This window comes from Castor canadensis, chromosome 12, assembly GCF_047511655.1.
Source record: "Castor canadensis chromosome 12, mCasCan1.hap1v2, whole genome shotgun sequence".
NCBI classification, from domain to species: domain Eukaryota; kingdom Metazoa; phylum Chordata; class Mammalia; order Rodentia; family Castoridae; genus Castor; species Castor canadensis.
This window is the reverse complement of record NC_133397.1, coordinates 37,802,196-37,864,931: the sequence shown is the minus strand read 5'-3', so window position 1 is coordinate 37,864,931 and position 62,736 is coordinate 37,802,196. Positions and strand designations below refer to the sequence as shown.

Genomic DNA, 62,736 nt, shown 5'->3' with positions numbered 1-62,736 from the left:
TCAGAGCTCAAGAAATGGGCACTGAATGGAGTTGAATTGAATTTTCCTTCTCTTCCTTCCGACATAAAAGCTATCCATCTCTTCAGGCTAGTGTGATCACTTTAGTGGATCGCAAGCCACTTGACAGAGGGATATTGCCCGCTCTGGGAGCTGTTTTTTATGAGATGGGAAGTGGAGAGGGAAAAATAGGTACTTGAAAAACTCCAAGGCTCATTCATTTTTAACATCGATCTGTAGATTTTCCACTTTCTTTTTAACATGATTCTACCCTCTTGTAAAGGACTGTGTAAGCTGAGGAATTTTACTTTTTTTTTTTTTTTTTTTTTTGTGGTACCAGGGCTTGAACTCAGAGCCTCTACCTTGAGCCACTCCACCAGCTCAATTTTTTGTGATAGGGTTTTTTGAGATCGGGTCTCTCGAACTATTTGCCTGGGCTGGCTTCAAACTGTGATCCTCCTCATCTTTGCCTCCTGTGTAGCTAGGATTACAGGCGTGAGCCACCGGTACCTGGCTATTTTGCCTCTTGTACAGTTATAGACAAACTCCCAGCTCCCTGTGTCACACCAATTTGGCACTGAAAGAGCAAAAAACTCCGTGCTTTTGATGTTTTTACTTTTGTTGAAACTAGATTAAGGCTGAGCAAGCGAGCTAGGCCAGTCAGCATCTCCCGGCCTCACCTGTCCCCCTCTTAGCTGAATCTTAATAAATAAGAAAGAGTGGATGTTTGCTCCTATTGGAATGAAAAATTCCACTGTAGAAAATGTGTGGTTCATAGTTCTGAAAACGTTCAGATCCAATTCCTGGGTGAAGGCGTTCAAGGCAAGGGCCTCCTAAGCTTCAAGGTGTCTCCCCCCCCAGTGAATCAGGACGCAGTGAAAACCAAATCAGTTGCTTTCCTTCTCCCTCCAAGTTCAAGTCCAAATGCTTTCCTGCTGCGTACTTATTTTATAAATAAGGGGGGGTGGGAAGTAAAAAGGTAGAGTCCTTCTGAGGGTTCTAGGCTAGCTCTGGCGATGCCTCCCAGACACCATGGGAAGCCTCCCTTCTCTCTCTAGTTAACGCCATTCTCATTCGGTCTCCCGAACTAAAGTGACCCAAAAAGTCCACAGCCCGCAGCCACCAGCAGCTTTCCCATCTCCTAAAGATGAAATTCCAAGTGTTTGCAAATAAACACTCCCCGCAGCAAAATTTCTTTGTCAAAAAGGACATCATACTTGTCCGGACGCCCACTAAGGGGGCCTTTGGCCAAACGAATGAGAAATCATTGGCCCAAATTAACATTCTGTGATCTTAGATCTAAAAATGACCCGGAGCCGGGTAAACAAGGTGACGTCAGCGTGCTGGGCCGAGAGCGGCTCTCTACTGCCACCTCGAGGACGGTGTCCGCAATGACGCGGCGGCTCCGAGCTGCGGGGAAGGAGTGTTGGGCCCCTGGAAGGGAGCAGGGGCGATAAAGGACAGGCCCAGGGAGGGTAGGGAGCGAAGGACACACAGAGGGTAAAGAAGCCGAGAGGAAAGAGGCTTCCCCGCCATCTCAGATGGATGAAAACAAGGTCTGTCTGAGTGATCAAGGACATCGCATGTTTATGGCATTGTCCCTGCTGGCTTCTTCCTGGGAACATTCCTTTTATAAAAGGAGTCATGAACTCTCGCTGGAAAACATTTTGGCCCAAACCGTTTGGGGACAGGATCCTCAAGGCTGGGCACGCTTGATCAAAACAATTCTGAAACTCTGGAGGGAGAAGCAGCAGCGACAGGGCTAGGCTGGTAACAAAGGCCACCGGATTTTCTGTTCAGCTTCAAGCTTCACTGGGACCTCAGTGGGGGAGGGAGCACAAAAGTCCTAATTTACTTTCCTGTCAGGCTAACGTGAGAATGAGGCTGCCCAGCTTTCTGCATTACACAACCAACATGCAGGGAGATGCCCCAGAAATGTGGTCTGGGCAGAAGGTCAATGGCACATTCTTACTTTCCCTGAGGACATGGTCCATGAAGGGAAAGGAAGAATGGATTTTTAACTTAATAAAAATAAAACCCACTTTTCTTTTAGATTGGTCAGTTTTTGCAACATTACATACCACCCCAAAATTCCAGGGGCTGAAGACATTTATTTTTGTCTTGCTAGTGGGCCTGTGCGGGTCAGCCTTGGCCTGATCTCAGTGGGGCTCAGCAGGACTGACTGGCTGAGTTAGGCTGGTCTCCAGGCTTCGGGTCCCATACATAAAGAAACAGTGGCTATCCAGGGCTCTTCTCACAATAGAGGATGGAATGCCCAAGAGGCCCAGTCAGTCCAGGCAAACATTTTGACGTTTCTGTTTGTGTTACATGGACTAAGGCAAGTCACAAGTTCAACATCACTGGGGGTTGGAGAAATGGGATGTACTTTACTTTAGCAGACGCTATTACAAAGTCCCATGGCAGAGGGTGAATGTCTAATTCTAGCAGAGAGGGAGTAAGAACTGAGGAATACTTTTATTTGTTGTTAAAATAGTAATATAACCATATGGAAGGACTTTTTTTTAAAGAAGAAACTAAGCTGGGGGTGGTGGTACGTACCTATAATACTACCTACTTGGGAGAGTGAGGCAGGAGGATCAAAAGTCTCAGTGGTTCAGTGCTTGCCTAGTGTGTGCTCGGCCCTGGGTTCCATCCCCAGCACTGGAAAAACAAAAAAATGAACAACAAAAAAACTTTACCTATTATCCCATCAATCTAAAAATTTCCCCTTCCAGGTTTGGGTGGTTTATATGATTATATAGTTATAGCAATGTCTTCATAGGATATATACATAAAACTTTGCTCTGTCTTCATCTGTGCATTTGTTAGTATCTAGGTTATGCCTCCAACCTCAGTGGCTTAATGCAGAAGAGGTTAGCTTTTATTCACACCACCAAGTCACCACGGAACTCCTGTTCCCCTCAGACATGCAGGGGCCATGGCCGGCAGACTCCACCAGGAGCGTGTGGATGTAGCAGGGCAGGAGTGATTAATGAATGGAACAACTCGGAAGTGAGATGTGCCACCTTTTCTCACAGCCGTCCTTTCAGAGCTTCTCAGATGGCCCCATGTCACTGCAAGGGGAGTAAAAGATTAGAGAAGTAAAGGGAAGATTTGGGGCATCTTGCTGCCTTACTTTATTTTCTGAGTTCATGACAATGTGTTGAAAATGGCAGCATTGCCCAGTCATGATGGTGCATACCTGTAGTCCCAGCAGTTGGGAGGCTGAGGCAGAAGGATCTGTATTTTGAAGCTAATAGTGAGACCTTGTCTCAAAAAAAAAAAAAAAAAAAAAGAAGACAATATTCTGAAGTGGTGTTTGCCAGCATTTTTGCCTTTTCCCCTACTTTTTCACTGAAAGTCTCAAGGTCATGGGCAGAAGATGGAGGACCTGATGGTCAAGTGTAGGTCTTGGGCCACTGCTGCCTGGGAGGTCCAACTTGCAAAACCCAAGAACCTAAAAGTTGGCAAATACTTATTTCAAAATGTAATTTCCCTCCTTAAAACTCCTAAATGACTTCTCATTGTCCTCAAAACAATTTAACCTCTTTAATAAGGATTACCTCTTTCAAAGCTCAGCTCCTCTTCTCCAGATTAAGACAGAATAAATTTAGAATTCTTTGTTCACTCATTCAGCTATTCAACAGATATTCACACGCCAGGCCGTGTGCCAGGTCTGGAGCACACACTGGTGAGCAAAATCACCTCTCTCCCTGCCTCCTGAAACAGTGTTTGATTGGGGTTCAATAGAAAGAGAAACACGAATAAAAACCCCCAAATAAATGTAAAGTTATGCAGCAGGCATACATTTTTGTCCATACATCTGAATTTCTAAAACACGTCACTTATGAAAAATTCCACTTGAATCCAACTTCCATGACAACCCCAGAAATTCCATGGTGGTGATTCAGGACCTCACTGACTTCTGTTACCAGCTGGATCTCTCAGAGGGGCTCTCTCAGGGTTTGATCATGTGTTTACACCAAGTGTGACCAAGGGCCTTATTCCATCCTACATGGTCCCTTGTCTTGTCATTCTGTAATTCACTTTTCTAAAAAAATTTTTTAAAATTTTATCTATTTATTTATTTGTGTTTGTGTGATATTGGAGTTTGAACTCAGGGCCTACACCTTGAGACACTCCACCAACTCTTTTTGTGATAAGGTTTTTTGAGATAGGGTCTTGGGAACTATTTGCCTGGGCTGGCTTCCAGCCGAGATCCTCCTGATCTCTGCCTCCTGAGTAGCTAGGATTAAAGGTGTAAGCCACCAGCGCCCAGTTTGTAATTCGCTTTAAAATGCTGCAGAACAGACAGTGTGCCCTGAAGAAGGAGCAACTGAGCTGAAGATCTGAGGGAGAAGTGAGCTAGGAGGAGAGGAGGAAAAGGATTCCAACAGGGCACACAGCCCTATCCTCTGTGTGTGTGTGTGTGTGTGTGTGTGTGTGTGTGTGTGTGTGCCAGCAGTGTGTGTGTGTGGGGGGGGGTTGTTGAAAGAAGGCATGCAGCTGGAGTACAGCTCCAGTGAATCTAGTAGGGCCTGTGGGCCACAGAAGTTTGACCTTCATTCCAAAGATATCAAGAAGCTACTGAAGGGTTGGATTGGTGAAGGTTTTGCAGCTACAAGTAATAGAATATCCAATAGAAGTAACTTATTATCTTACATAACAAAAGCCAAACACAGGTGCTTCCAGAGTAGTTTTGAAGGTGAATATTGTCATGAAGCATCCTTTTTATCCTTAGCTTATTGTATTTGTCCTTAAGCTTGTTACCTCATGGTCACAAAGTACTTGCCTCATCACAGGCATCATGTATAGACATGACTATATCTAATCAATGACAGCTGTGTGGGAAAACCTTTCCCAGAAATTCCAAAGCAGACTTGTTTTAAAAAAAATTCAGTGGTATTTGTAAAGCATGGTAAGGCAGACTTTATTCAGCACCATCACAGTAGGTATAGGTATAGGGACCACTTGCATTTTATAGTAGGATGGAGAGATTGGGCTCAACTCTGACAACAGCATGGCAAGGGGGGACTTATTGCCAAGGAGATGAGTGGGTTGTCAGTGGATGAAAAATTACTAAGAGGTAAGAGCAGGGGATTCTAAGCTAAGCCAACAAGATTCTTGCCAATGACAAGACATTGTGGTCAGACGTCACCTGGGGGACAGTGAAGGACAAGTTGCTCCATCAGATTGTTAGGTTGAGATATTCTTGCTATGTCTCCTTAGCAGAGTTGTCTGCTAAAACTAGACTCTGCAAAAGAATTCACAGATGGGCTTGGTAAAGGCTCAGGAGCCTGACCAAAGTTTGGCCAAGTGAAGAATCTGTCAGTGCCACCGGCCAGGATTAGGTTATATGCCCAAGCCCTAGTGAAGGAAGCTGGGCAGCCCGTACTTATCACCTGCAGCCTGTCTCATGGGAGGCATGGTCTTTTGGAGAGGCAGCAATGGAGTCTGCTGGGAGGGTTGTGTGGACACCATTGGATACACATTCTGAAATCTGTTCTCCAGCTGCCGTGTTCTGCAGGTGCTGCTGCCTCTGTGGGCTGCAATTACCTTTATTCTTTTCTATTTCCTGCACACTACCTTCAGGTCTCAGGTTAGAAATCATTTCTTCCTGGAAATCATTCTTCCTTTTACTTCTTCCACTTGTGCTTGGGCATTCTTGCTGTGTGTTCCCATGTCATCCTGCAGTTCTCCTATCACAGCTTGAATCACAATTTATGTGATTTATTGCTTAAACCAAAGCCAACTAAAAGCACCGAGAACATGAAAAACAGATCCTAGCTGTTTCCGCATTCATTTTAGTGCCTGACCTACAGTATATACTGAATAAATATTTTTAAGTAAATTAATAAACAATCTGTAAAAGTGGTTGTGGCAGTTGAATATCAAAAGCTTCTGACCCTTTTACTCTTTGGGCTGGAAATGTCAAAGGCCACTGTGGGTCAGGAATTTCAGGACTCACCCTGCTGTCCTGAGAGGCAAGAGGGCACATCAAACCCTAGAGAAGACTTGACTGGAAGTGACAGCTTGTTGTCAGCTGATCTGGACAGGAATGGAAACTATGGGTCATTGTCTCCTCACTGGAGACCCTAGCTTCTTGTGGCAATCACAAAGCGAGGATGCCATAGGTCATGACCATCCATTGGTACTCTCCAGGGTGAATGCAGGGTCACCTAACAAACACTGGACTTTCCTCTTTACACGTGGCTATCACTGGCTCATTCAATGACCTCTTCTGATTACATTATGTGTTCAAAGACACAACACCCTTGTTGACATCTGGTCTGTTTTTGCCATTCTGTTGGTCTCATGACATGATTTACTCAGAATGCTGGAGCCACCTATGGAAGGCAAATGACTAGAAGAGACTCTGCAGAGGCAGCAGGGTGTGTTCAGAAGAGTCATGACCTACAGAATCAAGAAACCTGGGGCCTAACTCTGTCAGTGTTTGAGTTTGGAGAGGTCAGCTGGAACCAGCCACCAAATGCCTTTAAAATCTTGCTGAGTGATTTGGACTTTATCCTGTGCACTGGGCTACAACCGGGTCAAACTGGAGTTTTGGCAATAGTGTGAGGGTGGGTTGAAGGAGAAAAACTGGATTGGAAGTAAGAAGATGAGTTTGGATCTAGTCCAAGTGAAAGGGGATGAGGACGTAAGCCAGTTCTGAAGTCCCAGAGATGGGAGAGCAGAAAAAATAAACTTTAGAGGCAAGAACTGACAGAAAGGGTTGAAAGTTCAATCTGAAAGGGGAGAAAAGGGAAAAAGGAATCAAAGATTAGTTGAGGGTCCAGAGTACATCACACAAATAACAAACTCTTCAGCTGCATAAATGTGTGTGTGCATGTATAAGGTTGGGAAGCCTTATAACATGTCTTTGTTAGCCGAGTGTGGTGATGCATAGCTGTAATCCCAGTACTTGGGAGGCTTAGGCTGGATGATTGGGAGCCCAGGCTGGGAGAGACACTGTCTTAAAGAAAATGAAAATGGCTGATAAAAAATTGTACAAAATGGACTATAGCAGTGTTTCCCAAATTTAGGTTGTTGGCATACTAAAAAAACTTGCCATATTCAAGTAACACCTGCACCAATAATTATTTAGTGTTTTTTTTTTTAATAGGGTAACTTGAAAAAAAAAAAAACAAAAACCTAAGTACTTATTGCAGGTTCATCCTTAAAAAAAACAACAACAAATCTATGTATGAAATCATGACTTTGATGTGTCAGTTGTGTTTTTATTAGGCCATTAAAATTAAAAGTGTGTCTGTGTGCTACCTAAAACAACTGTTCTTCATGTCCTCAGGGACAGACTCAGAGGACCCCTGACCTGAGATAGCCACAGCAGTTAGGTTTACACATATTTGGCTTTCTTTCTTGTTTTCCATTCAGATTGTAGCACTTTCCAGCCCCGATGGCAGGCCAGGTCTTTTCATCCATCCTCAGCAAAGCCTTGACCAGTAGATAGTGACCTTTAGCAGAGCCGGGCTGGAGATTTTCATCCAAACAAATGGGGGCTGTCCTGGAATGTCTTCTTAACTCGTGTCTCTCCTCCCAGCCTGTGCAGCGTTCCAAGAGCAGCCCAAGCCAAAGGAATTCAAGCCTCCTGTATTCTGGAGCCAGAAGGTCAACTGCCTCTCCATTTTATTCTCTGATCTTCTCCCTGCTGCCTTCCCCAGGGTCACACACACAGGCAGGAATATGGAAGGCTGCAGTTTCATTTTTTGTTCACATCTGGTGTGTAAAGACCATCCCAACTGATTGTTTTCAAGGTGAAGTTGAATCAATTCTTCACTCACTGGCTAGGTGACATGAAGAATATCACCAACCATGTCTGATTCTTTTTTTTTTTTTTTGCGGTACTGGGGTTTGAACTCAGGGCCTACACCTCCAGCTACTCCACCAGCCCTTTTTTTTTTTTTTTTTAATCTTAAGTATTTTCGAGATAGGGTCTCAAGGAATTAATTGCCCAAGGCTGGCTTCAAACTGCGATCCTCTTGATCTCTGTCTCCTGAGTAGCTAGAATTACAGACGTGAGCCACCAGAGCCCAGCTCACCAAACATGTCTGAATCTCAGTTTCCTCCTGTGTAATGGGAAGCCTCCTCGGTTGCTGATCACAGCAGTCTACAGCTCTAACATCTTACCGTGCCAAAGAGTTTGGGGACCTTTATGTTTCTTCTTTGGACTCTATTCAATTCCCTTGAGTTCTTTGTTTGTTTATTTGTTTTGTTGTACTGGGGTTTGAACTCAGAGCCTACACCTTGAGCCATTCCAAGATAGGGTCTCGAGAACTGTTTGCCCAGAACTGGCTTTGAACCTCAATCCTCCTAATCTCTGCCTCCTGAGTAGCTAGGATTACAGGCTCGAGCCATTGGTGCCCAGCGTGTTTATTAGATTCATTTTTCCAAAAGTAAAACCTATTGTGACTTGGGCTGGGAACGTGGCTCAAGTGGTAGCGTGCCTGCCAAGAAAGTACAAGGTCTTGAGTTCAAACCCCAGGACTGCCTCAAAAACTTCCAAAAGCTTTTGTGGTCGTTACATGTCAATGTTCCATGTATATTGCATCTTCTCTCCTTGCAGTCAATACCGCAAATATTTTCTCCAGTATCGTAGCAACCTTTTTATGTCTTTTGCTGGGGTGATAATGTAACTTTATTATTAGTATTGTTATTATTATTTTGGGCAGCACTGGGTTTGAACTCAGGGCCTCACACTTGCTAGGCAAGAGTTCTTACTCCTTGAGCCATTCCACTAGGTCAACTTAAAATTTTTAAAAAGCCCTATCAACAATCTTTTTTTTGAGGGTTTCTGCTTAAAAAGAGCTTCTTTACCCTGAGATTATAAAAATACCTAGTTTACCTTCTAGAGTTTTAATGGATTTATTGTACTTTTAAATCATAGACCACTTGAAATATATTTTCTACAAAGGGTAAAAAATATATTCTTTTTCAAATGGGTATACCATTTAATGAAGTGTATCTTTTCCACTCAGATTCAAAATATATCTTTCTGAAACTTAAAAAATTAATGTGCTACAGGAAATTAATGTGAGTCAACTCCCTGTATAGCTATCCTTATCTCAATTAGCAAAACCCCTTGTTCCTTCCTATTATTGCTTATACTCTCTCTTCAACAAAATTAGAGATAAGGGCAAAATAGTTTCTGCTGGGTATTGAGGGGGTAGGGGGGAGAGGGAGGGGGTGGAGTGGGTGGTAAGGGAGGGGGTGGGGGCAGGGGGAGAAATGACCCAAGCCTTGTATGCACATATGAATAATAAAAGAAAATAAAAATTAATGTGCTATATACTGACAGTTGTAAAGTATTGACAGTAACACTGCCAATTTCAACTATGGTACTGGTAAAATTATCATTTGATGTAGTGATGTTTTAAAACCATAGCAACAATACTTACTCCCAACCTCACTACAACCACAGCGGTCACTGTGACGACAGTTGATATCTAAAAGCTTCAGAAAGAAGAGACTTCCCTTTTCTGCCATGATAATTAGCAGTGGGATCATAGCCATCAGTTGAAGTAAAAGATGAATCACAATTCAAATGAACTCGACGCCTGTGATTTTTGACGCGACCAGGACCTAGGGAATTTCTCCCCAAGATCAGTGTCCGAACACAAGATTAGAAAGTTGGAGACATTTTCTCCCCAGGTGGCCCACTCCTCGCTTCAGGTCCCCTTTGTGCCCCCCTCTGTCCGTCTGCTCGCTCTGTTTCTTAGTGCTCACACAGCTCTTAGTTCACACTGAGGTGTTGATGGTTGCTTCTGTCTGACACAGACATTCTCATCAGAGCATGAGGCACGTGGAAATTAACTTGTTACTAATAATAAAGTGCTAACGTTTGAAATAAAAAATCTGAGTTAACCCATTGGTTCTCTTGAAATTAATTCACCTGACTTTTATTTGCAAGGGAAAAAAAACAACCTGTGCTGGTAATTGCCTGTTACCTCTAAGTCATTGCCTATAGGAATATATGATGTGTCATTGAAGCCAAGGTCACCTCCGATTGCCTGGTGAGTTGAGCTCAGATGGTGGCTCTCATTGTCTTTTTAATGTTGTCCAAGGATAATTTTTTTTGAGGTATCAGGGTTTGAACTCAGGACTTTGTGCTTGCTAGGCAGACACTCTATCACTTCAGGATAAATTTATAATAAAATTCTATATTGCAGCTGGGTGCTGGGGGCTCATGCCTGTAATCTTAGCTACTTGGGAGACTGAAATTGGGAGGATCATGTTTGAAGTCAGCCCGGGCAAATAGTTTGTGAGACCCAACTTCCAAAACAGCCAGAGCAAACTGGATTGGAAGTGTGGCTCAAGTGGTAGAGCGCCTGCTTTGTGAGTATGAAGCCCTGAGTTCAAACTCCAGTCCTATCAAAAAAAAAAAATCTATGTTGCAATTGAGGAAAAATGAGACTGAAATCATAGGTTTTTAGTAAAACTACAAAAATTATGATTCATTCAAAACCAATGAGAGTAAATTTCAAATATTCTCACCACAAAACATGTACAATGATAAATCATCCATTTGCAATAAAAATAAGTTATTATTTAACGAAAGTTAAAATCCTGACACAAATGGAATGCACACTAGTATTATTCACACTGGGGATGCAATAAATGTTTGTTGAATGAATGAATAAACAAATATTTAAAACTTTTTTATCTGTTTATATAACTACTAAGTGAAATAGGGTTTTTATGCTTTCTGAAATATTTACTCAGTTTTGATATTTTTTTTTGGTGTAAAAACGATAGTTTTAAAAGTATCTTCCAAGCTGGGCATGGTGTTATACAGCTGTCATCTCAGTACTCAGGAGGCAGAGGCAGGAGAATTGTGAATTCAAGACCAGCCTGCATTACCTAGTAAGACCTGCAGCAAAATCCCCAAGATGTATTTTCTTTCAAAAGTTTAATATTATTTTATTTAGCTATTTTACTTTTTATAGTTTTTGATACTAGTGCTTGAAATCAGAACCTTAAACTTACTAGGCAAGTGGTCTACCACTTAAGTCTCCTACCTATGCTTCCCAAGTATTTGGGATTACAAGTGTGTGCTACCATGCAGGGTTGCTTATTGAGATGGGGGTCTTGCTAACTTTTAGCTTGAGCTGGCTTAGAACTGCAAACCTCCTGATCTCTCCCCCAAAATAACTGGGATTACAGACATGAGCTAATATTCTTTTAAAAAGTTATCTTTATTTTTAATCATGAAATTATGTTTAGGAGCACTATGCAAATTCTAAGTAACAAAATGAGGCATAGAGAACAAGATAATAGTGTTTGAAGGACATAAAGAAGAGGCAAGTGGTCTCTATATTTTGTGTAGAATCCTTAGCTATAGAAATTTACCATGTAAAATACTGTTAAGAATACATACATGCTTTAAAATTACTTTCAATCGTGTTTACCTTATTGCTTTGCCCATACCCCTGAAGTTATTTTGTTTGTTAAAACGAAAGTGCCTTCTGACAGGAGTAAGTCTGTCCTGTGATTGTCATTCAAACTGAGGAAAACAGTGACACACACACACACACACGCACACGCACACGCACATGCCCCGCATGCACTCACACCCCTTAAGCTGGGCGAAGGAGACTCCAAGGACAAATTTCAGACACCAGCCTCAGGCTGAACTACAACAGCAGGCCTGTGAGCAGCCCCTCCCCCCTTGTCCACTTGCAACTCCTGCCCTGCCTGCTGCACCGTGTCTCCGTGTCCCCGTGGCACTTAGGGTTAATGGACGAAGCGCAGAGTTGAAACCATAATTGGGAACCACTGGTCAGATGTGGTGCTTTTGCCAGCTGAGCAGAACAGACAACCCCTCCCTCCCCAGCCCGCCACGCCTGCCTCCCCCCGCCCCCCCATGTCTCCCTGGCTGGCAGGACCTCAAGGTCCTTTCCCAAGGGGCTCATTGCTTTGACTGTCCCTACTCCCCAAGCACAGTTTTCCCAATAACCAAAGATTTTCAGTCCTTTTAAATTCATCTAAGGACATGAACTCCGCCAGCAGTCAGGGTATCAGCCATGTGAGCAACAAAAAACAAAGCACTGACTGCACCCAGGGAGCAGAGTTTCAGTGACTTCTTGTTCGCTAAATATAGGCGAACACTTGGTGCGTTGTGCGCGCCAGGCAGAACCATGACGCAATGATGCCCTCCCTCAATGGCCGGGGGAAGGGAGGGCCAGGCTCAGAAGGCAAGGATGGGATTACCTAAGAAACAGTCACTTGTAATGGTCCCCAATTGCACTCCCATCCAGAGTTCTCATTCTCTCTCTCTCTCTCTCTCTCTCTCTCTCTCTCTCTCTCTCTCTCTCCCTCTCTCTCTCCATGGCAAAGCAAACATTATTATGCAGCTTTAAAACATCAATAATCTGTTTTGGTCCATGGTTAAAAATAAGCTGTTTTTAATTTTTAAATTTAAATTTTCTATTTAATCTTTATTACAGAAGAAATTCCTTTTCACCTTAGAAAAATTTAGAAATCAGAATGACTACTAATTCTTCCTGAGCTGCCTATCACCCATGGCCAGGCACTCCCTGCATTAGAGTTTCAGTCTCAACCCGCTTCATCCTCACAAGACGGATCTGAACTCACTATAGTCACTACCCCTGTTTCACAGCTGAAAAAGAGGGAGGGATGGGTTAAGTAACTTGCTTAAGTGAAGTGAAAATTGAAAGGCTGAGTTAGGGGTGGTGGTGTGGCCTGTAATCCCAACACTTGGGAAGGCAGAGGCAGGAAGTTTTTGAGTTCAATGTCAGTTTTGAGCTACTCTGTCTCAAAAAAACAAGGGCTGGGGATGTAGTTCAGTGGTAGAACACTTGGCTAGCATATCCAAGGCCCTGGGTTCAATCCCAGCACTATTTAAAAAATGGAGGAAGGGAAGGCTGAAAATTATACTCTTTGTCACAAATTTTGTGCTCTTAAGGTCCAGGCCAGTCCTGTTCAGTAGAAATATTTTGTGAGCCACAAATGCAACTTAAAATTTTCTAGTAGCCACATTAAAAGACATGGAAAGAAACAAGTGAGATTCATTTCCATGTTTCATTTAACACACTATATCCAAAATATTATTGTTTCAACATTTAATCCATACAAAAAAAACAGCTGAGAGACTTCACATTCTTCTTTGCATACTAAGTCTTTAAAACCAAGTGTCTATTTTACACTTAGAGCACACCTCAACTAGGACAAGTCAGATTTCAAGGCTCAGCAGGCCCATGTGGCCAGTGTCTGCCACCATATTGGGCCACACAGAGAAGGAACATTTGTCATTGTGACATTTCTGTTGGACAGAGCTGCTTTAGATTATACCTAGAGCCAAAGAGAAAAAAAGTCACCAATAAATTCCCCATTTATTTCTTCCTCTTTTTTTTTTTTTTTTCCAGGGTGGGCATATAGAGATGGAAGCCAGGGCCTCACTCATGCTAAGCAAATGCTCTACCATTGCAGGATGCACTCAGCCACACCCCCTCCCTTTCCATGTATTATATCCTTCCTGTTTCCCGTGCGTGTGTCCACATACAAATATGTTTTCATTCAGCAAAGGTCATGCTATAAATCAGCTTTAATCTTTTTTCTTCTCTTTCTTTTTGCTTTTGGTGGTCCTGGGGTTTGAACTCAGGGTCTTATGCTTGCTAGGCTGGCACTCTACCACTTGAGTCACTCTGCCAGCCCTTTTTTTTTTCTTAATGAAGTTGTGCAACCCTCCAGTGGTTTTTGGCTCTTTGTGTGTGTGCTGATATAGTATGGGGTTTGCAATCAGAGGGCTCTGCCACTTAACACTTGTGTGACATTTGGACAAGCTGTTCTCTGACCCTGCCCTCCATCATCTCTTGTGAGGATGAAACAAGATTATTTTTGTGAAAAGTACTTTATAGATGGAGTCTCTTTTAAAAAGTACAACTGGTTCTTCTTATAACACGGATCATAAGCTCTTACACATGCAGTGTGTGTGTGTGTGTGTGTGTGTGTGTGTGTGTGTGTGTGTGTGTGTTATACATGTGTGTGCTAAGAGATCAGACTAAAGAGAGTTTATGGTACAGCAGAAGCATCAAGTTTTGCTTTCCCAACCCGGACAGAGTTTTTTTTGGCCAGTGCTAACGCTGGCAGTTTTTCGGTACAAATGGACTGGCTCTTGCTCTTACTCACCTTTTTTTGCAGATAAAATTTAAGATGTTCTTGTCTCCTAGACCTGGCAGGAGTTACTACATGAAGAGGAAGTCTGGTTTCAGGAAGGGTCTATCTCTCTTCCCCCTTGTTTGGGTAGCTCACTGCCCTAGAGGAAGAAGCTCCACAGCTGGCTAGGGGAAGGGCAGTGAGGGTCCCGATGAGAATCTTCAGGGCTAGCTGGAGGCCACCATGGTTCCTTGTTCTTCTTATGCCAAGAACACATTTTTAACTGTGGGGACAAAATCCAGTCATAATTTCTATCTCTACAGATAACAGCAGATTACACCATGCAATCAAGGAGGAATCCATGAAAATCAGAGTTCTCATTGGACCCGGTGAGATGAGTATTAGGTGGTGCGGATTTTACGTAGATGTTGTAAGTGGACAAGCTGCTGCTTCCACAGGCAGGTTCCCAGCAAAACAACCTAGCCAAACATGGGCTTTTAGAAAATGAGTAAACCCTTAATGCAGCTTGGCATTACCAGGTGTAGCAACTACCTGTCTCGCCATGGGAGCCATTGTCCTTCTGTCAGGCCTGACACCTTCTTCCCTGAGCTCTGCTCTGCTCAGTGCATTCTCTCACTTCCAAGGAAAAGGATGCAATTCCTTCCCTCCCCACCACTCTCAAGGCTCTTCTGTTGATTTGTGTGTGAGGAAGTTTCTTATAGAAACAACTAGAACATGCCCTCAGATTTGCCTTGTATTCAAAACGTATTCTATCTTCTTTCAGAAATTATCTCTTTCTGCAATGCCACATGTTAACAAGTATCCTTTTGACATTTAACGCTGAGAAGCATGAATCCCCACGTTCTGTGCTCTGAGCGATGGACACATGGATAATACTCAGTCATTGCTTATTCATTCATTTCATTTTCAATTTTATTAAAAAATAGTTATTGATCTCAAGATTGCCAATAATGTCCTAGGCTCAACAGTACAAAAAAAAAAGAAAGTTAAGCCTGGCACTGGTGGCTCACGCCTGCATATTTAGCTACTTAGGAGGTTGAGAATTATGTTTCAAGGCCAGCCCAAGCAAATAGTTCGAGAGAACCCCATCCCCAAGATAACCAGAGCAAAATGGATTGGAGATGTGGCTTAAGCAGTAGAGCACCTGCTTTGTAAGTGTTAAACCCTGAGTTCAAATCCCAAAGAAAGTTAAAGGCAAGAAGGAAGACAGTCTTTCTCATGACTGTGGGTTCTTGGCCTCAGGGAGGATGAACAGACAGAAGTCACTAATAGCTAAAATACAGTGTTGTGCTGGTTTGTGCTCTGTTGACCTGATTAGACTGATGTTCCCAGAATTCTCTTCCTTGTGTGATTCTGGGTTAGAGGTAGGCAAAAGAACCTGCGTGAAATTTGGAAGAGTAGTTGTTTCTCTTTGAGAATCTTTTGAAGGTTAGACAAGTTGACCAACAGACACAGAGGAGCCCAGCAGTTTCTAGTTTGTCCTCACCCTCCTTCATTCTGTGTCCAGCTCTTCATCCCGGCCTGGCCTTGTTGACCAGCTGAAGCTCCAGCCCGTCACCAGATGCACGGATTGATAAGGCAAAGCCACCTGGAAGCATTGGCTTGTCATTGGTGCCGCCTCTTCTAACTGAACATGCTTGGCTCCTTGGAGGGACAGGATGGTGACTTTCTCTGACTCTAACTTCCCTTTCTGAACTTTTGCTTCCCTGGCTTTTGTGTAAATTCTAACTCTTCCACTAAATTCCTCATCCATTGACACTGACAGAGGGTCTGTCCTCTGACTGCTGTAAGGATGCTAAATGCCTTAGAGCTAAGGTAAGTACAAGGTGGATGAAAATGAATGCAGAGTCCTTTAAGAGACAGACAAAACAGCAACCAAAAACTCAACGAGGAGGTGAGGACTTGAAGGATGTGTCAGAGTCATAATCTAAGGCTGACTAAGGATTCACACATCTTCACAGCACTTTACAATACAGTGTGTCAGGATTTATAGTTAGAGATATAAAACCTATCAGAAATATAGCGGGGCAAGAGAGGAGTAAAAGGAAAGGAGGGTAAAAACTGTGCTGTGTCTTCAAATGAGAGAATGGAAAAGCATTCTTAGCAGATGCAAGCATGTCCACAAGGCAGAAGTACCAGCAGGGTGTCTGGGGAGTATTCTGATATCTCTGGAGGCAGTGGGTAAGGATGAATCAGGCTGTGAAAAACAGCCATTTTGACTTAATTCTGTAGACAATGAGGTGTGCTCATGGCCAGACCTGTGTTTCCTAAGGAGAACTCTGCAAGTAGTGTTTGGGATAAGTATTGAGAGAAACTGCTAGAAGATGATGAAATTTACATTCCACAATTCAGACAGAAAAAAAAAATCAGTGTCTTCATTTTTTATAACTTACTTTCTCTCTCCCTCAAGGCCCCATTTCTCTCAAGGCCAGGGTGAAGTGACAATTTAAACTTCCCAATTAAAAGTAATTAGGTTCCATCTGGCTTTGAAAACTTGGCAGCGTGAGGGGGTAGGAGGTTGTTAACCCAGATTCTGTTGAGAAATTTAGTCTTTAAACGCACTTTTGTCAGTCTTCCAAACACTTCCTATCATATCTGCTTCTTCCCTCTTGGGAAGGCTCCCCCTCTACCTTCCCAAGATGGCAGCTGGGTATAGGAAGATTGGGCCAGAGCCCCATGGCACTGTGGGAGGAGACCCTGCTGTTCATGCCACCCTTCCATTTGTGCTGTCTGGTCCTGTTTGTCATGGGTGTTACCCTCTGACCTCTCACCTCTGCTGCCCATGCTTCGTGGCTGATGTCAAGCACATTGTGTTTTCCAGGTGTGACAAATTCAAGACTGTGTTCCCCCCAGGAGCCACCCCATCCCAGTGATTTGGCTTCTCCCCTGCTTGCACTGGTTCTGCAGGTCTTCTGAGGTCAGGCTGCAGCTTCCAACTGATCCCAGCCTAGAGTCCTTTACAGGTCATCTTGTACCTCTTCCAGAAGGTAACCCTCATAGTGACACTGTAGTACAACATCTGGTCACCTCCAGATCTGCCAGGAATGTTGGGTGCTAATGGCTTGCAGTGATGTTCATGGTTAGAGATGGCCCTTGGCTAAAGGAAGTTACCTAAGGTTTTGGGGGAGGGGATGCCTGTGTCTGTGAGTAGTCAAAGCAGGTGTTCAAGGGTCCAACCCCCTTGCCTTTACTCAAAAGAATTCTGAGGGCCATTCCAGCCTCAGCACTGGAGACCTTTATTGTGAAAGCTTCACAGCTTGGCCTCCCCTTCCCCACTCCTGCTTCCTTTACTCCTTAAAGGTGTGGTTGCTAGGGTTAGGCATGGTGGCACATGCCTGTCATCCCAGCTTCTGGTAGGTAAGAGGAACACAGTCCAGGCCAGCCCTACGCAAAAGAGGGAGACCCTACCTAAAAAGTAACTAAAGCAAAAAGAGTTGGAGTGTGGCTCAAGTGGTACATCACCTGGCTAGCTGACCCACACGCCAATTGTCTCTGGAAACATCCTCACTGGCACACTCAGAAGTGTGCTTTACTACTTGTCATTCCAATCTAGTTGACAACCAAGAGTAACCATCACACTATCTCAGTTTTTATCTCTTTGGTAAGACTATAAACTCCCCAGGGGCAGCCTACATGTCCTCTTCACACTTGTTCTTCACATGAAAATCTCTGGTGTATGGACATGTATGCAGCTGGTACACACAGCCAAGATTTTTGGATAACCAGTTGAAATATTCAACTTAGACTTTGTCACTGAGCCTGGTGATATCACTACCCTCCCATCCCCATGAAGGGGATGTTCTCTCTGCATTGATTTTTGCTTTATCCTCCAGTACCTTCAGGTCAGAGAGTCTGTGGGTGTTGGCACTGCACTTAGGGATACTCCTTGGGGTCTCTCCTCTCTCAGTTGCTCTATGCTCATTTCTCCACCAAAACAATTATCACTTGTCGTAAATGTTGCCATGTTTGTGTCACCTTCCCCAGCAGAAGTGTGAAAACTGGATAGAACATTAAAAGGCATAGAACAATTTAGGGAAAAAGCAAACAAGCATAAACACATATGTTAATGAACGGTATTCTTTTTCAGGCAGGAGGTAGAGGCTGACAGCTAAAGAAATAAAGGGAACCAGAATGGGGAGTCCTGGGAGCAGGACAGAGCCAGGGGGAGGCTGAGCTGGGCTTGGACCCTGGTGGCTCATGTTTTCTATTTCTTCTCTAACTTAGCCAGATCTAATGCAACCCCCTAGGAAATAGAACATGTTTCTGCTTTCAAATTTCCTTGTTATAATCTTTGCCCCGGGAGACAAAACAAAATTAGAGCTAAGTCTACACATCAATGAGCTGTCTTGTCATAGGAAACATCAACCAACTCTTTTACACTTTAAATTTTAATCCACAACAAAACTTTCCCTTAGAAAGCAGTATTGATTTCACATTCCCTCCAGGTCCACATAGCTTTATGAATCTGGATGTGACCTCCACTTTCTCTGCTCCTTTTACTCAACACTGCTCTGCCATACCCCTGAAATGCACTCGTACTCAGCCCTTGTCTAGCTGATTCAATTGAGCAGTTTCTTCTCTTCCTTTGAAACCATATAATAGCATCAAATGTCAATGTGGGGGCTGTGCACTTGTGATGTCTGCTTTTGGCAGGCCTAGGGGTGCTTGGCAGAAGCTCTGCGTTGCTTCAGTTTGAGGGAGATCATGTGCTCGTCCTGCTGGGTAGCCGGGCAAGGAGGAAGTCCTGACGCTTGGCCCTTCAGTCCTAAGAGAGCCAAGAGGTAAGTGCTGATCTCGCTCTCCTCATTTCCCTCCCTCCTTATCACCTACTGAGTGTGCCAAGCTCTATGTCCTTTACCTGTGTTACCTACCACAACCCCATTACCAACAAAAAAATGAGACTTATGAGGTTAAGTCATCACCCAAATCCACAAGTGCTTGCTGAGTATCACCTGAAACCAGTTCTGCCTGGCCCCCAAATCCTTCCTCTTCACCTCTGCAGCCTAGGGTGTAGGCTATGTTGCTCACCATGTTAGTTGAATTCTTATTAGTATTGGTTTAAAGAGAAGGAAAACCAAGACTCAGAGAAGGTAAGTAACTTATCCAACCAGTAACAGGTGACACTAGGGCTCAAAGTCTGATCCAGCTGACTGCAGAATCTAGCTGTGGTTGTCTAGGACTGCATTTTCTGCTCATGCCTTCTGATGCTGGCTCTAAAACAGATGGTAGGGAGCCACCTGTCCCTGGGACACTGGGACAGAAGTTAAGCATTGTTAGAATACCATTAAATATTGTTAAAGTACAGTTACTGATAAACCTTTGTTGTAAGCTTGTAAGCTCCCTTTTGAAAGTTCTTTTTTTTTTTCCATTAAATGTGCTGAGATGTTGGGGGCTGGGAAGATTTAGCTTCCTAATTGACAGTTGCTAGATCCTTCTCCAGGGCCTTGGCTACCTCGAGTAAAGGACTGCCCTCATGGCAATACCCAAAATAGGACTCCACTTCCAGAAGGCACTGCCCTAGCAAGCAGCTTGCCACCAACTCTTACCACCATTGGCCACTTCCACCCAGGCAAGAGGGGGTGCACTTTAGCTCAACAGACGGCCTGTGATTGGTGCAAACATAATCCTTTGCATTACAGACTGTATCATGATTGATGCAAGCATAAGGGAAATGTAGTGATTGGTTCAGGCATCCTTGTCCCCCTCCCCCTTCTAGCTATGTAAGCAGGCTGCTCAACTCACTTTGTGAGCAGCTAAGAGACACCCTCCTTGCTGCCCCTCCCCTCGATGTTCTAACATCAGGTCCCAAGAAAGACATTCTCTCAAGTGGTCTTGCATACTTTTGCTTAGCCGGTAACATGAAGAAAAAGAAGAGAAGAAGCAGAGGTGTCAGGGAGGAAGCTGCCCTGATAGAACAGTAGTGAGGCTGGTAAGCTGAGGCTCGGATGAAACTGACCAGAGCAGTTTCAGCACCAAATATCCAGTAGGCAGTGGAGAAAGTAAAACTGATGGCAGCTGGTGGGGATCGGCTGGCAGAGAGACCTTCCCACCCCAGGATCTTAACACTGAGGGCTTGGAAACTTGTGAAGCCACCCTAGCTGAATTCCTTGCCACTGCCCTAGCTGTCAAAGGCCCAAGGCTGACTGCTGTGGCTCATTGCTATCTACTTTGCCACCTGCAAATACCTGCAAGGGCCCAGAGTTTCTCCTGACTACTCACAATTTCTATGTGGGTAGAACAAAAGAACCCCAGCCACCAGATCTGTAACAACCTGCCACCAATCCGATCCCCACCCCCAAGTATTCCCAGTTCATGCCATCCTTGACATCTATCCTCTCTGCCTAGGTAAATGCTCTCCTTCCTATGCCCCTCAAATCCTCTTTTCTCTAGGAAACTCTCCAGAAGACAGTTCTAAAGCCCTCTTGTCTCAGCCATTCATTGTCTGGACCTCAATACTGCTGTGAGCAACCATGTGTACTCACGGTGGAGGTCTGAACTGAGCTGGACCACATGTGCCTTGGTCTGACATTTCTTTGTGAGCATTTGAGGATGGTTAGCTGAAAGATGTCAAGTTTAGCCAGTACTTATTTAGTGTCTACTATGCTGGGTCTCCTGTGGGAGGCCCCTTCACACATATTCCCTTACTTAAGTCTATTTAAATTGCTCCTGTGTGCTCACTGGCTACTCTCTGGACACAATGCCCAAGATTATAGCTTCTGTGTCTCTATGAGCAAAAATTGATCCACTTGATTTTTAGGAAAAATAAAAACATGTTCTCTGAGTATCAGTTGCAGGTAGGTGCTACTTACAATTGGATGTTTGAAGAGTATTTAGGCGACTTGCTCACTTCTAAAATGCTCATTCCGGGCCAGGGAAGGTCTCAGTGGTGAGTGCTTCACCTAACATACATAAGGACCTGGGTTCCATACCCAGTACTACAGACAAACAAACAAATAAAAGAAGTTATCTGGTGGTCATTCTGGCAGCCTTCTTAGATCCAAACACTTTTGGGTAGCACTCTTGAGGAGAGACTTCTGGCCTATAGGCATACAGTTCTCAAAGATAAACAAGACTAGGATGGGGTAGAAATTCAACTGGGTCACTAGGCAGTAGTCAGGATAACATAACACTGAGCTAGATCTCCAAAAAGAGAAAGATAAAGTTAAAAAAAAAACCCTAAATAGCTAACAAATGATGATTAGTTAAATAAATAAATTATGATAGTCTGTGCAATGAAATATTTTCCAGCCATATAAAATGACAGTCTAATGGATCTTGCATTTCTCTTCATTTTTATTGGCTATTTTGATTTCCTCTTTCGTTAGTTGTATAAGTCTCTGCCCACTTCATTTGGGTTTGAGGCAAGAGAGAGAGGGCTATAAGGTTACATGAAAATAATTTTACAGATCAGAAAATGTTAGAAAACAGAATCAGGAACTAAAGCTGAAAATCACTAGGCATTGAATCTACCGTGCACCTGCATTTTTTCCATCATCCTCTCTTCTTTAGATGTTAAGTGAATTGCCATCACCTTAAATGAGTAGTATGACTCAAGAATAGATGGCAAGCTGGATGAATGAACTCCTTGACTACAAAGGAATGCCCCAAAAGGTTACAACCATTATCTCCATGTTTGGGGTAATAACAAAACCCATTGTATCCATACTTGGGAATAGCAAAATGATTACAAGCGACTAGGTGATATGACCACATATACAGGAAAGAGTTCAGACTGGAATCCCCCAGCTCAGAAGGTATAAACATACCTGGAACAAGGACTGCCATTTTGATTCTCTTGCTCCTTTCTCCCTTTCTGTTTCACCCTACTGTGCTAAATAAATATTTGCTAACCTTTCACCTTATGAGTTTCCTTGTTTGTGAAAACCTTTAAAATGCTTTTCATCATAGATTTCAAGAGCCTTGAATGTAGAGGTTTATTAGGGAGCTGAGTCTAGGGCTCTCCCCTCTCATACTGGGAATCTTTTTCATCCCCAAAACCCTTCCTGGTAACGGGTTAACTTTTTTTTTATTGATCTGTAGAAGTTTTATTTTATTCTGGATACTGATTCATTGTCTATTTTATGTCTGACAAAAATCTTTTTCTAGCCTGTATCATGTCTTTTAATGTTTTTATGTCATCACTACATTTGAATCCATTTAAATATATCAGCCATTTCCAAAAAGTAAAAATAAAATAATTAAGTGACAGTGTAGATTTTTATTAACATGAAGAGATATCTAAGACATGTTAATAAAATAAAAAATTAAGTTACAAATTAGCTTATAGTGGGAGGAGAAAGAGGGAAAGGAAAAGATAGTGAGGGGTGAAGAGGATGGAAGTACACTCCATACATACATATGAAGACAGCATAATGGAGCTCACAAAACACTTTGGAAAAGTGGGGAGAAAAAAGGGAGGATGGAAATATAATGGAGGGGGGTAAACTTGTTCAAAGTACTTTGTACACATGTATAGAATTATCACAGTGAAATTCCCTCATGTTATTAATGTATACTAATTCAAAAATAAAATTAAAAAAATTAAGTAACTTACAGATTATGTATGTATATATGGATAGTTACATATACAGAAAAGAAAGAAAGACAAAAGCCTAGGAAGACATATATCAAAATGTTAAATGTTGGCTATTTCTAGGTTGTATCCTTATGGGTAATTTTTATTTTCTCCCTCTATTAATTTGCATACAATGAGCAATCAACGAGTAATCATAAAAGGTCTGAGTGAGTCTCTTGGATAATTTTACAAGCAAAGGGCTTGCCCTTGAGGTTTCATCAACCCCTCCCTACCTTGAGACTCATCTGAGAGTCCCAAAGGTGATCTGCTGTGAGTGATAAGGCCAAGCCAGGTCACAGGTGACTGATTGGGAGTGGGAGTAGCAGGAAGCTGCCAGTTACAGCAAAATCAGCCGTGTTAGGGAGGATTCTTGGGTTACAAAGTTTAGTTCTGATTGCAGGCACGACTAATTATCTCTTTTCTGCCCTAGCTTCCAGAGTCAATGGCTGCCCATCAAGTGAGTTTGCCTGGGACCTGTGGTTCTGTTTTTAGCTCTTCCAAACACAGGTGATCCAGTTGCTTTATTGTTTGGATCTGAAAAGCCCTCCAAACACTCATGTGTTGAAGGTTTGGTCCCCAAAGCAGCAGTGTTTAGAGGGGAGGCCTTTGGGAGGCGATCGGATCATGAGCGATCTGACCTCATGAGTAGGTGAATCCATTTATGGACTTACAGTTTAACAAGTTTAGGGAGAGAGGATGTTATGAAAGTGAGTTCTCTCTTCTCTCCTGGCTGCCATGCAGTACGCAGATTTACCATGCTCCCCACCATGATGTTCTGCCTCACCACAGGTCCAGAGATGAGGGAGCCAAGTAACCAAAACTGGGAGCCCAAATAAACCTTGCCTCCTTTATGTTAATTTCCTCAGGTATTTTGTCACAGCAACTGGAAATTGACTAACAGAGAAGTCAGGTCTGATAACCCACTCCATCTTTCTCTCCTTCCCAGCCAAGTCTCGCACAATCAGGTAGCAGATTACTTTACTCGCTATTATTTTATTGTCTGCATTTGCCTCTTGCCCAAGAGTCTAGATCACTTTTCTACTGTAGATTATTTATATTCAAAAGCTCAGAAAGAAATCCTAGATCATCTTCTTTTAATTCCTCCGGGGTCTTGCCTCCTGCATTCAAACCCTCTCCCTCTGTTGTCTTCCTGGACATCTTCTCCAACTTTAGGTCTTTCTGTTCCACTTAGGCCAGGGTTTGGGGAGGTGGGGAACTGTGCAGAGGGCACTAGTTCCTGAAGAACCAGACTCTTGGGCTATTTAGCAAGAACAGGGTTCCTCTCTATGGCCAGGATTAGAGCAGCCTCCACGGTCAGGCTGAGCTGCCCCAATAAAGAGAAAGGTGGAAAGCTGACTGTAATGGTGCTTACCTGTATTCTTACCACTTGGGAGGAGGAGGAAGAAGAATCACAAGTTTGGAGCCAATTTGGACTACATAGCAAGATCCTATCTCAAAAGAGAGAAAATGAAATAAAAAGAAGAGAGAGTTATTTTCCCCTCATCTCTTTCCTTACACATGCCACACCCATACACATGTACACAGACCAAAGAATATGCCACATTCAGAAATGACATGTACACAGCTCTATATGCATGCACACATCCTAAGACACATGCAACACACACCAACGTGAGTTCACTGAGGCACCCATACATCAAAGTATATTCACATAGATAACACACAGACCATCATACAGGCACTAGAACATTGTTGTCAACATGCAGTCACACACAAACATAACTACTTTCCCACATAAGCAGACATTAATATTTGCATGCATACTTAATCACACAAATGTGAGTACACAGAAATCTAGTAGAGGCAAAGAAGACAGCAAACAGGTCATCTTGTCCCCAAAGATGGCAGGGACCACTGCCACCCACCCCGACACCACTGGGATTGCTTTGTTTTGCAGGAAGTTTTTGTAGAAAGTTGCCTGTGCCTTTGACAATGAATTCATCCCTCTCCTGCCTCCTGCTCCCCAGCCAGCTTTCCCCTCCCTGTCGCCTTGTAGCCCCATTCTTTCATCCATAGCTGTGCCTGTCCAAGGGGAATGCTAATCGCCATGACAGGAACTGTTTCCACCTGTTTACATCCCTGCTCGCCTCGCTCTAATGCCATTTTAGACTCTGCCTAGCAGAGGCAGAGGCCTGCTGTGCAGGCCGTTGTGAGAGAGGAAAAGGAATGAGCGAGAGGACAGTTGGAGTGTGAAAAGGACCCGTCGCTAAGTGACTCCCTATTCCAACAGCCACACACAAGATGCACGTAATTGCTTTTAGCACAGTGGGATGGATAGAGATACAAAAGGTCAAATCAAGGATTTGTCCCATAATATCTTTGCTAAGCAGCAGCGTCAGACGTTAGAAAAGCATATTCATGAATTGAGCTGCCAGAGTGTGGGGCAGGCTTTTCAGAGGCGGCTGTGTGTTCCTTCTTTGAGGTGTGCCTGCCGTGGTGATTGGATTCACACGGAGCAAGTGACTTCTCAATGCTCAACAAAGCTCTGCCTGTGAATTGGACTAAATAGACTACTTGGCAGGCAGCTGAGATAACTATGCTAAGTGAATTTCAGATTTGCTCCCACTCCCCTTATGCCCAAGCCTACTAGAAAATGCCAGGAAACGGCCAAGTCCTGGGCATGACACACAAGGACCTGCACCATCGGACCCCCCGGCTATCTTTCCAAGTGCTCCCTAATATCACTCCCCCACCCCCCCCCAGGCCCAACACATGTGAAGACTGAGTGTTACAGGGTCCTCTCCATGGCATTTCCCAGGATGCAGCGTTTTCCCTTGCCCGTTCTAATTCTACCTGTTACTCAAGTTTTGACACCAGACCTAATTCCACCTGCCCTTTCCTGTCCCCCTACCTGGTGAGCTTGCCCTCTTTGCAGGATATAGAGAAAGAGCCAAAGTCTGGATCCTATGGCCTACTTAAGTTGTAACATGTGCACTGTCTCTGGTATGCTGAGAAAAGTCTGAGGATGCGGAGTGGAGTGTACACCGAAGGTAGTTGGAGGCTGCTGCAATCATCCAAGGGAGTGGATGACTTGAACCAGAGTTTGAATCGGTGAAGGTGGGGAACAAAGATTTGATTCTCGGATTTTGAAGGTAGATCTGAAAGGGATCAGTCAAACATTGGTTATAGAGTATGAGAGAAAATTAAATATGCTTATGAGTTTTGGCTTAAACAGATAGGTAGAAAGACCAGATTTGTCCGGTGGATAGTTAGGGTGTCGTTTGGGACTACTTGTAGGTTTCCAAGTAAAGATATCAACACTGGGAAGGACAAGCTGTAGGGCAGAAGAAAACCAGGAGAGTGTGGCATCCTGGAAGAAAGTATACTGGGCTCTGCTGGATCCAATAGAGCTTACAGTTCTGTCTAGCAAGGTGAGGACTAAAAACTGTCAAATAAATCCTGTCACACACAGTCCTTTGGTGACCTCGGCAAACATGGTTTTGTATAGTAGTGGAGGTAACAGCTTGAAGTGGTCTCAAGAAGGAATAGTGAACTGTTGAGGTTTTGCATTAAAAGGAAAATCAATGAGATGGAATCCAAAAAAGGATTTTTTTTTAAAAAGCCAGGCATGGTGGTACACACCTGTAACCAGCTACTCAGGAGGCAGAGGTAGAAGGATCTCAAGTTCAAGGCTAGGGGAGGCAAAGTTAGCAAGATCCTACCTCAAAAATGAAATAGAAACAGGAAGGCTGAGGGATGGTGTTCACGAGGTAAACCACTTGTCTAGTATGTGTGAGGCCCTGGGTTCAATCCCTGGATTCACACACGCAAACACACACACACACAAATTGTTTTGGGGTTTTTTTTTAAGTGCTGGAAATGGAAGCAAGGACCTCGCACATGCTAGGCAAATACTAAGCTACACCCCCACCCGCAAAAGGAATTTTTTTGAGGGAGAAAAATACACAAACACATTTGCCTCTGTTAACTACTCCTTTCCATCCCTCTCACCCAGAGAAGGGAGTATGTGAGAATTGTACAAAATAAAGTCCACCGTTGAATACTCATTGTTTGGGGGAATCTCCAGCCCAAGTTTCTCAGAAAACCAGGCCAGCTATTTCTTACATTAAGCCCAGTCTGTGGCTGTAGCCTCATCAGCCTTATCCCAACATCATGACCAAGTTATCATTCCTCCTTTCACAGGTTTCTTATGACCTGGGAAGGAAGGGAAACATTTGTCAGGAGAAATTTATATTCCTCAGTAAGTAGTACTGGCAAATCACAGAGTTTCTCATAGGAACTTAGAAATATATAATCCATAATATTTAAAATGTTTAATGTTCTTTTCCATAGGGAAAACTATCTGGCATATCAAATGTAGAGATGTTAAGTGTGTTTTCAGTTTTCAGAAAATACTCGGTGTCTCGTGTACATAATTTCACTAGCCTATTGTATGAGGTGAGCTATTGTGAGGGGGTCTGTCATGTCTCCATTTTCCGCAGCCACCATTGGTGTTTAATCATAGTCAGGGCTATTTGGAACTCTGGCTTCCCATTTAAAATCACATTAGACTAAAATCAGGTCTATTAGCTATACTTTGGGATGCAAACACACAACATTCTCCATCAGCATATTATACTGGTTAAGTTGCTTCTGAGTGATGTAAAAGAAAAATACAATTAAAATATCAAGTTTGAGACAATTGTGACTTTCCTGAAGGTCATGTCCAGTTAGGAAATAACTGTCATCAGCTGTGCAACTGAAATCATGTCACTCTCATACCAACGATTGTGAAAAGTCACTTGCACCCTTCAAAGCAATGAGTGTTTTGGAGATTTTGGATTGGCCTTGGTTCCCTGTGGTACCTACCTTCTTGTAGAATTTCCAGTTTGCCCAGGTTGTGTGTGAATTGTGCTTCTGGGAGTGGCGCAATGCAAAACCCTGTATGCTGCAGCCCTGTGTCAGGGATTGTAACATATGTACATGAGTAAAAGAGAAGAGTAGAGGGCAAATTATTGGTCTCTCATCACCAACAGTGGCCCTGCCTTTCTTGACAATGAGTTCCACTCCACTATACTGAAGAGCTGAAGCACTCAATATGCCACCACCATCAACCTGTCCAGTGGGACTAAGAATGTAGGTAGAGAGCTTCCTAGCATGCATAAGGCCCTGGCTTCATCCCCAGCACCAAAAAAAAAAAAAAATCATGTATCTTACTTAAAGATATCTCTTGTTTGATATCCACAGCTGCATTTACAACTGAGAAGCACAAAGGAAACCACAACTGTGGGCCCTCCTCCCATGCAGCCACCAAAATGGCCCCCACATCCCATACAGGAAGCATCAGAACTTCATGTATCCAGTGCACCCACATCCTGCACAGCCCCAGCTGAGACTGAACCATCAGCTCACCGCCTAAGCACTACTGTGACACCCGCACACTCAGGAGCCCTTCTTTCTTCCCTCTTGTCCGCCATCTCCCTTCTCTGCCCTCTACACAGAGAGCTGGCTTCGCCTCAGTCCTAAAGTCTCCGCAGAAGGAAACCTCTACATGTCTTCCTCTTGTGAGTATCACTTACATCCTATCAGCTTTCCTCTCCTTTCCCAGTAGGAATGAGGAGAGAAAGAAGTCCCCTTCTATCACATTCCAACATGGAAGGTGCTTTCTTCTTTTGATCTGAATCTTTCAGCAGGTTTGGGTCCTAGTTTTGTCCTGAGGATCAGTACTTATGCCTCTTCCACTGTCAGCCTTCACTCACTTTCCCGTTCTCTTTAGGATTTTTTCCTACAAGCTGAATTTCCCTGCTTTTTTTCTCTATGCTCTCATATAACCTGGTTTCTTGGCTCCTCAGCACCACAGTCAGCCTTGTCCATCATCTACCATGTTGACGTACTTTGTGAAACCCAGGACCCAGATTCAAACATTCATCCAGACATGGTACATGAGCACAGACTTCATCGACTTTCATGTGCATGTTAGACTTATTTGACAAAATAGTTACAAGAATAGTAAAGTATTTCAAGAACTGACTTTTTAAATATAGCCTGAACTTAGGGGTTGGGGGTATGGCTCAAGTGATAGAGCACCTGCCTAGTAGGTGCAAGATCCTGACTTCAAACTCCACTACCACCAAAAAGATAAAAATAAAAATACACTGGACTCGCAGTATTACTGTGTGGGATGTATTTTTAAGTGACCTACATTGTTATTTAAATATTAATAATTTAGTAAGAACTATTAGAAAATTTGATCAGTTCTGTGTAAACTTTGGTAGATCATTTCTCCATTTGTGGTCTGAACAGCCTCATTAGGAAACATAGGTGCTAATTGATGATCTCCAAGCTGTTCATGATTTGTTCTTCTTTCTTAGGGGCCCAATGTTACCCAATACTAAAGGGCCAGATCCTAGCTCCACTGCACACAGACACATGGTTGGAGCTGCAAGACTAGGACCTCTAACTTTGGTGAGGAGTGTAGTGAGATGGTAGAAAAAGTGTGGGCATAGGGGTAAATCCTCTGAGTCCAGGACCAAAAGAGGAAGGACTATGGTCCATTCTTAGTTCCCTCATTTGAGCCAGGGTAAGCTGGAAATTGAGAAAAGTGTAGAAAGGATGGACAAAAGAGAAATCTTGAATTGTATTCCCTTCTCTTCCTGCGTGTCTGTGCCAAGGAGGGAGATAGTCTTTAAAGATGGTGGTCTTCCTTCTACATGTGCTCTTGTTGGGAAAATTCTCTCTTCAAAGATGCCTCTTTACAATGGCATTTGCAGAAGAAGAGAGAAGGTCTCTAGCAGTGTAAGGAAGGGGGTGACCTGGCTGTGCCACAGAAATGCCCTATGGTCCTGTGCCCAGGAGAGTTAAGTCTGTTTTAGCTCCTCCATCCATTTTGGTCCCTCTGCCCTCAGTGTGATCCAGAAGGTTTACCACAGAGACAGTGAGTTACTTTTAGTCAGTTCTCAGAAGACTACCTCCTACCATCTACTGTGACTGGGAAGGCAGAGGAACATCGCCTTGTTTTTCATGCTTTCCCTATTGTCTCTGGCTCTGAGTGGTGAGTGTTCACTGAGCTGATTTTTGTTTCAGAGTTTCAGCTTTTCTGTTACCTCATCAGCCAGCCCTGGGCCCTCTCTCTTTCCTTCCCATGAGTGCAGTCCCCAGGTTATAGAACTTTTACAGTCTTCCGTAGTCAAATCTGATCTCCAACAAGCAGGCTCTTTAGCTGTTTTCTCTCTCTGACAAACTTGATTTATCTTGAAGTGCTGACCTTTGGGCTGCTGAGGCCCTGTTGACTTTTTTGCGGAGCTTGGCTTTTGTGGTGGTCAGTAACCCTGTCTCCTGGGGGCTGTATCAACCTGTTCTTCATTGCATTTGAACCTGCTTTTCTAAGTGGGACCTGGAAGGGCAGATCATGCCATATCTAAAGCTGTGAATATCTGTGCTTTCTAGGAGGCCCTTCTTTCTCCTGCCCCTCCTGCCCACCTGGGAAAAGCAGGGGCCAAAGGTGGGGAGGTAAACTCCATTACCATCAGATCCGTTACAGAATAGCCCTGTAGACATGACATGCTCACAAGAAGAACAAAACACGTTCGGTCATGCCCTGTTTATTATATTATCATCATGTATCACATATATCTTTTTGTATTAATTTGCTATAGCTGCCATAATAAAATGTCACACACTGGGTGGCTTAAACAACAGAACGCTATTTCCTCACAGTTCTGGAAGTAGAAATCCAAGATCAAGGTGTTGGCAGGTTTGGTTTCTTCTGAGGGCCCTCTCCTTGGTTTGCAGATGGCCACCTTCTTGCTTTGTCCTCATATGGTCTGTGTGTGCATGCCTTTTGTCTTTTTGAGTGTTCAAATTTCCTTTTTAATTAAGGCCCATCCTAATGACCTCTCTCTAATTAAGAGCTCTGTTTTCTAAAATAGAGCTTTCTAACTTCTATATTTTAAGGTGCTAGGAGTACCTTAAATTTCCTAGTGTGAAATTTGGAGTGAACAATTCATCTGGTAACAATGTCATTCCCTGACCCCACCATTGATTTACATGGAAATCAGAGCAAAGAAAATCTTTCTGTCTCACATTGCAGGGTGTGGGCTTTCAGCTAGGTATAAAAAGAGTTCATGTGCTCCCAAATGGAAATCCTGGGGTGGAATCTCAATTGTGGATGGGGAAGAAAGAAAGGTAAAGATAAAAGTGGGCATCCTAGAAAATATAATTCCCATTCATTTGAGACCCTTTCTAGAATTAGGGGATTAGGCCAGGTAATTTTTCAGCCTCAACATTAATTCATTCCATTACTTGCTCATTTAGCCACCATTCACTGATCTCATCATGTGCAAAGTGCCAGGAATCCACAAACAAATCAGAGAAGGGTCTTGCACCCAAGAACTTATATATTCCTATGTAAACCCTGGATGGGATGGGAGGAGAGTAGGAGCCACCCAAAGAAGAAGGGGTAAGAATGCTATGAGACTTTAATGTTCACAGAGCTACAGCCCTTAGCCTGTGGTCAGCACAAGCTTTTGTACATTTCCTTCCTGGCTCAGCAAACTTCACCCTCAGGTTAGGACCCTCTCTCTACTTGACAGAAGCCTGCATAAAGTGTAACCTCCCCAGGTTGGTATATTCTTAAAGATCTTGCAACTTGGACAAGCCCAAGGGAAGCTGGAGATATTTTTAAGGCCAACGTTTGGGGCAGGCATTGGGAGGCACCCAATGGTCACTTTAGCCAGAAGCCTTGAGGTTTAAGTGGCCATGCGCCCTAACTTAACCCTACTATAGTTGCAAAAGACAGGTAAGCATTCCCAAACTAGAATCCCCAGGGGCCCACCACCAAGGCTCCCTCACACCCCCAGGCCCTTGGAATCTGGTAAGGAGTGCCAGGCGCAGAAAGCCCAAGCAAGGCTACCAGAACCAGATGCTTCCATCTAGAAGGTACCACTTTCATCTAGAAGGTAAGCCTGCCATCTAGTGGCCAAGCTTGGGATACACAGGAGCAGACAAGCTTTCCTCGCATTGCCGGCTCAATTCAGCCTGCAGCATATTCTTTCGAGGCTTCCATAAGGGCAAACCCTGACTTCAGGTGGATTTGACTTTTAGAAACAGCTAAAAGTCATTACAGGCCAACTGCTTATTGAAGAAAATACAAATTAAAAAATCAAGAAATAGCTATAGATTTCCCTCTGTATCTTGTAACCATCTAAAGGCAGGTGACTATTCTGAAGAAATTTTTAAGTGTATATTTTAAATTAGTGTCATGGGAAGAATTTTAAATCTCATTATTAGCCAGAGGACAGTGCTTCATGGCTGTAATCATAGCTACTCAAGAGGCAGAGATCAGGAGGATTGTGGTTCGATGCCTGGAAAAATTGTTAAGACCTATTGAAAATACCCAACAGAAGGCCTGGCAGAGTGGCTTATGTGGTAGAGTGCCTGACTAGCAAACATGAGGTCCTGAGTTCAAATCCCAGTACCACCAAAAAAAAAAAACCTCATAATTACAACAAGGTATACCATGGAACCCTAATAAAGTACATTGTTATGCAGAATTTAAATGCATCTTCCAGGGCTGGGGGCATGGTTTAAGTGGTAGAGCACCTGCCTAGCAAGCATGAACACTGAGTTCAGGTCCAGTACTTCCCAAAAAATTAAATAAATCTTCACTTTAGAAATTAATATTTGTGTGCCTTTTTCCATGTAGGACCATCTTGTATGAGAAGGAAGAATGGTCTGTTTGATTAGTCAGCTGCTGAGTGGAGAGTTGTCTGCACAGCCCAGTATCTTCTCAAGTCATGTCCCTCAGAATTTGGGCACTTCCTGAGGGATTGTTTGTCATGGGGCTTTTCCAGCAAACTTCAGATCTGGGAAGGGTAAATGGAAGGTCCTGGGCAGCAGGTCAGCTCTGTCCTTGATTATCAAAAAAAGAGCACCTGCAGGAAGTAAGCAGATCAGAGAGTAGGCCAGGTGCAGCACCGGGTGTGCAGTCATGTGAGAACACAGAGGGAAGCACAAAAAAGCCAAGTGGTAGACATGCAGACATTTGGTCCTTAAGGCAAGTAGTTGAGAGGCCACTGCTTCTAAGGAGGAAAGCAGGAGAGCCAGAGCCTCCCAGACTGAGTTTGCCTAGGAGGTGGGGTGGGGAGACCAAGAGAAGCTTCCCCAAACCAGCAGGTCCAGTCCCTGGAGGTCAGACCTCAGTTCCTGAGGAAACCTGATGACTCTGTGTTTGCCTGGGAAAATTCTCTTCCTGGGGCCTCTGCTCCTGGTGCCGCTATTTCCTGGAGCCAAAGGCAGAGTGACTTGTAGCATAATTGCTGACTTCAGCATTATCTGAGCACAAAGGGCTGCTTAGGTTGGAATGAGTCTGGAATTTAGGCCTGGACATTTTGGGGATAGTAGATCAATCATTTTTAAAGTGGAAGGAGATCAGAAAGACAGAACCCCCACTTGGCCTTGGGTGACTGACAATGCTGCTATTCCCTTTTTTCTGCCCACTTTTGGAGCTGAAAGCATCCCAGCTAATAAGTGCATAAGGGAGCCAGGCACTAGTGACTCATCCTGGTAATCCTAGCTACTTCAGAGGCTAAGCTCAGGAAGCTCATGGTTCGAGGCCAGCCTGAGCAAATAGTTCAAAAGATCCCATCACAAAAAAAAAAAAAAAAAAACAGAGCAAAACAGTCAGGAAGTGTGGCTTAAGCGGTAGAGTACCTGCTTTGCAAGTGTGAAGCCCTGAGCTCAAACCCTAGTCCCACCAAAAAAAAAAAAAGACATACAAAATGAAAGAATTTTTTAAAAAATCAGTAGTACTCCAAATGTAGTAATGGATCTAGGTAGTAATCTTCAATGGCTGCTAAAATTGTCAGTGAAAGGTTAATTTAGCCACTAAATTAATCTTAATATCATTAAAGGCAAAACAAGTATGTACAAGTCAGTACCACCACCCTGGGAAATAAGGTGCCTAAAAATATTCATCTTGAATCCAGCCAACGCCCTAGATTCAGCCAAATTTATAGAAAGTATGGAAGATAGAGGATCTTACTAACTCCACAAAGAAATAATCTCCCTCACAGAAATTACCTGGTTTCTAGTCCACAGCAAAGACAGACTGCTTCAGAATAAAAGAGACTAAAGAGTGAATGTGATAGGTGGATTTTGAAAGAGTGAATGTGATAAGTGGATATAGAAAAACACAATTGCAAAAAAAAAAAAAAAAAGACACCTTTGAGATAACCAGGGTAATTTGAATGTGGATTGGGCTTAGATGATGTTGAGGAATTATTAATTTTGCCACATAAATACTGATATTGTAGACTGTAAAAAGTCTTTTCAATAAGAGATAAAAAGGAACTGGTTCAAATGAAATGATGATCTAATGTTTGTTTTAAAATAAACTAGCCTGGAAAAAAGAGAACAGTAGATGGAACAAGATTTCCAAAATGTTAATTATTAGAACTGGGTGATGGATGCTTGGAGATTCTTTTTATTCTAATTTTGAATATGTTTAGAAATTTCCACTACACACACACACACACACACTGCATGGTACCCTAGACCCTCATGAGATCACTTTCATATCTTGTATAAAAATCCTTCTTAATCAAGTGTCTGGGGAGAACAGCTAGACTTACAGAAGAAGCAGCTTCCCTTAGGAAAGTTTAGGAGAGTCTCTTCAAACATTTTGGATTCGAAAAGACAATTGAAATGATCTTAAAAAAAAAAAAAAGTACTCTACAGTCTCCAAAATGAACCAGGAAACTTCTATGTGAGAAGCATTAGAAAGGCTATTTCTTGGCAATTCTGGGCACTGTCTACCAACTAAGCCAAAATAACTAGCACCTTCCATAGACATACATGCAGAGTTGTACACCATCAGGCCAGAACATGGAGGAGCAAATGCACATGCGTGCTGATATACCCATAGGGGCATATACCGAGCCACACATGTGTAAAGGATCCTTGCACAAACCCTCGTGCAACCATGGGAACCTGTCCAAATGTTTAAATTCCCACAGGACCTGAGAACACACACTTTCCCCAGAGGGTGCTGAGATATAAATCCAAATAAGAACAAATGAGTTCAGGAGAGAGGATGTAGCTCAGAGGCAGAGCACTTGCCTAGCATGTGTGAGGCCTTGGGTTCCAACAACAGCAAATGAATTTAATAGCACTGAATATTAATTCACAGCTAAATAGAGGGAAGGTTTTAGAAAAGAAAACTCTCAAACATTCTTTCTCTCCTGGAACATCTCTATTAACTTGAGAATAAAGTTTAAGGTTGAGTCTCAAAATACATGAAAAGAAGAAGAGATAGCATAGAGGGTATAGCTCTGTGGTAGAATACTTGCCTGGCTGCACAAGGCCCTGGGTTCAACTCCCAATACCCAAAACAAACAAAAAAAAACCATGAAAAGAAAAAAGATAGCATTTGGCTTTCTTGTCCGTAATTCTTTGCACACCACACATTTTCCCTGGGAGATATCATCTCATCTAAAGCCTCACTCAGCACCTGTGTACTAATCACTCCCAATTCCTTCTCTCTAGCTACCCTCCAATTCCCCTGCCCTTTCCGACCCCCCCGCCCCCACTCTCCCAAGCTGCAGAGCAGTGTACCCAACAGCCTCCTGGAGCTCTCTTGGCTGTTTTATTGTAGTTAGGACACAGGTTGACTCGCGTCTTTCTCATGTAACAGTTCAGCAGTAGGTGGTCCAGGGTCAGTGAGGTGATGTTACACACGCACACCTCAATTTGTGCTTCTCATTCCAGCCAGCTCCAAAATGGTCAAAGGAGCTCATGCCTAATCTTAAAATCAAAACACACATCACTTCCTCTCATAGCTCATTGGCCAGAGTTTGGCCCAAAGGTCATACTTTGTGCAAGAGAGGTTGGAAGAACCTCTGGCTGAGTGGTCATGTGCCAGCTAAGACTATCCTTATAGAAAGGCAGAAAGGATTTGGGGGGACTCAAAGCTTGTTATATCACTCACACATCCCACACTCAATATAAACTAAAGAAAAATCATCTTTGTAGCTCTCTCCCACAACTGTGCCTCCGAACCAATCCCTAGCTTCACAAATGACCCAACATTTGCCCAAGTAGGGTTGCCAGATTAAATGCAGGGTTCCCTGTTAAATTTGAATTTCAAATAAACAAGGAATAATGTTTTACCATCAGTATGTCCCAAATATTGCATGAATTTTTATTTGCTAAATCTGCTAATCCTATACCCAATCCAGAAGCCTTAGAGCCACCTTGGATCCCTCCCTCTCCCTCTTTCCCATTTTCATTGCCTTCCACATTCTGCTGATTTGTTTTTGTACTTTCAATCTGTCCCCTCCTTTTTGTCATCATTGTACTTTCCCTGGTTCAGGCCATCACCTTTTCTCTCAAAGACTCCATTAACTGCCTCCCTGCTGGCCTGTTTCCAGTTCTGTGTTATCTAATTCACGCTGCACACAACAGGAGAACTGGTCTTTCTAAAAAGCAAATATGATCACTTTCCTTCCATGCTCAAAATTTTTCCATTGCTCCCCATGGCTTTCAGGATAAACTTCAAAGTTTATATCCAGGTTGATAAAGCCCTGGATCATTTGCTTTCTCTCTCTCTCCTCTCTCTCTCTGCTTCTTTAGCTCCATCGCCTTGGTCTCTAAGACATACCCTACCCATACCCCTGCCACATCAAGCCTCAGGGAGCCCTTTGAGGGTGCCACACTATTCTGATGGATAGTGTCTCTTCCACATACCAATCACAGAGCAAGAGTTTTTCATTGCTACCACCAATTCCACACCCACCCTCCCCTGCTCCTTTGTCTAGCTAAATCCCACTCATTATGAAAACCCAACTTACATGGCTTTTCCTCTCAGAAGCCTTCCTAACTTATTATTTTAAGCACATATTTTTGTTCTCACAGCCCTTCCCACAGTATTGTCAAATTGAATCATCATGTATTTTCCCAACTATATTTTAAGTTGCTTTAGGGCAAGGACTATGTCTTGTTTATCGTTTCACACTCAGCAACTGATACAGCAATTAGCACTAGTAAACAGTAAGTATTTACGGCTTAAAACGTTCATACTTCTGCCCCTGGCTGCTCCAGCCTGTCTTAGTTGGAAACATCTGTCCATTTCCAGATGTGCACCTTCCTGCACCAATCTTAAGCCTCCTGTATCTTTAGCCTTGCTGAAATTCTGGGCTTTGATTTCCATGTCTCACCCGTGATGAAAAGCTGCTTGTCTACTCCATTACACTCCTATATAACAGATGCTGAAATGAAGAACTGACACTTGACCAATGGAGGCCCCGCCAGTTCCCCTCCTGAGCTGAGTTTCCGATCATGATTCCTGCTGACATTGGGCAGCTGTTAGAGGAGAGGTTTTTCCCCTTCTCTCCCAACCTCCTCAGTTTGCCCCCAGCCCTCCTTCATCCCCTGGGAAATGACTTCTCTCTCTCTCTCTCTCTCAAACAAGCCATGCCTTGTTTGAGCTCTGATCTAACACCAGCTGACAGGTGGGTTTCAGGGGGTGTCTCTGGGGCTGTGGCCTGTTTAGTGGATTTACCACTCTAAACTCAATTACAGGGGACTTTCACGCTCCATAGGCAACTCCAGGCCCTTTCTGATAAAAACTGCGGTGAGTAAAGAAGTCACGATGGTGATAGGGGCCTGCCATTTAATATTCATTGAAGTACACATGTTTGGAAATTGGAAGCAGAATTTAATCCATTTTCATATTTATATCAACATGCAGCTTTAAAAAAGATTTCTCCTTTTCTCCAGCAATCTTGTCAATGTCTTGTTTGGAAAGATAAAGGTAAAATGGACACACATATTTTTTTAATTAGGAATATCTGAAGTTCTATTTATTAAAACAGGAGTTCCAGATCTGTACATTTTCACTGAAGAACTAATTCTTTCATTTCATTTGAACTCATAGAAGCAGTAGGTAAAAAGCAGGAAAGTCATTACCATTTCTGGCACCTAAACTTTGGGGTTTAACTGTGCAATGGGAACTTGTGAAAAGGAGAGGTTGAAGAATACGGGGAGCTCAGTCCCAAGATCTTACAACTTAGGGGAATGGTTCATAGCTGATCAAAGTTATAAAAAGCACCTCTTTCTGAATAAAGGCAGGAGTCACAAAATAAGGAGTGCTTATGCTTACAATTACAGAACTTTTCAAAGAGGGGTTCATGGAACCTGGGTGGAAGAATTAACAGAGTGAAGGGTTTAGCATTGTCTGTTGTCTCTCCCCAACCCTTGCAACTTTTTTTTTTTTAAATGTAGATGAATGTTTAAGTATGGTGCTATGGTTGAGGGCATCTCTTTAAATAATGCAACACCAGGCTTCCTGAGGGGACAGCAGTTGATTTGGAAACTGAATATGGTGCACTCTAAATTCTTGTCCCTGAGGAAGGCTGACTAACAGATAAGTGCCATGAGCTAGCATAGGGACTCATTCTGTCAAATCAACTTGCTGGAAAGGCCCCATGCAGAACCTTCTCCAGTCTCCGGGAGCTAATGTGAGCAGACATTTGTGACATTAGACAGAGCAGTAGGCCTGGCATGAAGGAAAAGTTCATCATCTACCAACAGGGTAGTCTTTAGATGACAAGGATAAAGAAACCATTGCACATTTGTTAATGTAACAACTTGGAAAAGTATGCTCTAAAAAAAAGCCACTCCTTGGGGAGAGAGGATCAAAAGAAAAGGCGGGCACAGGAATACTTGAAAGCTTTCTTGGAGCTCTCTATACCTTTTGGGTCGTTGCCTTTTCTCCTGGCCCTTCTTAAGCGACAGTGCCTTCAGTTAAATGAACGAGTCCCAAACTTTGTCATTCCATGCTACTCTGCCTAAAACTGGGTAAAAGAAAAGAAAAGGGAGGAAGGAAATACTGATGAGGAAAAAAGAAATTTTCATGCCACTTGCCTTACTGGAGAAAGGAATGTCTTTCTTATTTCAGATCTGACTCTGAGTGAGAATTCTTGTCTGTCTGATCCTGGTCCATTTCTCTGAAGGAAAACTGAAGTAAATATTATTACCTGAGAAGCGACATGGTAATAAGAGGTTGTTACCTCTGTGTCAGTGTTTATTGCTGTAACAGAATACCTGAGACTGGGTCTATTTTAGTTCATCGTTCTGGAGGTTGGGCATCCAAGGGCATCGCACTAGAATCTTCTCAACTTTTGGTGAGGGCCTCATGCTGCTTCAACTCATGGTGGAAAGTAGGACAAGTGAGCTCATTCCACACAGAGAAAAGGGGGTGAACTCCCACAACAGTTAACCCGTTCCACAAGAAAAGCAGTAATGCTTACCATGAGGGCTGCAGCCCTGTGACTCTGATGCCTCCCACTGGGCCCCGCTTCCCAATGTTGCCCCACTGAGGAATTAAGTTTCCAGCACCTGAAATTTGGGGACATACTTCAATCATAGCACTCTGTTTATGATACAAAATATAGGTAGATATTTATAACTGGAACAAATGAAAGAATTTAAGAATTAAATCACACTTTGGGGGAACCAAGTCATTATTGAGATCACTAGACAAATTTGATTGTTTTCAGTGTCTCTGATTGAGACAAAGGGTTAGCCATTTGTTTTCCCCCTTGGTTGGGTCAATGTTATTAAATGGCAATTTAGTATGTCATATTTGTCCTAGATTTAAATTGAGAAGAAATATGGAATACTTTTTTGCTAGGCCTGCTGAATCAGTTTTTCCATGAAAGTTGAGAGAGCGCAGGCTCTGAGGAGAGAACCTTCATGCAGGTCCTGACTCTGCCACTTACTACAGTAATTTCTAACCTTGGGAACGTTGTTTAATAAAAAATACCTACTTCATGATATTGTTTTAAAAATATCTGCCTCATAAAATTATTATGAGTTAATCTATGTGAAGTTGAGAACACTATTTGAGATATACTAAGTACTAAATAAATTTGACATGATTATTATTTAATGATCCTAAATGGCTTCTAACAGATTCTTTTTTCTTTTTGGGCAGTACTGGGGTTTGAACTCATGGTTTCACACTTGGTAGGCAGGTGCTCTACCACTTGAACCACACCTCCAACCCTTTTTCTCTGGTTATTTTGGAGATAGGGTCTCACTTTTTGCCAAGACTGGCCTGGATTGTGATCCTCCTATTTTATGTTTTCCTCTGTGGGTGGGATGACAGGAGTATGCAGTCACACCCAGCTTGCTTTCTGTTGAGATGGAGTCTTACAAATGTTTTTTGACCCAGCTGGCTTGGAGCTACAATCCTCCTGATCTCAGTCTCCCTCATAGCATGGGATGATGGGCATGAGCCACTGGCACCCAGCCCTAATGGACTTTTAGTGACTATAACTATAAAGAAAGTTCTATGGTCAAACCAGTTGAGGAATCAGATTTAACACAAGCAATTTGTTTGAACCATAGTATTTCTTGGAGCCTTCTCTATGAAAACACATATAATGACTAACCATGGAAGAGTTTATTAATATTTGACCATAGAATCTTTTCTTGATCAATTCTTATATCCAAGTGAAGGCAAAACAGAGTCTCCAACCTCTGGCTCAGAAGTTAGAGAAATGTGTGAGTCATGGTGCCTGAAGCATGAGGACAGTAATTCAAGGCATGGTCATTATGGTTCCTATATAGAACTCACAGGTCTCTTTAAAAGCATTCCTTTTTCTAAAACAGCATTTTGTTGGGTGGGACTGAACGGTGCATAGTTAAAACATAAATACTGGAGTTGGACAGACCTGGAATCGAATCTGTCAGAGCAGATTATTTAATATCTATAAACCTGAGCATGTTCAGCTATAAAATGGGGATAGCACTGACATTTACCTTCTAGATTTACTACATGAATTAAATAAGACTATGCCTGACTCCATCAGCTGTTATTGATGCAGATACCCCAACATCAAGGCTACTGTTTGTTAACAAGTAATGAGCTAGCAGCATTATGTAGGAAATAGAAATGGACAGCACAGGATCTACTCTCTTAACTGGATGAGTATTTATGACACTGGCTACTTGATTAGCTTTCCCTGTGACCTATGTATATTTGCTCTGATTATTACGACAACTAGCATATGTCTGAGGATCCCACCTGCAGTAAGTCCAGTCACCTCTATTAATTGAGCTGTACCTCCTGATGTTTCTGGATGGAAATTGACTGCACAGTAAGTAGCTTCAAGGACTGAAGTAGAGCAAGTTCTGTCAGAGAGAGAAAATCCATATTAATGATACGCTATAAAACACTTTTTGTTAGTTACATATATTCCTTTACTTTCATTTCCCAAGAATAGCTCAGCTGTCAAAGCAGTTCCAAGATTTCCATAGATTCGGCAAATACTGTGCGATCGAATTATTGCTCTGAGAGAAGCTACAATTAAAACACATTAATCACTGTAACAAAAGATCCTTATTGAGGCTGACAAAGATGGTGAAATCTGATGAATAATTAGTCTGGTTAATCTTTTAAAAGTGAATTAAACTGCTAACAAGTTAAATCACTGTGATTTTCACAATGAGCCTCTAGGGTGAGCAGAGATTGGGAATATTATCATCATTTTAAAAAGATATTTTCTTTCTCTTTCTCATCTCTAGACTTATACTGGAGGCTCTGTAGTTAGAACAGTGGGACTCAGAACCAGCTGGAAGGATGCAGCTAGCAAGGTGTGAGGGCAAGTTCTTTGCTTTTTCCCCAATAAATTCTCAAAATGTCAAAAGAGTCATACAGTGACTAGAAGAACTGAAACAGAATTAATATGGTACCCTCTTCCCAGCCATCTGTAATAGCCCCAAGTTGATCTGTCATATAGTTCTGGCGTCTTCCCCGCAATCAGCTACGACAATGGGGTCAACCTTGTGTAATTTGTACTTATTTTTACCCTTCTCTCTAGCCAGGTGACTTGTTTTTCCAGACAATGTCTCTTCTCTTTGCATTTCAAAGATTCACCATATTCTGAATAAAATTAGATATGCAAATGTGAGCTGATAAACCATGAGAAATTGATGGAGAGGGACCACAGCCCTTGGCTGAAGTTTTAACTTCAGCTGGACCTCCACAACTTTTGGGAGTCATAGTAGATACCGTGATGTACTGTCTGATCCTCCTTCAGGAATGAAGGGCTTATTCTCCAACAGCTGCTGGTGCTGCTGAGATTTGGCCCTCAGCTGTTAGCCTCATAGAGGGATTGTCTTCAGTGAAGAAAATGCCTCATCAAAGGTCACACATCCTTTAAGGGTAGCCAGCATTCTAGTGATGATTGCTGTGAGAGCATTAAGACTGGCCCAACTTGGTAGAGCCACAGTAACAAAAACAACCTGGCATTGACCAAAGATCACACATGTAGAGCAATGGACTACAGGACCCCAAAGTAAGCCCACACATCAAAGCCATGTGATTTTCAACAAAAGTGCCAAAAATATGTGTTGGAGAAAAGTCAACCTCTTTAATAAATGGTGCTGGGAAAACTGGATATCTGTATGTAGAGCACTAAAACTAGTCACCATCTCCCACCCTGCACAAAAATCAACTCAAAATGGATCAAAGACCTTAATGTAAGACCTGAAACTTTGCAACTACTAGAGGAAAACATAGGGGAAACACTTCAGGATGTAGGCAATGACTCTCTGAATGGGACTCCCAACAGCTCAGGAAGACAAATGGGGTTGCATCAAACTAAAAAGAGTTTACACAGCAAAGAAGTGTCAATCAACAGAGTGAAGGGACAGCTTAGGGAATGGGGGGGAACCTTTGTCAGCGACAGAGGATTAATATTCAGAATATATAAAGAACCAAAAAAATGAACACCGAAAGAATAATTAGTCCAGTCATAAGTGGCAAATGAACTGAACAGAAACCTCAAAAAAAGTACAGCTGGAGGCATGACTCAAGCAGTAGAGTGCTGCTTGCCTATCAAATGCAAAGTACTGAATTCAAACCTCAGTACTAGCAAAAAACCCATCATCCTTCAAAAGAAGAAATACAAAGGGTCAATAAGAACTGAGAGAAATGTTCAGCATCTTAGCTATCAGGAAAATGCAAATAAAAACTCCCCTGAGCTCCATCTCCTCCCAGTCAGATTGGCTATTGTTAAGAAAACAAAAACAAGCCAGATGCAGTGGCTCATGTCTATAATTCCAGCTACTCAGTAGGTAGAGATCAAAAGGATTGCAGTTTGAGGTCAGCCTGGGCAGAAAGTTAACAAAACCCCCAACTCAACAAAAAACTGGGTGTGGTGGCTCACACCTGTCATTCCAGCTCCATGGGAAGCACAAAGTGGAGGATGGTGACCCAGGCCACCCTGGGATAAAAGCAAGACCTTATCAAGAAAATAACTCAAGCAAAAAGGACTAGGGGCAAGGCTCAAATGGTAAAGTCCCAACCCAGAAAGTACAAAACCCTGAATTCAAACCCCAGCACCACCAAAAACAAACCATAACAACAAAAGCAAAGTAGAACAACCATTTGACTCATCTATACCACTCCTGGGTTTATAACTGAAGGAATCAATGTCAGCAAACAGTAGAGATACACCCATGTTTATCACTGCGCTAGTCACAATAGCCAAATGGAATCAGCCTAAGTGCCCATCAATGGATGAATGGATAAAGAAAATGTGAGATCTATCTATCTATCTATCTGTATATATATCACATATATATTATAATATAATATACATTATATATACATATATATCACATATAATATAATATATATACATATATCACATATAGTATATTATATATACATATATGTGATATATATCACATTTATATTGCACACACACACACACACACACACACACATATATATATATAAAACAAAGTGTTATTTGGCCATAAAGGAGAAATCATGCCATTTGCAAGGAAATGGATGGAACTGGAGATCATCATGTTAAGTGAAATAAGCCAGACTGAGAAAGTATTTCATGTTCTCTCATATGTAGAATCCTAGGAGAAAAAAAGACATGGAAGTTACTATGTAGGCCAGGCTAGACTCAAACTCAAAATCATCCTGCGTCCACCTTCCCAGTGCTAGAATTACAGGTATGCACTGCCACACCAGTTCAGCTCATTTGTTGAGATGGGTCTCACTAACTTTTTGCCTGGGCTGACCTTGATCCATGATCTTCTTGGTCTCTGCCTCCTGCTGAGTAGCTGGGATTACAGGACCAGCCCCAGGGCCTAGAATTTATAGTTTAGTGTGCTTAGGGGATTTTGTCACTAGGGAAATTTAGGAAACATTGACTGATCTCTTCCTTTTCTTTAAAAGGACAACTTTATGTAGATACTTAAAAAAAAAAATAAAGCCACATATTACCCTGCAATGTCAAAATTAACTTCGGTTGAGTCAAATATTTAAATATAAAAACACAAATTCATAAAAAGTGATAGAGGGAAAGGACAAGTGAAGGTCTGGGGAGTAGTTTAAATGGTAGAGTGCTTGCTTAGCAACCATGAAGCCCTAGGTTCAATCACAGTAACACACACACACACACACACACAACACAACACACTCAAAAAAGAAAGAAATACAAGTGAATTTTTTGTTTTGTTTTGTTTTTATTGTTGTGATGGAGGTACATTGTGACATTTTAAAAAGTTCTTACAATATATCATAGTTGGATTCACCCCTCCATCATTCTACTTTATCCCCGCTTCCCCCATTCCTGGAATAGTTTCAGCAGGGCTCATTTTTCCATTTTCATACATGTGTACACAGTATTTTCACCATATTCACCCTCCTGCACCTTTCTCCCATGTTCTCCCCCCTCCTTCTGGTACCAGCCCTCCAGACAGGACCTGTTCTGCCCTCCTGTTCTCCGATTGTGCATAAAAAAATGACATTTCTCCTTTCTACCTTAGTCCTCTTCTTATGGTGATTTCAACAGGTTTAAAAATTCTATATTCATTCTTGTATAGGACGTCCATCAACCACATTGACCTTCTTAACTTCCTTCTTTTACCCTCCCTCTCCTATTAGTGACCTCCTCTTAGTGTGACCTGTTTTTCATAATATTGCTTGTATTTAATACAAATGAATTTTTAAAATACAGTCTTCAAACTTTCTAAGTTTCAAACATCAAAACAAAAGATACTATGTAAAAGAGTGATATGTAGTTGGATGTAACAAGTTTGAAAACATGTATGTAAAATGCTCCTTCTATACTGTAATTGTGTGATTATATATTCTGCTACAAATTCAAGTGAAAGGGGAGAGCATCCAAATGTACAAAGTACCAACATCTCCCACTGGTAGATTTAAAATAATGACAGCACAGAGATTGTAAAGTCAATTGTAAAGTTTTTGAAATACAAAAACTCCAAATGGAAATGCTTGAAAGTTTCTAGCATTATTCTTGAGGGGAGTGAAAAAGAGGTGGAAAGTATTATAGCTTCTGGAATTTATTATGAAATAAAATTTTTAGTGAATCTCTACCAAACTTAGGCTTTTTTGTGGTACTGGGGTTTGAACTTACGACCTTGTGCTTGCCAGGGAGGCACTCTCCTGCTTGAGCCATACCTCCAGGCCTTATGCTTATTTTTTAAGACTTCCTATTTGTCTATTTGTTGCTTCATGTGAAAGAAACTTTTCAAAATTAACATTAACAAAAATGCACTTTGACCACCTCTGAGTGGAGATAGGTTGGCAAACCTGGCTATACTCACTGCTGAATGAGTGCAGGCAAAGAAAACTAGTTTTGACATGGTCATTGATGTCTATGTAGAAATTAAATCTCAAAAACAGAAGTTGTAATGTTATTATACATTTGGCCCCAGGCTGATTTTTTTCAAAAGATACATTTCTGAATTTAAGATGTATTACTGTATTACACTTTTCTTTGTGTTGTTGTAATATATCTTTTTATTTACTATTTGTGTGTGTGTAGGTGGGGAGCTGTGAATTGAAGCCACGGCCTTGCCCATGCTAAGCATGTGTTCTATCACTGAGCTACATCTCAAACCCCTATCTGTTTACATTCTATATGGGATATTAAATAAGAGAAAAATGTCACTATCTACATTTTTCTGGCCATTTTTAAATTTCGCCTTGTGACTATTACTAAAGAATTCTGCTCAAGAGAGAAGGGGGCATTTTGAAAGCGTCTACCGTGAGTGTACAATACCCAGGTATGCCACTGCAGAGCAGGCTCTCTTAGCCTCAGGAACTCGATCTGGATAGTTCTTTCCCCTTTTATTGCCAAGTAACCTCTACTCATTTTCACATCTTAGCTAAAATGGGATCTCTTCCAGGAAATCACCTTTAAAAACCTTTCCTGGTCAGAGTCTCTGTAATATTTCCCTTTGGACCTCTACTTCCTTTTTCCTATTGTCAATAATCAATTCTTGGGGCTGGCAGAGTGGCTCAAGTGATAGAGCACCTGCCTAGCAAGTGTGAAGCCCTGAGTTCAAACCCCAGTAAATTATTTCCTACTATGAGCATAGTTTACTTACTCAGTAAGTGTTTGCTGAGTACATGAATTAATAAATCTCCCATGATGCCTGAGGAAACAGAGCAAATAAGGAGTTGGTCCGAGTTACACAGTCTTTTGGTTAAAATTCTAAAGCAGGAGATTTCTAAATAGATATTTTTCTAGAGGAATTCCTGCAGCAAGCTTGGGAGAATCAAAAGAGCCATCTTTTTTCTTTCTTTCTTTTTTCTGGGGAGGGGGGGTAAGCCTGGGTTTTGGACTTGGGCTTTGTACTTGCAAAACAGGTGCTCTGCTGTTTGAGCCACACCTCCAGTTCATTTTGCTCTGCTTAATTTGGAGAGGAGGTCTTTTGAGCTTTTTGTCCAAGCTAGCCTAGAACTGTGATCCTCCTGATCTCTGCCTCCCAAGTAGCTAGGATTACAGGTGTAAGTAACCCGCCCCCAGCTAAGAGTCATTTTTAATTTTATCTTCTCTTTATTCTTCCAGCCCCTGCCTTTCTCTCCTCTCTGATATCACAGAGCTGTCCCAGGAGCAGTCAATGTAAAGATAAAGGTAAAATCCACCAGAGATACCTAAAACCAAATTGAATATCAGAAGACAATCAGCTGGGGAAAAAGAGTAGACCAGGCATGGGAAATGTCCTCATCCCAAAAGTGGACCTGTGGAGAGCAATCACTTCCCTCCTTACTCCTTGACCATGGCAGGTAAACAGTTCTCAGAATTAGAAAAGGTGAAGAGACAATAAACTTGAACTTCCAAGCCAGGCATAGTGGTACTTGCCTATAATCCCAGCACTTAGGAGGCTGATGTAGGAAGATCATGAGTTCAAGGCCAGCTTGGGCTACAAAGCATGACTCTTGGGCCTTTAAAGGCCAAAGAAAACCCAGAGGAAAGAAAATAAAATATTGGCTCCTATTGAGAGGATTAGAGTCTCCCATTTTCCTGAGGATCCACTACTAGTCCAGGTCAGCAGCTAACAAAACAGAAGAGGCCAAGCATCCCATCTAAGAAATGTCTGGAATTTTTCTTGTCTTTAGACAGTGGCTCATGTTCCTGAGAGTCTTTGGGTCATTTTTGTTGAGGGATGACACCTAGTCCATGGGATGGCTCACAGGAGACCCTGAGCAATGCTGTCGCCTTGACCATCAGGGTACTTCCAGAAGGTAAAATAATATGATATGAATGTCCAGTGTGGGTTGAGTTGGCCTCCCCAGCAGAGAAACACAGTATTCTACATAAAAAAATTGCTATACTGACTAAGATGTATGTTTTGAGGCAGAAAAATATTCCTTATATTGTAGTAGGACTGAGAACTTGCATGTCAGGCTGAAACCTGATACAAATTAAACAAATGAGTAACAAATCTGTCTGGAGGGGAGTTAATAATGGAAATGGACAGGATCACCACATTCTATTGAAGATGCCTCTGGTACACAGTAGTTATGTAAAACACCTGTATACACTGTTGCCAAGTGGCATTTTAGAAAAACATTAGGGTAAAGTTAACTTTTAAGAGCCCCCAAAATAAAAAAAGATGATTAAATTAGGAAACTAACACTGCATTCTCTGCTACAAAGGAATTCATTAGGGGCAGAGGAAGAGGAGTGACTGGTGACAATTCACTCAGCTCCTGTCTGTTCTTTCACTTTGAAGAAGGTCCTAGTCTTCGTGGTCTATGCTGAAGGTCTAATTGAAGAACTGGTATGCCATTGTAGCCTGAGACACAGAATTTTCCTTATATGCAATGTAAGCCACAGTTACTACTCTCAAGGAGTTATAATCTAGTGCAAGATATACTCCCAGTGCAAAAAAGCAATATGCAAAGTTTGCCTTGTAGATACATTAAAGCCTATGAAAACAAAAGACTTAAAAGATGGGTAAAAATCTTCAGGAAGAGACAAAAGTGTGGTGTTTAGAGAGTGCCAGCCAAAGGTGACATTGAGAACTATGGTTTGGGGTTCACTGAGGTCTGATGGAGACAAAGCACTAGATGAGAGGTTAAACCTTCTGAAGTGCAAGAGCTCAGATAGAGAGATCCATGAATGTCACATTAGAGTCTTGGAAAAATCAAAGACCACACGATCTGTTGAAGGCTTACTATCAGAAACTAATCCTATCATTATTATCAGAAATTAGTGCAAAGCCGGGCGCCAGTGGCTCACACCTGTAATCCTAGCTACTCAGGAGGCAGAGATCAGGAGGATCATGGTTTGAAGCCAGTTGGGGCAAACAGCTCGCAAGACCCTATCTCACCACAAAAAAAAGAGTGGCTCAAGGTGTAGGCCTTCAGTTCAAACCTTAGTACTAAAAAAAAACCAAAAAAACAAAACCTAGTGCTAGTGTCTTCAGTGGATTCTTAACTGCCCTCAATGACAGAATCCCTCTCTTCTTAAGGAAGAGATGTGCTATGTTCTCTTTATGGATTGTAAATCCACTTACACTCTTCTTTCCATTTTTTCATCTATTCCCTTCAGCAAAGAACACTACTCTACCTTGGCTCTAGCCCTGAGATATTTTTAGGTTCAACCTTAAGCTAAGCCTTTTAAGAAGTTTGCAAATAAGAAATAAGAAACAAACAAAAATCTCCTACTCTGACAAAACCTCAAAACATACTTTTAGAATTAGGCCATCTAGCCTCTGCAGGATTTTTTCTTCTTTCTTTTCCATCTTAGGCCTCAGCAAGAAGCAAACTGGGAGCCACAGACCAGGGAGACCTGACTGGTCGGAGGATGCTCATAGCCAGTTTGGTTCCGTGTCTTGGTACCTACTCAGGGAAAATTGAGTTCAAAAGAGCAAAAGTGGCACTTTGAAATCTTCTCCATTTCCCCCCCCTGCAGTGTCCTCAATCTTTGTAAAAAGAATGAGTTTTAATTTTCTGAAAAGTTTGGATTGTGTGTGCATGTGTGTGTGTATACAGAAAGTCAACAGAGAGTGCAGGTGAGGCTCTCTTCTCTGGTGAGACTTCAAAGAAAGGGAAGTTTTGTAGAAAGATGAGTCCTTGAAACTCACTAAGAGATCCTGTTGCACTGGTGTGGTATGAACAACTTACTCTATTAATTATAAACCTCTCCGCCTGGAGATTTTGTAGGCAGCACGACAGCGCTGTCCATGGTGCTGGCACATCACCTTCCACTCAGAAATGGTTGTCTCTCTTTTTTTTCCACAGCAATATTTCATTTATTTTTGCTGTTGTGAATAAGTGGGCAGGGTCCCAGCTGAGATAGTGGCACCAGGAAAGGGAACTTGGAAGGATGCAGAGCTTTGCATGCCTGTAATTGGTGGGGAAGGGACTTTGAGGACACCAGAGGACTCTCTGGAGAATAGGAACCTTTTTCCTCTCTCACTCTGAGGTTTTACTTGGCTAACAGGTGAGTGGCAGCCTCTCTTCCCAGCCACCTGCTTTGAGCAACCAGGTGCTTTGGAGCCCCACCACCAGCACAGGAGGAGCCTCCAGTCAACTGCTGATCTCCCTTGTAGAAGGTACAGGTGAGAGATGGGAGCCAGTCCTCCATGTGTACTTTCTACAGAGTATGTGTCTACTGGCTTGGATTCACAGATGGATATGCTTCAGCGAACTGACTTCTTTGGCCTCCACACTGGCAGCATGGGCTTTGTGACAGATGTGAAGGCATGACTGCTTTAAAAACTTGGGTCTGAGGCTTCCATGTCTACGGTGAACAGAGCTTGGCTCTGGGGACCTTCCAGTAGCAGGGTGGCCTTCCATCTTGTGTGGGAACTCCAGCCCCCGACACAAACCCCAGATCTGGTTGTCTCTTTCAACTCCACATGATGGAGGACTGAAGGGCCAGTCCAGCGCCTGTATTAAAGAGGTCTGGGGCTGGTAGAGTGGCTCAAGAGGTAGAGAGCTTGCCTAGCAAGTGTGAAGCCCTGAGGTCAAATCCCTGCTACTGTCATTTCCCTCTGTTTCTTAGTTCATTCTGGTTTCCAGTCTGTAATTTTCTTCACATGCTATAATTTCATTTCTGCTCATATACATTCTACTCAGGTTTTGTAGCCCAGACCCTACCCTGAAATCTTCATGAAACTTTCTTTGGTTATTCACACACCATTAGTTCTTCCTCTTCTCTACATTTCTTCAGAATTTATCAATGAAATTTGAAAATTTGGTGTTTTCTTCGGTCATGCACATTTGGAAGAGAATCTCAACTTTAATTTTGTGCAAATGTTTACAATGGATGGAACAAATGTTTTCATATTTAATAATTTGAGAATTCAATTCTCATTCTTCTCTCTAGCTTGGCTATAAATGCATTATCTAAACTTTCAAAGTCTCATTTCTTCTGTAATCATGAAAAACAATGTTTACCCTACATATTATGAAATTATATATGCAGTATAAGTTATTTGGCACATAACGGAATCTCAATAAATGTGTTTTTGCTCTCTTCCTCTTCTCCACTTTATATCATTTAGCATAATGTTGAGCCCAAAGTAAATGTGGCTTTACCGAAATGCATGCAAAATTTAGCTTGTCTATTCAACCTTTCTAATCCACCAGCAAGAAAAACATCTCTGATCAAACACAATTTTGGCAGAGAAATGTCCACAAAGTTTCAGAGAATAAACATAAGAGAGACCAGTTAGCGAAAATATTGAAAAATTTGGCTTTCATAGTGGTCTGTTCCCAGTCAAGGTCTGATGAGTGTGAAAAACTTTGGAGCCATTCATGGATCTGGGCACTGGCAAATGACCCATGTGGATGAGAAGCCTGATTTTACACAACCTGTGCCCAAAACCCTTCAAAATTCAAAGTGCAGTGGTAGAAATTTCCACTCTCACAGCATGCCAAATTTTGGCACTTCTCCCTTGACATTCTTTATTTTCCATTATCAGAAAGGGCAGAATTTCTTCTGAAAAAGAGAAGAAAAAGAAGATACACAGAACATCAGTTTTAAGTGTTATTTTTGTTCTTGAAAAGGATTCTCATAGTCTTTAAAAGAAAGCCTTTTTTTCCTTCAGAGATTTATTTTGATAGAATTAGCTGTGCCTTGTCAGGGAGAACAAAATTTTTGTGAGCTTACCATACCAGTAAATGCCAAATTATATGCTGTAAGTTTCTTGTGTTATTATATCAGGGTCCAGTCAAAGAGAGAAAGGAGCTTGAATCCAGAACTATTAGCATTTGGAGACAAAAGAGACCCCTCACTGTGGCTGCTCATCAGGGGATTGTTTTCCCCAGTCCTATAAGCTCCATCATTCAGGAGGAACAGCTTGGACTCCCCTCCAAACCTCTCTTCTGGAGACCAGGGAATTTCACATAGGATGAGTTTACTCAGCACCAGGACATTGGCCCAGTACCCACCCTCCCACCCCCACAAAAAGTAAAATTTTACTGAAAGTATTAAGACAGCACCCAAGTGTCTTGATCCCAAAGATGTAGCACAGAATAATGGAAAGAATTTAAATTTAAAACCACAAACACCAGGGTGTGAATCCCAGTTATATCGCTATCTCTCTCTGCTAATTTGAATAAATTATCTAACCTCTCTGAGCCTCAGTTACCTCATTTGTAAAGAGGATATAAAATATTTACACTGAGGAGTCATTAAATATTATGTATGTTAAACATCAAATGTACTGGCTCACACATAGTTAAAGTTAGATAAACGGTATGCTGTCATTATACATGAAAATTGGGACATCTGAGAGATACATGTGAGACATCATGGGAAGGCTACACTGAGTAGGAGGCTACCAACAGCTAGCAGGTAACCACAGACTTTTATTCTAAGTGTGATAGAAAAGTCATAACAAGTCTTGACCAGGGGGGAAAATGATTAGATTTATGTTTTTAAAATATGACTGGTTTCTGCATGAGAAATAGCTGCAACTGCCATGAAGAAGAATGAAATGTTATCATTTGCTAGTAAATGGATGGAACCGGAGAACATCATTCTGAGTGAGGTTAGCCTGGCCCAAAAGACCAAAAATCGTATGTTCTCCCTCATATGTGAACATTAGATCAAGGGCAAACACAACAAGGGGACTGGACTTTGAGCACATGATAAAAGCGCGAGCACACAAGGGAGGTGTGAGGATAGGTAAGACACCTAAAAAATTAGCTAGCATTTGTTGCCCTCAATGCAGAGAAACTAAAGCAGATACTTTAAAAGCAACTGAGGCCAATAGGAAAAGGGACCAGGAACTAGAGAAAAGGTTAGATCAAAAAGAATTAATCTAGAAGGTAACACACATGCACAGGAAATCAATGTGAGTCAACTCCCTGTATAGCTATCCTTATCTCAACTAGCAAAAACCCTTGTTCCTTCCTATTATTGCTTATACTCTATTTTCAACAAAATTAGAGATAAGGGCAAAATAGTTTCTGCTGGGTATTGAGGAGGTGGGGGGGAGAGGGAGGGGGCGGAGTGGGTGGTAAGGGAGGGAGTGGGGGCAGGGGGGAGAAATGACCCAAGCATTGTATGCACATATGAATAATAAAAAAATAAAAAAGAAATAAACTTCCATTTTCTATTAAAAAAAAAGAAGAAAAGAAATAGCTGCAACTGAGCAATTAAGAGACTTTTCCAGTGTCCAAGTGAGAACTGACAGTGATGGGAGGTGATGATGGGCACGGTGAGAAGTGTTTTAGCTGTGCAATGTCTTCATGATGGTGTTGAGAGATTGAATGCATTGTGTGTGAGAGCAGGGAGGAAAAAAGTGACTTTCAGGCTTTTGCTTGGAGCAACTGGGAGAGCGAAAGAGTCATGAATGAGACAGGGAAGACTCTGGGGGAAGTGGTTGGGTCAGAGAGCAGAGAACAAAGAGCTCTGCTTTGGACATGTGAAGTTTAAGATCTATATAAACCATTCAGGTGGGGACTGGGGACCATAGGGGAGAAATGAGGTAGAAAATGTGATGTAGAAAGCCACAAGACTAGAGGAAATTGGCAAAGTCTTCCTTAAGTTTAGAGAGAGAAGGAACTCAAGGATTGAGGCCTAGGGAACTGCAATATTTAGATGTTGGAAAAAGTAGGAAATCTAGTGAAATAGTCTTAGGAGGTATATTGACCAATGGATCTGAAGGCTATTGGTAAGTAGAATGGTGGGGATAAATATCTGATTAGAGTATAGAGTATGTTCAAGAGTGAATGAAAACTCTTTTCAGGAATTTCATTGTTAAGGGGGTGGGAGGAGTTACTAGAAGAAGTAGACTCCACAGAGCTTTTTTGTTTTTGCTTTTTAAAGATAGAAATTACATGACAATGAATGTTGATAAGGTTTATTTAGCAGAGGGGGAATTTAACCTAATATGCAGGAGAAAGAAGAGAGAATTTCAGGAACACAGTAAGTTCTTGAGTGGCAAGAGAAGGAGGTGAGATCTGAATATAAATGGAAGGGTTGACCCTAAACACAATGGATAAGAGGAAAGAAATTCAAGTTTATGAGCACAGATACAAGGAGCTGGTAGAATAATTGTCTTATATATTCTAGAACAGGGCCTAGGCTTGGGCATATCACTGGAAAGCACCCTATATTGGGGAGGAGGGCATTCTGTTGGTGTGAGATTTCACAGCACAGTACAGGGAAAGATGGCTTTATTTTTCTTCTGGTTCCTTTCCCATTGATCCTGTCTGTAGTCTCTGTGGCTTCTCTACCCAGACTCCAGCATGGACACTGCATGCTAATGAGACAATACTTGTTCTAATTTCAGGCACATGTTTTGGAATAATTAATCTGGCACTTTCCCAACACCTATGCACATTGGTTTTTCTGATGATTAAATAAAAGGCCAAGCCTCTTAACAATCACCCTAATATTAGCTCTTCTGTTTGGTTTGGCTTCATGTCATATTAACACATGAAGGTGGGAAGCCCAGAAGGAGTTGAAAGAACAGCTCCTCCTCCTCCTGTATTTCCTACCCCTATCCTCCAACCATAGTTTAGTCAGCAGGAGGTTCAGCTTCCAAGAAAAGGAAGGATAGGATATCCTGATGAATCCTACCCTTCACATCCTTTTTTATAATTTGCATTTATTTATTTATTTAATTTGTGGTGCTGGAGATGGAACCCAGGCTTTGAGCATGCTGGGCAAGCATACATCCCCAGTCCCCTCACACCCATTTCAAGTGTCACCTGGACTCTACTGAGCCACTTCCAACCATTCACATGTTTTGTTTTTGTTTGCTTTATGGCAATCTTGTATCCTCCTTCTAGTGTATATTTCTCCTTAATATGATCAACACCAACTTAAACTCCCCATGCTATATTACTCAAACCCTAAAAATAAAATAAAAGAATAAAAGTATTTCCTTTCTAGTCAGTTTTTTTTTTTTTTAAACACCAGGTTTCGCTTAGCTCAAATTTGAAAATGCTAAACAAAAGCCCCACCTTTTCAACAAGCTTCAGGGCTTCCTTAAGGATGATTTTGAAGATGAAAGGAAAAGAAGATGGTCAGCAATCAGTTTCTGTGATGTCCTGCCTGCACCGCAGAACTTCTTGAATTCACACGGGGCACCAGAGGCACTGAGATGGCAGAGATTGTTGTGGCAGAAGCAACTGGAAAATGTCCAGAGACTGAAACACAGACAGATTAACGTCACCCTGGTGGACACTAATGACTTGTACTTTGAAATGCCAGAGGCTCATACTGCCAGTTAAGACAAGGAAAAAACACATTTTTAGTCTCCAAAGACCTTAGATCTTTCCAGAATCCACAGGCCAGTGCAGCCCTGTGAATTTCTGCAGCAGGGCTGGACAGAGCTCCTGAGTGCCAGGAGGGAAATTATTGCCAGAGTTGCTATGGGCAGTGTAGTCAGTAAGGCTGAATAAAACAATCACTGAAAACCTCCCAGGGATTATGTTAGAAATGACTCAGTTTATAATTCAATGGAATCAAGCCTTCAGCATTTCCAAATACCAGGCTAATTTTAGCAGGACCAGGTAAACTGCTCTTTGCTCTGAACACTCAGAAGATCAACAAATGGGTTTCCAAACAAGCTTTATGACTTATCATCAACCAATAATTAGAATGTTATTTCAGTCATTGGTATCTGGATAAAGTAATTTTATCCCAGCATGTGCATTTCTAGAAAGCAAACAATGTCAAACAAGAAAGAGCTTTCGAGAAGCTTTCTCAAAAGAAAAATCAAGAACTGCTCTCCTCTGCAGGAAGGGACCAATCCCTCACCAATTTGATTACCAAAATAAATGTGGAATTTAAGTAATGCAGATCAACAAAAGGATATCTGCTTGACTGAGGGGTCTATTTAAACATCTAAAATTGCAAAAGGTTAGGAACTGATCAAATGTAATGTACATCCCATGATTTCAGTCCTAAATGAATCTAAAACTCATAAGAAACAGGTTTCTAAAGCTGAGTTAGTTCTACCGAGTAACAGGGTACTGCTACAGGTGCCACAAGCCAGGGGAGACAAAGTTGGACCCATGAGATAACATGCCTTGTAATCCTAGCACTCTAAGGCTCAGGCAGGAGGATCGCGGGTTCTAGGAGTCAGCCTGGACTATAAAGTGAGACCCTGTCTCTGAAAAACAAAACCCAAACAAAACCTGGACCTGAGTTCTCTGTAAGTCCTGACTAACATAATTGAGAAGGCAATGCTAACAGAATGGAAAGGGAAATAATGAAATGCTAAATTGTGTGATATTGATATTACATTGAGTTATAAGCCTTTTGGAAACAGCACTCACTAACTCTCCAGAGGGAGACAACCCAAAGACATACATGCATGATATTTGAGGTAATTTGCATTCTTCCCATTTAGGCCCAGATGTGGCTCATCTTGATCTAATAGCCTATGGCTAAATTACAAATTTACCTACCCCAACATGCTCAATGCATAGTATGAAAGGAACCCAGATAACCACAATATAAATTTATATTTAGGAATGAAAAAGGGAGAAAATAACCAACAGTAGTCACTGTCAGACCAGAGCATATACCATTTCCTGCTGGATAGCAGTTATAAAGACTCCTTTTAGTGGGGTGATTTTCTTGGTCTGCAATCTGGCTTTAACATTTCTACATTGATGTAAGGATGTTCTTGTCATTTACCTTCCATGAATATATCTGAAATCAGTATTGGAAAGAATTATTTTTTTCAAGTTTTTATTTAAAATTTATTGTAATGGGGTCCATGCAAAAGGAGGGAGTGGATGGTGGGAAACACGCAGGGGACACAGGAACATGGTGACATGGCTAGAGCCACAGTTTCTGTCATGGGGAAGAGGTATGAAAAGGAAAGACTAGGGCTGGAGCTAGAGTGGAAGAGGGAAAGGGGACACACTGTGGCTGCATTCCTCCGCCCCCAGGAAGCAACTCTAGTCCTGGGTTCCCCTCCTTTACCCTAGATGCCTAAGATTCCATCTCTTTTTCTACCTCTGGCCCTCAGTGGTTTCTTCTTTTTCTCCCCTTCCTTGACTTTTTTCCCCTGACAGAGTCTCAAGTAGGATGATGTTTAGGGTCTAGCCCCAACAACCCTATCTTATTGAAGGTACAACTGATGCAGCCCCTGCTTCTGCCCCTTCCCAAATTTCTTTGCATGATTCCCCTTCTTCCTCTCCTTCCTCTCCCTGGATGGGCGATGAGGGGAGACCAGCAACAAAAAGAAAGCACCAACTCCACAGGGAGGGCTAGCACACAGTAGAAGGAGGGGGCTGGAAGGAAAGAAAGACCATCAAAGGAAAAGGTTTCACAAATCCCTGGGAGGGAAGGGCAGGGGGTTGCAGAGAGGAGAGGTGCAAGAGCACTGGCTGCTTTCATCCTCTGCCACCCCTGCCCACTGTCCAGGGGACTTTAACACAACCGAAGGGACAGGTGTGTGTAGTAGGGTCAGCGCTGACAGGGAGAAGAGAGGAGCAAGAGAAACATTGTCAAAACCTAGAGAATTCCCCTAAGAACACATTTCTTCCTCCTTGGAAGGAATTCTTATTCATGTGTTTAGAGGGCCCCAAGATTACTAGGCTTTGAACAATCACGAGTCCCTATTTATGGGGGTTATAGCATATATAACACATTTTCCTTAAAACTTAAGTTACATGACTATCTGATTCTGAGGGTTATAGCAGGTAACCCTGTCCTTGCAATTTCTATCCATTGGTCTTGAGAGTTTTAATTTAATTTCACCTTCCTAGGGAAGTGACACAATAGACCAGTATGGTAGAGGTTATGGTTTACCTCCCAGATATCTCCTTTCAGGACTGTGGTTCTCATTTCCTTAGCTGGGAGTGTTGGAAGCTAATAGCTCTCTCTCTCTCTCTCACTCGCTCGCTCTCTTTCTTTCTCTCATTTTATTTATTTATTTTTGTGATACTGGGGTTTGAACTCAGGGCCTGCTTGGTAGGCAGGTATTTATCACTTGAGCCAAGCCCCCAGTCCTTTTTTGCTTTACGTATTTTTCAAATAGATACTTATGTCCAGGCTGGCCTTGAAGCAATCCCCCTATTTCTGCTTCCCATGTAGAAGGGATGACTACATTGGTTGAGATGGGGTCTTGAGAACTTTTTGCCCAGGCTGACTTTGAACCTCATTCCTCCTGACCTCTGCCTTCTAAGTAGTTGGGATTACAGGTGTGAGACTCTGTGCCTGGCTTTGGCTTGTGTTCTTCCTTGGGAATTGCCTTCAGCTTCAGCTGGCCAAAGGCCAGACTTCTTCCCCAAGGAGGGAAGGTTATGAAGGCCCAGGTGCCTTAGCTGAAGGCAGGGTAACTTTTAAGGGTCTTCTCACATCCAAAGCACTCTGTAGGTCCTCAGGCCTGCCTTGCAAATGAATCAAAATTTGACTTCTCCCTCTGCTCAGTCATGCTTCCCTCACCCTTCACAGACACTGTTTCCTACAGCACTCTCCAACACATCTGCGCTCAAAGCTGAGACTCTCAAGCTGTGTCCCTGGGAAGCCAACCTATGAACTGGTGATATGATTTACTCAGGTAAATCATAGAGGATGGTGCTTGACAGAGGGGAATTAGTTCTTTTATTAGAAAAGGAATACAGAAAAGGAGGGGTTTGGGAGCAACCTGAATCCTAAGGCTTCTATTTTCTTCTGTTTTCTCTTGGATCCCTATTATATCATCTTGTGACATCCACTTCTTCAATTTTGTTCACACCAGCTCAACGACAAGACAGAGAATTCAGCCTTGGCAATTCTCCAAGGTATACATTATCTGACTGTCAGAGGTCTGAAATGGAGGGCAACTGCAGAGAGGACTAACCCACAAAGTGGAATGCCATTCTCCTTCTGCTTTCAGATGACTCAGCATGGAGTGAAATTTGTTCCTTTCTTCCAGAATGCTAGTGGAACCCAAAAGTAAGTAATAAAAAAATAAATAAAACCTGGGAATGTAGCTCAGTGACAGAGCATGTGCTTTGCATGTCCAAGGCCCTGGGTTAGATCCTCAGCACTGCAAAACAAACAAACTAAATGAACAATAGGACTGGTGGTGTGGCTCAAGTGGTAGAGTGCTGGCCTAGCAAGCATGAGGCCTTGAGTTCAAACCACAGTGCTGCCAAAACCAAACCAAAACAAAAAAACAAAAGATAAACAAATAATATAGTGTATATATACACATATGTTATTTTATTTATTTAATCATTTTTTACATTTAGTCACATGTGTATACATTGTTTGGGCCATCTCCCCCCAACCCCACCCCCCACCCCTACCCAACATACTTTAATGTCCTGACAATTTTTTTTTCTAAAACATTCTCTAAAACTCTGGCCTTGGTAAGCTATTTCTTCATACCAAGTTCTACATTAGTCAAAATTCTTTCTGATGCAAATGACAGAAACCCTACTCAAGTTGAGTGACTAAGCCAACAGGAATTTTAGTAACACATTTTACTGGAGAATTCAAGAATGGAATTCAGGTACCTCTGGATACAGAGAATAAAAGTAGGTCATCAGAATGTTTCTCTGTCTCTCTCTCTCCCCACACTTCCCCCTTTCCCTCCCTCCCTTTCCCTGCATCCTTCTGCATGTTGATCTGATTAAATCCTATTGGAAACAGACTCTTTACATGGTAGAGAAGAGGCTACCTGCAGGCAGGTTTTCACATCCTTTAAGCTCCACAAACATTAAAACACCTTCCCTACTAGTTCCTTTAAGGAAAGTCTTTGATTAGGCCAGATTGGGCCTCATTTCCAGGATTATTACAAAATCACTTTGATCAGGGCCTAGTCAAGTGCCCATCTCTGGGTTTAGGGGTCAGAATCTATTCTTCTAATAAGACAGTCAAGGGTAATAGTCTTATCAGTACCTTAAAACAGTGCAATGGAAAATGCCATGATGTACCCCAAAACAGCAATTTAAAAAAAGAATACAAAGGAAAGAAAAAAAAAATTCTTGCCCCAAAACTCCTTGTCTAAAACAACTACAACAAAAAGAAAAAAATAGTGCAATGGAAAATTCTTTTTTTGGCGGGGGACAATGGTGGGAATGGAACCCAGAGCTTCTTACATGTTAGCAAGTGCTCTATCACTAAGCTACATTCCCCAGCCCTTCACATATTCTTTACAAAGACTAAAAATATTTTAGTCTTCTGTCTCCCAATTAAACTGAAATTATCAGAAGGCAATGTACATAATAGTATCTAAGAAAGCCGGTCACGGTGGCTCACGCCTGCAATCCTAGCTACTCAGGAGGCAGAGATCAGGAGGCTCGAGGTTCAGAGCCAGTCCAGGAGAGTTTGAGAGACCCTATCTGGAAAAACCGTTCACAAAAATAGGGGTGGTGGAGTGGCTCAAGGTGAAAGCCCTGAGTTCAAGCCCAGTACTGTAAAAAAAAAAAAAAAGTGTCTAAGGGAAATTATTGTTCAACCCTTAGAGTCACAAGCTAAAACAGAAATTCTACATTGTATATGCTCAGGGAAAATTAAACCACTTTCTAGTTCTTTAAAAACAAAACAAATAAAAAAAGCAATTTAACCAGGAGATTTAAGAAACTCATGTCACAGTTTTGCAGTTAATGATGACTGTTCAATTAAGACTTTCTAAAGTTTATTTTCAGCTACTATAAGGATTATAATCATTTCTGTCTGGAATGAACTCGGTTGCATAGTACATTGAAATGCCAATCATGTTTGACTAGCATTCTACATTGATTTATCTAGACACTCTCTGCCCCATGGGAAACACTTAAACTTTCCAGTCTTCACACATGGTATAACACTGGGAAAATATCAGCAACAACCAGCATGGGTTATTTTCTTATAGTAAACAACCCTGCATCTGTCTTCCTGGTTTGTGCACTTATGAAAGAATCGTGGTTTGACAGAAGTGTTGCTGAAGGGTGTAACAGTGACAAAGTGGACCTCCGCTTATAATGACACACTCTGTATGCAAACAAGGGTCTGAGCAGAATATTTTTTGAATAATTGGGAATTACATACATGAATAGATTGGGGTATGAAAATGTTGTTACAGATGGGAAAAGCCTTCGATTCATCAGATAAGTTGCCTTAAGAGAAAACACAGTCACAGCTAAACATTAGATCTGCTGCTTAAATATGTAAAGGTTTTTTGGCAATATAAACTTTTAAACTCAAGGCAATCATTTAGTTCTTTGCTGACACTATCTTGAACGGGTTTGTGTGAAAATTGCAGGAGACTACAAAAAGGCCAACAAATAGGCATGTCAGTTTTATTTTCTGATTCTCTGTGATGCTCATAAACTATTTTAAGGCCAAAAAAAAAGCTTATTTACTGAAGACAATCAAGATTATTATCTGCTGCATTGTTGAGTACTGTCTTTTCAGGTCAGAATTTTAAAGGTAAATTTTCTTTCTTTTTAAACTTTGTTCCTAGTTGGGCGCTGGTGGCTCATGCCTGCATTCCTAGCTACTTGGGAGGCAGAGATCAGGAGGATTGCAGTTTGAAGTCAGTGCAGGCAAATAGTTCGTGAGACCCTAGCTCAAAAAACAAACAAAAAAACCCATCACGAAAAGGTTTGGTGGAATGGCTCAAGTGATAAGAATGCCTGCCTAGCAAGTTGTAAGCCTTGAGTTCAAACCCTAGTGCTACCAAAACAAGAATTTTGTTCTTCAATGAAAATCTTTGTCTTGTCTTAGATGGTAAAGGTGTTTAATATTTTATGTGAAATGATTTAGAGACAATAGCACATTTTGATGTCTGAGAAGTATCTATTAGAGAAATCAACCCACCATATTGTTCCCATGAACAGGTCTGTGCTCTGAGGATTACAGCCTGGTACATTTATCTACTAGGTGGTTCTATCTTTTTTGCATTTATATCAACATGACTGAACTCAGTGCTTCTCAAACTCTAAGTCATGCTGTGTTAATGATCAGCAAAATAAGAATGCATCCATAATTCATAATTCTTTTTGATAGCACTGGGGTTTGAACTCAGGGCCTCATACTTGCTAGGCAGGCACTATACTATTTGAGCCACTTCACCAGTCCTTTCTTTGTGGTGATTTTATGGAGATCAGTCATCCTGATCTTTGCTTCTTGAGTAGTGAGGATTATAGGCACGAGCCACCGGTGCCTGGCCTAAATTGTTTTCCTTTAAGAGCTTTTTTTTTTTTGTGGTGCTGGGGATTGAATTTAGGGTCTTGTATATGTTAGGCAAGTACTCTTCCACTGAGCCACATCCCCAGTCCCTATGCAAATTAGAGTAAATGACCTCCCACATACCCATCATCTGGGTTCAAAAATTATAACAATTAAAGATGTTGTCTTATTTATTCTTCTTATGGTTTTGTGTTTTTTATTTTATTCTTTGGAGGAAGTATCATAAACACAATGCCTTACATCATGTTAATGTGTGAATATATGCCAGCGCTAACCTGTTTCTCTCTCTCTCTTACATAACCATAAAGCCATCATTACACCTTAAAAATTAGCAGTAATTCTCACAGTCTAAAATCAAATTTCCTTGAGTGTCTCAAAAATGTTCTAAGTGGTTTGTTCATATTAGGATCAATCAACATTTAAAAAAAAAATGAAATGTAAGGCTGGCACAGTGGCTCAGTGGTAGAGTACCTGCCTACAAAGTATGAGGTCCTGAGTTCAAGCCCCAGAATTTCAAAAAAGAATACAAGAAAATAGATGAGTTAATATACAAGGCCATCACATGTAGTTAAGGCAAGTTATTGTTTCATGAAATGTCCTTTTGTATGTATTTGCATCCTCTACAAAATCCATTCCTCACTATTGGTCACAGTTGCAGAAGCTTGGAAGTATTTGGAAGCGATCCTTGCTTTGATAAGTTCTGGGTAGCTCCCTCTGGGAGTTCTGTGACTGAACACAAAATCTGAAGTTTAAGGAGGCATGTGTGGGGCAAGAGGGCTCTAAATTTTTGCTCTTGTTCATTGTGCCTGGATCTTCCTTCACCACCATCTTTACTGTTTTACATCTTTGCCAGCCTCCAAGTGCTGGAATGCCATTCCTATGATGGGACCTTCTTCTGTGGTCCCACTCAGCTGGCAGTCGGTGACATTGGTGTCACTTTATTGTATTCCTCGCACTGCCTTATGTAATGGCTACCCATATAACATTTGTCTTATTCTTCCTCATAAACTAAGTGCATCAAGTGCTGAACTTCTTTGCCCTGAAATGTAGATTGCTAGTGGTGCTTTGCATACACTACCTAACTGAATACTGAATTAGGAGTTTGAGAGCCTAAGGGGAG

At 42.1% G+C, this 62,736-nt stretch overlaps 1 long non-coding RNA gene across 1 annotated transcript; it reads left to right on the top strand.

Annotated features, from left to right (window-relative positions):
* Positions 1 to 18,784: 18,784 nt before the first annotated feature.
* Positions 18,785 to 50,503, top strand: LOC141415028 (uncharacterized). Its single transcript, XR_012440049.1, has 5 exons — positions 18,785 to 18,929; positions 27,932 to 28,248; positions 46,594 to 46,659; positions 47,145 to 47,270; positions 49,476 to 50,503. It is a non-coding gene; the product is annotated as an uncharacterized lncRNA (long non-coding RNA).
* Positions 50,504 to 62,736: the final 12,233 nt, after the last annotated feature.